The sequence below is a fragment of the Erigeron canadensis genome, chromosome 1 (genome assembly GCF_010389155.1).
Source record: "Erigeron canadensis isolate Cc75 chromosome 1, C_canadensis_v1, whole genome shotgun sequence".
NCBI classification, from domain to species: Eukaryota; Viridiplantae; Streptophyta; class Magnoliopsida; order Asterales; family Asteraceae; genus Erigeron; species Erigeron canadensis.
In genome coordinates, this window is record NC_057761.1 from 18932536 (window position 1) to 19004624 (window position 72089).

The window sequence follows — 72089 nt, forward strand, 5'->3', positions numbered from 1 at the left end:
CCAAGATTTTCAATCTCAATGCCTTTTAAAAAACAGTTATGATTTAAATCAGAAACTTTTCTTTCAAGTTCAATTGTTTTTGGTGTAGCTTCTTGAAGCTTCTTATTTAGAATATCAACATCCATTTGTCTCGCATTTGCACGAAGCTGTTCATTGGTCTTTTGAACTTCAAGATCTTGATTGGCTTTTTCAAGATCAAGAATGGTCTTTTCTAAATTATGATACTTTTTCAATAACTTAGAGTCAGGAGACGCATTCATTTCACATTCTTTAACCAACATTTGTTCTGTATAGTTTTGAAATTCTTGTTTCATAGCATTATACTCAAAAAGAAGTTTAGAATTTTCTTCAAGAAGTTTTGTGTATTCCCTTTTTGAAAATACAATGCTATTTTTCAATTTTTTGTTTTTGTTGGCTAAAGAAGTGTAATGATTCGTCAGGTTTGATAAGGCAATTCTACAAGACTATTTATCCTTAATTGATGAAAAAGTAGAGTCGAGATTTACCTCATCATCGGGATATTCCTCGTCAGTGTTGTCAGCCTCCAGCATTTTATCCTTGCTCAACCTTGCCATGAAACATACATTGGCAGACAGATCTTCATCTTCATCAAGTAAGCAAGAGCCACTTGTCATCTTCAGCAATCAAGGCTTGACCGGCTTCAACTTGCTTTGCCAGAAGCATCTTCTGCTTGTAGTATGCATAATCCTTTTTGCGAGGCAGTTTGCAATCCACAACAAAATGACCAGGAATCCCACAGTTGTAACACTTTTTGTCAGATGTCTTTTCTTTCTCCATGATTTGTTTCTCATTTTCTGCTTTCTTTTCTCTTTTCTTGGATCCAGTTGTTTCACCTTGTTCAAAACTCTTGTGATGATATTGTTCCTTCTTTGGAAATGCACTTGTTGATGAAGTTCGAAGATTATTGTTAGTTGGCCTTGCTTTGAAATATTTTTTCTTGAAATGCTTGGTAACAGCGGCAAGAGCTTGGTAGAATTCATCAGGAACACCATCTCTTGGAGCCAAGTAATCTTCTCCCTCCTCATCAGACGAAGAAACAATAGTCATTTGTCTTTTAAGAGCCTCAGAAACCTTTCGTTCAACAACCAATGCCAAAGGATCAGTAGATACAACTTCTGGCACTTTGTTGAATGAATTTTTGCTTAGAACTTTGCTCTCATTCTACTTGAAAGATTCATAAAGAGTATGAATGGTGAATTTGGTCAGATCTTGATGTTGCTTGATTTGGGTTCCATAATCTTCCCATTCGGGACCAAGTGCTTTGATAAACTTGATGTTCAATTCAATCTCATCTTTCTTGACCTTGTTCTTTCTCAGTTCATTGATCACATTGCAAAATCTGTAGTAGACGGACTCAAGAGATTCATTTGGAGATTTCTGAAAATTGTCAAATTCGGTTAAGACATTTGTCAGTCGAATCGTTGAAGTTACATCAGAACCTTCCATTTGTCTAGCAACTTCATCCCATATCTCCTTTGCTGTGTCGTAAGAATCAACTGAGCCATAGATCTCATCAGGAAGTGCTTGGTACAAGCATGACCTAGCTCTATTGTCAGCAGCAGTACGATCTCTTTGTTCGGCGTTCAAAAGATCAGGAGTCAAAATCGTACGGGTAGTAGGATGACGATGCATAGCAAGTCCATTGATGATTGAGTTCTTGAGCATGTGACCATTTGTCTGACATTCAATGTAATCCATGAACCTTTTCTTCCAAAGTCCATAATTACCACGATAAAGAACTGGTGGTCTTGTATCATTACCCAGAGACAATGCTTCACGAGTAGTCATTTGAAATTGATTTGTGTTGAGAATTGAATTGATTTTGAAGAAATTAGGAAACTATGAAACGATCTAATTTTGGAATGAAATGAAACGATCTGAATTGAAATGAAAATGAAACGATTTGATTTGAAGTAAGAATGAAACGCTCTGAATTGGAATTAAAATGAAACGATCTGTTTTGAGATAAGAATGAAACGATCTGAATTGAATGAAGAAAGAAACGATCTGAATTAGAATTACAATGAAACGATCTAATCCTAAAACGATTTCCAGAAGAAGGAAAAATTCTAAGTATTCTGAAATGATTTGGGCAGAGTTTTGGTATGAAATGGAATGAAATGAATTGAGCAAAACCAATCACGAAGATCAGTTACCCAAAAATAGTTTGATTTCCAAACACACCTCTTCAGAAATTACTCAAACCAGAGAAAATTCAAGTGAAACTTGAAATGATCTAAAAGAGATCGTTTTGGTTTCTAGGAAAACTAAAACGATCTAAAAAAAATCGTTTTGGTTTCTCTTCAGAATTTCTCAATAACTTGTGTATTTTTCAAGAATTGAATTGACCAAAACCAATCCAAAGGATCAGTTAGCCAGAATCAGTTCTTCACAACACAATCACACTTCTCAAAACGATCAAAATTTGAATCGTTTGACACTGATATGTAAGTATGAAAGAAAGAAAAACTGAAACGATCTATTTAAGATCGTTCTAGCTTTACACAGTCATCTTCAACCTCTGAACATGAATAACTCCATTGACGATTTTTAAAACTTCAATATCTTTTGATTTTCTGAGAATTGGAACATGAAACCACTTGCATACAGTTTGTTTTCACCTCAGCAATGATCCGATTAACAAAATTTAGCTTATAACACAACAGAATCAAATCCCAAATTTTAGCGTCAAAATCTTAAAATCTGAACTTTTGTTCCAGATCGAATTAGAACACGAAACTTGAGAGGATTATGTTATTAACTATGAGGAATCGAACGGTGAACAAACATTTGTGATTTTATGTGATTTGAGAGGTTAATTTTTGGATTTTCAGTGAAGAACAAAAAAAACGAACAGAACCAAAAATGACAGAATTAAAGGTGATTTTTGATGAGATGTGATTGAATTCAGTTATGGATCGAGATCAAAACTATGTTTTGCTTTGATACCAAATGTAATCAACACGATTTTATCAACCAAATTCACATCAACAATGGCGTTTGGTTAGTGTGTATGTTCTTGGTGTTTGTGTGTGTGTTGAGAGAGAATCTGGATCAAGAGTTTGTTTTTCAGGTGTAATGTTATATGTGTTATGCAAAAGTCATGATTTCTAAGGAATTGAGGGCTATTTATAGTCTATTCTATCCAACTATGCTAATTAACACTATTAGCCCCTCAACCTTAGAAATCATCAACTCATGACTTAACAACAAGTATGTCTATAACTTAAATTACAATGTATCACTATCTTTGGATTTCTAACAAAGAGACATGAGAGCAATTTGGGCCTTAAGTTTCTTATATTTGGCCTTATAATCATCAGATTTGACAAAGTTTGGGACAACGGGACCAGTTTGGTTGTTCAACTGACTAGATCTGCATTCCTTCATGAAATGACCTTTCTTACCACACTTATAGCAGATAAGATTGGCCTTATCCAGAGAATTTGAACTGGAAGCATTATTGGACCCATAAAATCGATTAGATTTATGCTTAAACCTGTTAAAGGTTTTAGTAATCATGGCTACCAGATCATCATCGTCAGTTTCCTCAAAACCATTACTTAGATTAGTGGTAAGGCCAAAGTTTAGTAAGTTGTTTAACATCTCCTTCATAGAATGTAACTGGACATTCTCAGCAGACATTAAAGCAGCACAAGGTTGCCCAGTTAGGCTGGCGACCTTGGAACTCTGAGTATGGTTTAAGGCATCTTGCTCAGCCAATAACCTTGCAGCATCGTTATCTTCAGTGAATCTGAAGGCTCCATATAGGGAAGCAAGAGTATGGGTGCAAGGTCTTACCTTGTCTTAAGACAAGAACCATGTGTGCCCATTTGGATGGCATTATATCACAAAATTTCTCAAGAAGAATATCCTTATCCTTCTCTACTCCTAAGCCTCTAAGTTAATTAATTAGGCCAGTAAATCTGGTGTAAGTACCAGTTAAACTTTCATTGGGAAGAGCAAAGAAGGATTCATACTTCTTGTTTAATTCAACCTTTCTGATGACAATGGTGTCATTTCCTCCTTCAAACTGGAGAACTTATTCATCCCACATGGATTTAGCACTGGGAAACAACACAAGTGTTGGAATTAGTTACTCAGGAACAGCAGCAAGGATCATCTTTTTCAGTCTGGTATCAAGATCAACCAGCCTGCGATCCTCGTCTGACCAATGTTCCTCAGACTTTTCCCTGGTACCTCTTCTCCCAGTTGGGTCTAGAAGAGGACTAACACCACTGGACATGGGTATATATGGTCCATCCTTGAGGATTTTCAACATATACCTCTCTATCCCACTAAAATGCAAGAGCATTCTAGCTTTCCATATACCAAAGGTCTCACCGTTCCTATCGAATTTGGGAACTGGAGTATTGGAATAATGTACATGAACGTGGCTAGCTCCAGGAGTAGGATGAGGAGGAGGATTGGTATTCAAGGGAGTTGTAACATTGATATTAGGATTAGGATTTGTTTCATTTTGGGGACCAGAACCATTCTCACCTTCAGCAGCCATCAAGCAGACCTAGGTTATAGAATTGAAACAATTCAACCTGCCTGCTCTGATACCACTTGTAAGTCCCAACTATTACTAGACGGGTGCTGAAGACACCTCTATGTCAATGGTGAGAGTACTTTGCAACACTATCACTTAATCTGGACGTGACCAGTTTAGAGTGAGTAGTGTACCAAGTTAACTGAAATGTTACTTATTAAGGTGACAAGCTGAATAAGTAAATACAATGCAATAATGTAAATGACACGTAAGTAAATATGGTGAGACAATATGTATTTTTCAAGTGTATTTTATTTATTGATTGTTAAATAAAATACAAGGTTGTTGCGGAACCAAGATAATACAAAGATGTAAATATCCTAACAACCTATGAAATACAATTGATCTATACTTGGAAATTCTCCTAACAATCGAAACACTTAAAGTTGTGAAATGTTCCTTTTTACGATTGAGAGAATATTGCACAAGTTCACCAATATTGCAGAATGTATGTGTTTGCAAAGTTGTTGAAATGCTTGGGCAAGGACCTCTATTTATAATCGAAGTATGAGCATTGGGATCTCAACTTCGACGTACAAATATGGTTGATAGCACACGAAAGTATTAGTAAATAATCCTTTGTGTGTGCTAAATAATGTAAGACAAAAAGTTACTTTATTCAACCACTCTACATCTTTGCACTTTTATCCACACAAAAGATTATTGTCCGGTTAAAAGGATGTAGTGTAAAGGGTCCTTCTCGTAATCATTGTAAAGCTTTGTAAAGGCATTTACACTGGAGGATTCTCCAGTTGATTGATCTGGTAGAATGTCAACTAGGCTTCGCTGCCATTGTCATTCTCTTTCTTCCACTTGTTGTCTTGGACTTCAATTGGAATGTCTTCAGGTATATGTCTTCAGATCTCAACTGGAGGAAGTCATCAGTTGCATAAACTGTACATTGCAACAGGACTTCAAATATTTCGGATAATTCTTCATGCTCTCCAGATGTAACTGGAGAGATCCAGTTTTCAGCAAAACTGGACCGAACAAAGTTTAATGTAAATATATTAAGATTTTAAGCGTAATTGTACTATTATTTTTTATTAATGTTGTTTTTAGTAATTGTCATGATGCATATATGAAAAACAATGCATCTTAATCTTAATCTTATCTTAATCTTAATCTTAATATATAATATAAGACAGTTAAACTAATATCTTATTAACCAATCAAATCGCTCAATTTCATAAAATAGACTCCCGTTTACCTCATCAATTATTTTAATTATCAATTAAAAATTCTAATAATCCTAAGATAGTAACGAGCATGTGATTATTGTACTAAAACTTGCAAAGCATAACACTTAGAACCGTATATCTTCAACATTATAAGCTTTTATGACTTACATGTATAAAAATCTAATATGATAATATCGTAAGTCTCGTGTCCGGTTGAAAGGACTAGACTCAATAAACCAAAATACTAAATTTTTGTTTTTTATATATATACCCCACTGCGCCGCAGTAGGTTGAACACTCCCCACTGCGCCGCAGTGGAAAGGCTCGGCATAGAAAGAGAAGAAGCCCCACTACGCCGCAGTGGGTTTGACACACCCCCACTGCGCCACAGTGGGAGAAAATCCAAACTTTTACGTGGGATTTCACTGCCCACCGCGCCGCAGGGGGCAAAACCACCCCCACTGCGCCGTAGTGAGCCACAGCTCAGCAAACCTAAAAAAAAACTTTTCGACACTTAATCAAACTTGCAACCTTCAAACTTCACCACAAACTTCTCAAAATACATTTCAGAGCTTACCAACAACAATATAGACACATGTTAAACATATTTACAACATCAACTAGTTTCAAATCCATAAACGCCACCAATGGATCATTTACCCATTTTGACACCATTTTCGCCCAAAGTGTAACTTCACAAACTTTCTAAAAACTTCACACCTGATCAATTTCATAATTTTAACAAAAACATGACCATCAACTAAAAATGTACCAAGAGCCATGAGGAGGGGGATTTCTAAGCCTCTAAACCAAAAGTCGTCATTCAACTAGAATGACCTAATACCTTCAAGTCTTGCAAAAACCACTTCAAGCTCTAATCAACTCTTCCAATCAACAACACTAGTTCTTTCTTCCGGAACTACCTATAAAAGGGTAAACAACTAAAATATAAGCAGGGGCTTAGTGAATATACTTGCATACATTTACTAATACGAAGGAGGGCAAAGTACAAGGACTTTCACATGTAACCTATGACACCGTCATGCCACATTTACGTGCTCACCTTGCACACTAGCAACACATATATGGATCCATATAAGCTAAACAATCATATCAATCACATCTATCGGGATTCTTAGGCCTCAGAGGTTTTTAGGCCTCATAACATAACAACTATCGGGATTCTTAGGCCCCGGAGGTTCTTAGGCCTCGTAATCACAATGCCTCACATGGGCTCATGCCACATCAATTACCACACATGGATTTACAAACTTCAACATGAAATGGTCAAAACCACCATGGGCAAAAAGGCTTCAACATGATGTGGTCAATGGATCCAATATATACATAAAGGTATGCAAATATACTCACCTCCTCCGCAAAAAGGACAACAACACTAAAACGAAAAGCACAAGCAAGCTTCAACCTATAATCATATCATAAAAGTGCATAAGCTTACATTCACAACTTGACTAGCTCAACCTAGTCATACTCAATCACTAGCCTGTCTAAACCCAAAACCCAACCCATTTGTCATTGAGTTACTTTTATCTATAACAACAACATTAATCCTACCATTTTCATCCACATTTCAATAACTAGCAAAATTCATCTTTTCTTACAAACTCAATTTATCACATTGAACTCATCTATTTCAAAATTAAACACAGTATATAACTCATTGACAACTAGGTTAACTAAGGAATTGGGGAAAAATTAACCATAATTCATTTCCTAGCAAAACCCCCAAATTGGTTCACTCCAAGAACCCTAAATTCAGAAGAAAGAAGAAAACTAAATTAGGAGAAATCAATACCTCACTAAGTAATGGCTAATTCAAGATTTAAATTGAAAATCCTCCTTTCCCCCTCTTCCTTGAAATTTTCGGCCACCACCACTCAAAACCCACAAACCCTAGCTTTTTAATTTCTTGAATGAAGATTATATGATGGTGATGTTTAGTATAATGATTTCCCTTTTTGAATTAGAGAGAGTTAAGCTTTTGATTTTGAAAGAAAGAGATGGAATTGCATGAGGAAGTGAAGAAGAAGATAGTAGAAATATGAGTAAGGAAAATGTATATGGCTGGCACTCTTTATGGGTGCCATGGCCCACTTCTAAATTTGTGGGTATTTTACCCGTTATCCGTTAAAGTTCCAACTAAATTAACCCCATATCCAAAAATAAAATACTAGGAAATTAATTTAATGTCAAAACTATGAAAATTGGTTAATTTCTTTTACCTTAAAATCCTTGGGGTGTTACAACTCTCCCCCCACTTGGAACGGATCACGGCCTTGTGATCCAAGCCATATGCAAAGACGGATAGTAAACTAGGACGTCATGCTCAGACTCCCATGTACAATTGGACATCTTACCATGCTTCTACAAAATCTTATAGGTTCTCACCATTTTATTTTGTACCCTTCTAAGCTCTTCTTCCACAATGATAATCGGCTCCTCAATGTAATTCAATTTGTTATCGACCTCAATTTCATTTTTAAAGGTACATAAGTAGATTCGTCGGTTAGGCACTTTCTAAGATGAGACACATGAAACGTAGGATGTATTCCCGAAAGCTCATCCAGTAACTCCAAACGGTATGCCACCTTGCCAACTTTAGCCAAGATTTTGAACGGGCCAATAAAACGAGGACTCAACTTTCCACGCTTTCGGAACCGTAAAACACCTTTCCATGGAGAGACCTTCAACAAAACACGATCACCAACATTGAATTCGGTGGGCCTTCTTTGTTTATCCGCATATGACTTTTTTCGGTCTTGAGCCGCCTTAAAGCTTTCCTTGATCACATCAATCTTTTCGATGGTTTTTAGTACCACTTCTGTGCCCCCTATCTCTCTTTGGCCTACTTCTCCCCAACATATTGGAAATCGACACTTCCTCCCATACAACATTTCATATAGTGGCATTTGAATACTCGAATGATAGTTATTGTTGTAAGAGAATTCTACCAAAGGCAAGTGAAGATCCCAAGTGCCTCCAAAATCGATTATACATGCCTGTAGCATGTCTTCAAGCGTTTGAATGGTCCTTTCACTTTGACCAACCGTTTGAGGATGGTAGGCGGTGCTAAACTTGAGCTTGGTACCCATTTCATCATGAAATTTTCGCCAAAAGTGATAAGTGAACCGAGTGTCTCTATCCGAGATGATGGAGATGGGAACTCCATGCCTTGTTACAACTTCCTTTACGTAGATCCTTGCCAACACCTCGGATGATGATGTCTCACGAATAGGAAGAAATAAGGCACTCTTGGTTAATATATCAACTGTTACCCAAATCGTATCGAATTGATTTCTAGGCGTTTTGGGCAATTTGGTGACAAAGTCCACAGTAATATTTTCCCACTTCCATTTGGGAATTTCCAATGGTTGCATCATACCATAAGGCTTTTGGTGCTCCGCCTTCACTTGTGCACAAGTCAAACACTTCTCGACATATTTCACATCACGCTTCATTCCGGGCCACCAATACTCTACTTTTAAATCATGATACATCTTTGTAGCACCGGGGTGAATGGAGTACTTGGATTTGTGAGCTTCGTCAAGCAAAACTTGTTTCAACTCACAAGAGAATGGGATCCAAATCCTCCCAACTTGTAAGGTAAGGCCACGGGTGTAACACCCCGCTAAAGCGGAATATACGGGATGCACAGATAAGCACAATTGCACAGAGTACAAGTTCCAATACAGCCATTACTATATTTAAAGAACAGAAGTACGATTCTTATTACAGAACATAAATGAACTTAGAATAGTCAATATCTGGAAGACGGAACAATTGTCTTTTAAGAACAGAACTTGAACTGATGTAGTAAGGAAGATCTTCATAGCTCCTGAAGTTGTACGCTCGACAATCGCCAAAAGTATGAGCTTAGAAGGGAAGACTCCTATGCTAAAGAACTATGAACCTAGCCTGAAAAGCATGTAAGTTCGAAAGGTCAACTACAAAAGTAGTTGGTGAGATTCACATAATGTACTTTTAGTTTACATATACGTATATATGTATAATAAGAACATGATCATAAGTTTTGTACGTCGAACCAATGTACTTTGTAATAATAAGGACTAGGTCAAGATCTGCACTTTGAACATAAGTACTTTATGATAGTAAGAACTAGGTCAAGAACTGCACTTTGAACACAAGCACTTTATAATAGTATGAATAGAACAAGCACATATAATAAACTTTGGTTATAAGTTTTCACTGATAAACCGATTGGCCAAAACTGAACCTTAATGTAATAGTATGCTCATATAGCTCAAGTACGTCAAGTAAGATCTATGTCAGAACAATGACATGAACAAGAACAAGTAATATGCATCCTCCTGAACTGTGGAGAATGAGGGTGGGACTACCCTAAATAGCGCTGCCCATAATTACTTACGGTTCATTCCCTAAACTGTGGGATATGAATTGATAGCAGTGAACAAGAACTGAACAAGTACATGTACGAACTAGAACATAATAAAGATCAAGTACAGTAGTACAAATGTATTTAAGATCCTGCCCATTCAAGACTTAAATACTCCTTCAAACAGTTTAAGAATCATTTCATAAGTAGTTCAAGATCAAGCTCATAATATAGTACGTAAAATAGTTCACGAACATATGTACAAGTACGAAAATAGTTTTCATGCTTTTCAGTCCCCGGTAAAGAACTTTGAACAAATGTACGAAAGGGGGATTAGTGAACTCACAGTGGTCCGGTACAAGCACATAGGACTAGCATAGAGAACAAGTACAGAGAACAAGCACAGAGATAGATAAGTATATCTATCGAAATCCAGGCACGTCTTGATGGATTCCTAAGCACATAATGATCATAAAGAAGTACGTATATTAGTTCATGTGATTATTCAATCACAAAATGCCCTTGATGAACTGATGATTTGGTCCTTTGAAGATCTTTGAACGTTTTGACTCGAAAGAGTTTTAAATGAACTTTAAGTACATGAACTGGACTCGAACTGAACGGCTTTGAACTCACACTTAAGTACTTATCGTGTTAATGAGTTGAACATGTCTTTAATGATGAACTTTTAGTCTTTAGAACTCAATTTAATTGATCATAGAACTCGTACTTTGATAATCAAGATAGAACATGTCTTATTGGTACTTTAATTAGGGTTTGCACTTTGTACGTCATCTTAGATCGAACCATGATCTAGCTTAGGTGTTAATGAATAACCTTTGATGTGTTTAATCAAGTAATGATGTTGTTATGAACTGATTAGATGTTTAAGGATCAAGTGTGGTGTGTTAAAGAACAAGTACAAGTCGTATTATGATGAACATAGGATCATTTTAGGGTTTCAATGCCAAGATCGTCTTAGAGGACAGCCAAGATCGTCCCATTTTGTCATGACAAGATCGTTTTAGGTGCAATAGAAGAAGATCATTTCTCGAAGATCGTTTTAGGTTCTCCCAAGGTCAAGATCGTCTTGGGTTCTCGAGCACAAGATCGTCTTAGTGAACATGAAGTCAAGATCGTCTTGGTGGCTAAGGCTCAAGATCGTCTTGGCCACCAAGGATGAAGATCGTTCCAAGAACAAGGTACAAGTTCGATTCAATGAACAAGTGTTTGAGCAAAACCAATCCGAAGGATCGGTTACCCAATGAACATACCAACAACACCACAACACCACACAAGATCGAACCATTATGAACATGAACCAAGAGAGCTGGCCAGAACGATCTTGGGCTCAAGATCGTTTCTCAGGACCGTTTCAAGTGCCAAACATGGTTGAAACAAGAGCAATTTCATAGCACAAGGATCTAGATCGAATCCGGGACAAGTTAGAACATGAAACTTGTACATATATGCACATAAACACTAACCATTAACACTTTTAACGATTTCAAGATCATCTATAACATAAAATAGGTGTGGCACATCCAGAACAAGTTTTCCTGCTTTTTCAAAAATGGGTTTTGGAGATTCAAGCATGTTATGGCCCAAATTTGAACACACATATATGTTATCAAACACATTTAGACACAAACCCATTAAACATTAACACGATTTCATATCAAAATTGGACCAAATCATCAAGAACATAAAGTTGGAAAAGTTCATTTTTAATTTGATCAAAAACTCATAATTTGTTGTTACCTGAGATTTGATTCCAGAAACACGTTTAGATTATCACAAGTATGCAAAAAGTACAAATGATTTTGGTTTAACAACACAAAATCAAAGATTGAATTTAGTGTGTGAAAATGTGGCTGCACTATGTGTTTTAGAGTGAGAAAGAAGAGAGAAGAAGAAGATGAATAGTGATAGTTTTTCTCTCTCTAGGGTTCTCATCTTTTCAGTATATACATTTCCCATATTTAATGGACTTCATAAATGCAAGGACCATTTGCGAACATTTTGAACTAGAACTTTTATGAACATGAACGTTTATGAACCGAACTTTAATATTTCATTGCACATAATTATGAACTCGTCATATAAATCAAGATTTTAGATCAAATCGACCTTCATGCAAGCACATAATGGGTGTCTAAAGTACGTCAAGAACTTAATCAAATTGAACTGTCCGACCGTTCTAATGGCAAATGTACGTTGTTAAGAACTTAATAAGAACATTTCTAAGACGGTTGTTACAACGGGAATCCTTGGTAAAGTATTGAATTTGACCTTGAATTTTTTCTCTTATTAGATCTCGTTGCAAGGCCTTCTCTTGAGCTTCTCTAATTTGGTCCAAGAAATCGTTGGTGATCAAAACCCAAAGGGGAGAAACGACTATGGCGTGATGAGAGCTCTTCTGACTCAAGGCGTCCGCTACCACATTAGCTTTCCCGGGATGGTACAAAATCTCGCAATCATAATCTTTCAAAAGATCTAGCCATCTACGTTGAGGATTGTTAAGATCTCTTTGCTCAAAGAAGTACTTGAGGCTTTTATGGTCGGAATATATGGTAAACTTGACTTCATAAAGGTATTGGCGCCAAATTTTCAAAGCAAAGACCACCGCCGCTGCATCCAAGTCATGGGTAGGATATCGTTTTTCATGTTCTTTCAATTGCCTAGAAGCATAGGCAATGACTTTACCTCGTTGCATAAGAACACAACCAAGGCCATTAGATGATGCATCACAATACTCCACCATCACAACCAGGATACTTGTTCTTTATGGTGACTTTATTGAGTTCGTGATAGTCGATGCACATACGTATACTTCCATCCTTCTTCTTGACAAAAAGTACCAGTGCACCCCATGGAGAGTTACTAGGTTGAATAAAACCCTTGTCAAGTAATTCTTGTAGTTGCTTCATCATCTCTTGCATTTCCGTTGGAGCCAAACGATAAGGAGCTTTAGCAATGGGGTTAGCTCCCGGAATAGGATCAATTGAGAATTCAACTTCTATCACCGTAAACAATAGGGATGTATTCGATAGATAGGGGTTGCTTCTCAACATCTACGATGTGAGCAAGATAAGCATGACATCCATGAGATATGTAACGTTTGGCACGAGCAAAAGTACACACAGATATAGAACGTTCTTTCCTATCACCGTAAACCACCAAGTCTTTGCCCTTAGAAGTCTTCAAATATACCGCTTTTTCATCACATGCGATCTTGGCGTTATAAGAGCTCAACCAATCCATACCTATGATTATGTCAAACTCTCCCATTGGAAAAGGAATTAGATTAGCTTGGAAGAGTTCCGAAGAGATTTTGATTTCACACCCTTTATACACATCCTTCACTAATTCCGTCCTACCATTACCAACCTCAACTTGCAAAGTATTTTCTAGACATGACTTAGACACGGGAATAACATGAATTACTCTAGTTGCAACAAATGATCTATTCACCCCCGAATCAAAGAGAATTCACATAGGCACATTATATACAAGAAATGTACCTGTGACAACATCATCCGTGTCTCTTGCTTGCTCCACCGTGAGTTGAAAAGATCTTCCACGTGGGTTTCCATGAACTTGGGCGTTCTTCCTCTCCGCCTCCCTCCTTCTTTCTTTGAGTCTGTCCTCCTCGGTCAACTTAGGGCATGAGCTTCTCATATGACCCTCCTCAAAGCATTTGAAGCATATAATGGGTTTTTGAGGTTTAGACCTACATTCCCGACTAGTGTGCCCCGGCTTCCCACAAGTATAACAGCCCTTATCCGCCGCCTTACATACCCCCGAATGATTCTTTTTGCATTGGCGGCAAAAAGGAACATTTCTTCTATTTGAGTGGTTACCGGAACTACCCTCTTGTCTAGGCCACTTGCTTGGAGAATTTACATTTTCATACCTTCTTTTCAAAACACCTTCATCAACCCTCGACATCTCAATTTCATGATCTCGGGCCACATCCGCCAACATGAAGAAAGATTCCATTTGACGCAAGCTAATCTTCTCCCGAATATTCTTCCTCAACTTCAAATAAAATTGCTCCTTGAGCAATTGGTCATTTTCAAGAACATCCGGACAAAATTGAGCCTTGTCCAATAATTGGGCTTGAAATTCGTTCAAGCTCATGTTGCCTTGACAATCATTTAGAAATTCACTTCTCAACTTCATTACTTCAGCCTCCGACCGAAACTCCTTGAAGAACATGGCCTTAAACTCGGGCCATTCCACATTATCTAGAGCCCCCTTCTTGATGGCCAACAATCCGTCCCACCATCTCTTCCCACCGTTCCTTAGCATACCTATCGCAAATATGACCTTCAAATGTTCGAGGCATTGACTAGTGCGAAATGCCCCTTCAATTTCCGATATCCACCGAGTAAAAATGATGGGATCACGGTCACCGAAAAACTCGGGTGGGTGGCACACTTCAAAATCTCAAAAGGTGAATTTTTTCTTATAAAATCTCTCTCCCGTTACTTCCACATCTTTCTCCTCCTCAGTCTTTTTGCCTTTATCCTTGGCATCCCTTTTTTCAAACTCTCGTTGCACATTAATCGTAACTTCTTCTTTGATCATTTGAGCAATGTGATCATTCACTGCTCCTTCCAATGTTGCATTCAACCGTTTGAGTAAAGCAGGAGTGTACTTTTCTAACGCTCTACCAATTTGATCCGATATATCCATGCTATCCTCATCAAACACGGGCCCTTCTTCTTCATTTTGTCTATGGTGCTCATCTTCGTCATTATGATGATCGGCCATGCTATAATAAGAGTAAACAAGCTGATTTAAACGCGCAATCTATTTCTCCTTACGAACTAAAAGGCCAAAACCTAGAACTTCATACAAAACCGTCCCAAGTTTTGATGCCGTTAGTTTATAAATTTGTTAGTACTTCAACCACAATAAGGCTGGCTTATTATTGTGCTTTAAATACTAGCAAGTGGATAAACTAGCATCATCAAACGCATTTTTCGGTCCCATATAAAATTTCGGTCACCTAAGGTCGAGTCTCAACTAAGGTTTAAGTCTAGGCACTCTCTACACGAGGGAATACCTAAATACCTTAAACCTCGGCTCTCATATCAACTTGAAAGGACTAGACTCGATAAACCAAAATACTAATTTTTTTATATATATATATACCCCACTGCGCTGCAGTGGGTTGAGCACTCCCCACTGCGCCGCAGTGGAAAGGCTCGGCACATAAAGAGAACAAGCCCCACTGCGCCGTAGTGGGAGAAAATCCAAACTTTTGCGTGGGATTTCACTGCGCCGCAGTGGGCAAAACCACCCCCACTGCGCCGTAGTGAGCCACAACTCAGCAAACCTAAAAAAAAACTTTTCGACACTTAATCAAACTTGCAACCTTCAAACTTCATAACAAACTTCTCAAAATACATTTCAGAGCTTACCAACAACAATATAGACACATGTTAAACATATTTACAACATCAACTAGTTTCAAATCCATAAACGCCACCAATGAGTCATTTACCCATTTTGACACCATTTTCGCTCAAAGAGTAACTTCACAAACTTTCTAAAAACTTTACACCTGGTCAATTTCATAATTTTAACAAAAACATGGCCATCAACTCAAAATGTACCAAGAGCCATGAGGAGGGGGATTTCTAAGCCTCTAAACCAAAATTCGTCAATCAACTAGAATGACCTAATACCTTCAAGTCTTGCAAAAACCACTTCAAGCTCTAATCAACTCTTCCAATCAACAACACTAGTTTCTTCTTCCAGAATTACCTATAAAAGGGTAAACAACTAAAATATAAGCAGGGGCTTAGTGAATATACTTGCATACATTTATGAATACGAAGGAGGGCAAAGTACAAGAACTTTCACATGTAACCTATGACACCGTCATGCCACATTTACATGCTCACCTTGCACACTATCAACACATATATAGATCCATATAAGCTAAACAATCATATCAATCACATCTATCGGGATTCTTAGGCCCCGGAGGTTCTGAGGCCTCATAATCACAATGCCCCACATGGGCTCATGCCACATCAATTACCACACATGGATTTACGAACTTCAACATGAAATGGTCAAAACCACCATGGACAAAAAGGCTTCAACATGATGTGGTCAATGGATCCAACATATACATAAAGGTATGCAAATATACTCACCTCCTCCGCAAAAAGGACAACACTAAAACGAAAAGCACAAGCAAGCTTCAACCTATAATCATATCATAAAAGTGCATAAGCTTACATTCACAACTTGACTAGCTCAACCTAGTCATACTCAATCACTAGCCTTTCTAAACCCAAAACCCAACCCATTTGTCATTGAGTTACTTTTATCTATAACAACAACATTAATCCTACCATTTTCATCCACATTTCAATAACTAGCAAAATTCATCTTTTCTTACAAACTCAATTTATCACATTGAACTCATCTATTTCAAAATTAAACACAGTATATAACTCATTGACAACTTGGTTAACTAAGGAATTGGGGAAAAATTAACCATAATTCATTTCCTAGCAAAACCCCCAAATTGGTTCACTCCAAGAACCCTAAATTCAGAAGAAAGAAGAAAACTAAATTAGGAGAAATCAATACCTCACTAAGTAATGGCTAATTCAAGATTTAAATTGAAAATCCTCCTTTCCCCCTCTTCCTTGAAATTTTCGGCCACCACCACTCAAAACCCACAAACCCTAGCTTTTTAATTTCTTGAATGAAGATTATATGATGGTGATGTTTAGTATAATGATTTCCCTTTTTGAATTAGAGAGAGTTAAGCTTTTGATTTTGAAAGAAAGAGATGGAATTGCATGAGGAAGTGAAGAAGAAGATAGTGGAAATATGAGTAAGGAAAATGTATATGGTTGGCACTCTTTATGGGTGCCATGGCCCACTTCTAAATTTGTGGGTATTTTACCCGTTATCCGTTAAAGTTCCAACTAAATTAACCCCATATCCAAAAATAAAATACTAGGAAATTAATTTAATGTCAAAACTATGAAAAGGGTTAATTTCTTTTACCTTAAAATCTTTGGGGTGTTACACCAGTGTTGGACACGGGTATAAAATCTAGTAAGAAAATCTATATCTGGGTAATGAGTTTCTGTCAATTAATAAATACATTAGTTAATACAGTAGTTAATATTAAGGGTATATTAGTTATAATATAAAATAATCAATCTATACTACTTATTACTATATAAAAATTATACTCTTATGTTGAAAAGTTTACAATTTTGGGACATACAAAATTACCATTTTACTCTTAATTAATTAATTTACACAATCATTCCATAATCTTTTAAAAGATATATTCACTATGCCTAATTTCAAATATCTTTGTATCAATTTCCTACACCACTTAACGCTGACGCCATCACCATCCGTCGACGCCACTACATCGCAACTAATGTCATCGCCGCCGCATTGCGCGGGTACCATACTCGTGGACTTTAAATATTTTGTATAGGTGGCATTTTTTTTTTTGAGTTAATTACTGAAATGGTACCTCACGTTTGCGCCATATTACTGGTTTCATAGCTTTCCTTTCGAAATTACGCTGATCATACCCAACGTATGCAAATCTCCACTCGCACCATACTGGAGGCTAACCCCGTCAGCTGGCCGGTATAACCTCCCCCACGTGACTTGCACGTGAGGGGTAAATATGTAATATCGCGTTTCCTAATTACTGAAATGGTACCTAACGTTTGCACGATATTGCTGGTTTCACACCTATATGTTTCTTAATTACTTAAATGGTACCTAATGTTTAGTTATTAATTTTTTTTTTTTTTAATTTTTTTAATTTGTTTTATTTTTCTTTTATAAAAGTTCTCCAAAACTTGTTACAATTTAATGAAAATAGTTACAATACACTTATAATCCACTCAAAAATAATACCAAATAGCTATTTCATAACAAAATATAAGTTTTAAAGTTCACGAATAACCAAAAATAGCAATAAAGTATCATAAAACAATTTTTAAAAAATTTGCGAGGAAATTTTTTTTTTTTTTGAAAAAATTCCGGAAATACCGCAATAGTAATACAAGTCAGTATTTACTGCGACATGAAGCTTAAAGCAATATTTTAAATACCCGTAAATACCGGTTGATATGTCTGTTATTCCTACATATTTCTGGTATTACCATTGCGGTATTTCCGAAATTTTTAAAAAAGAAAAATTTATTTTTTTTTTAAAATTATTTTTATGATACTTTATTACTATTTTTGGTTATTCGTATTATATTTTGTTATGAAATAACTATTTGGTATTATTTTTTAGTGGATTATAGGTGCATTTTGACTATTTGCATTAAATTATAACAAGTTTTGAAGAATTTTTATATAAAAGAAATAAAACAAATTAAAAAAAATATAAAAAAATTAATAACTACACATTATGTACCATTTAAGTAATTAAGAAATATATAGGTATGAAACCAGCAATATCATGCAAACGTTAGGTACCATTTCAGTAATTAGGAAACGCGATATTACATATTTACCCCTCACGTGCAAATCACGTGGGGGAGGTTTTAACGGTCAGCTGACGGGGTTAGCCTCCAGTATGGTGCGAGTGGAGATTTGCATACGTTGGGTATGATCAGCGTAATTTCGAAAGGAAATGTATGAAACAAGTAATATGGCGCAAACGTGAGGTACCATTTCAGTAATTAACTCATTTTTTTTTGTAAGTTAAAGTTTATGTCATTTAATTAGGTCTCTTAATCATTAGTGTTTTTTTTAGAGAGCCACTCTCTTTCTTGAGTTAAATTTTAAATGAAAAGAATTGAAATGATAAGATGAGAAAGAGTAAATATAATCCTTTCAAATCATCCTAAAGATGGGTGGAAGATTTTTAAAACAAAAACAACTAAATAATCCTTTCAAATTATATCACTTCATTTCCTTTCCATCATTAAAAAAAATGCAAGAACTCAACTTATACAAAAATCATTTGAAATCTTTTATTTTCTCCACTAAGAAAAACTTAAGAACATAGTAATAGTGTAGACTCATTTAATACAATGTATATATGTAATATTGTAATATGTTAAATGAAAAGAGTATGATGAGTTGGAAAAGTTTTTCATTCTATTCTTTGATACAAACTAAAAATCAATCATTAGAATGTATTGTAGATACTCAAGCTCGGATGTATATTGCACGGAATGGAAATGAGTTTAATTATTTAACTTATCTTTCTCAATGATAAAATTTAAGACTACACACTTAATAATTAAATTGTGTTTGTGTACTCAATTTGTTTTTGTTGTATAAGTTGGAACTTTTCATCAATGTTTCTAACTTTATATGTTAGAAAGTTTTTCATTACGGTGTGAAATAAAATTAGCAGGCTTTAGCTCTAAATGTAACACCCATGAGTTGACCACAAAAACTTTTAAGTCAAAATAAAAATTTAAACTCAAAAATGCGACCTCGTATTTGAAATTGACCTCGTATTACAAAAACCGACTTCGTAATTTTCATTTAGCATCGCTTTTGGGTCTGGCCTCGTATTTTGGTTGTAGCCTCATATTCTCTATCTGGCATCGTATTCGGGTGTTAGCATGAATCTTATTATTTTACCCTACATATAAATACTCTTTTTCTTTCACAAACCCTCATTCCATCAACTTAGCCTCCAAGAAAAACACACACAAACCTTTACTACCTCCCTTTTTGCTACCCCAATTTGCTACCTCACTTTACTAACCCATTATTACTACCTCACAATTACTACCCCATTTTATATCAAGTTTTATGAAAATCAAACCTTGTTTTGTTTAGATTTAGATTCAATAACAGTGTTTTTATGTCCTAAACATCATCACAAACATCTATCTTACATATTTAAGGTATATAATCAAAACCCCTTTTTATGCTCTTTTTTGGTATGTTTCGGTTTTTCTTTTAATACACACACTACACCTACCAAGTATCAAACTTTTTACGTCCAAAACGTTTTGAATCATATACTACAACTTTTCCCAAAGTTTCGCGTGATTTCGTTAACAAAATCTTGAGGTACAGGATATTTTATATACTTTTTATAAACTTTGTTCAAATGGGTTTTCGGGTTTAAGTCCGTTTTTCAAGTTTCAGACTTTAGGGTTGTTTTCCCATCATATTAGGGAGTCTAAAAGTACAATCTGATGATAAAAACACCTCCAGATCGAAAGATACGATTAGGGGTTTCTAGAATGAATTTTGGGGAAGAACAACCCAGTTTGTGACCTCGTCGATTTACGACCTCGCATTTCTGATTTAGCCTCGCATTTCTGATTTAGTCTCGCATTTCTGATTTAGCCTCGCATTCCTGATTTAGCCTCGCATTTCCCATTTATGACCTCGCAAATCTCACTTTTGTCTTTTAGTGAAATACTACCCCAGATTACTAGCCTCTTATTTTAGCCATTCAATTTAGCCTCTTATTTTAGTCTCTCAATTTCATTTTGTCTTTTAGTGAAATACTACCCCAAATCTCAAATAAGACCTCAAATTCAATTTAAGACCCCAACTTTCAATTGAAACCTCGGATTTTGATCACTACCTAGGTTTAATCAACTTTGGTCGATTTGGTCAACTTTTGTCGATTCGGTCAACTTAGTCAAACTCGTAATTTGGTCAACTCTCATCAAACTTGTAAAACGTGGTCAAAGTCAAACTAGCACGCTTTTGGACAATTTGGTCGATACTTGGTGACACGTTAAGAGCACGCTTACCTATATGGAATGAATACTTAAATTATGATAACTTGTAACAGATTGATTGCATAACGGTTACTTGCTTTCTGATATCCTGTGTAGCTTGATCGTATTTCTGGCATTCAGGTGAGTTTCGTACCCTTTTACATGTTTTCATGGGGTCGAAAGGATACAAAATGCTTTTCTGATAAAACGTATATGGTGTTTTATGACTATCTATTTTGGATATACTTGTGGTTACATTTTTCAGATACACTTATGATTTCATACATTGGATTACATTTACGATTATATTACGGATATTCTTTTACTACGACGATTATAGACTACTGCATGATACCCTGTGTGTGCTTTATCGATAGTGTCGTGTGCCTATCTCTGTGTATGCTTTATCGATAGTGCCGTGTGCCTATCCCTGTGTGTGCTTTATCAATAGTGTCGTGTGCCTGTGTGTGCTTTATCGATAGTGCCATGTGCCTATCCTTGTGTGTGCTTTATGTGGTCGATAGTGCTTTGTGCCTATCCTTATGTGTTCTACCACTGCCTGGTTAACCAAATGGCCTTGAGACATTTTGGAATCTTAAGCTGTGTGTACTTATTGTATCTAAAGTAAGTCTATAATCAAACGCTGCTGTGTGTACTTATAAAAACATGTTTTACCACTAAATGCTTTCTATGAAACTTACAAACTCACCAACCATTGTGTTGACGCTTTTAAGTATCCTTTCAGGTAATCGAGCAAATTGTGGCTAGGAATGGTAGCATGGGACTCGTAGCAGACTTCAGGCTTAGGATTTGGAGTTTTGCATGCTTTTCTATGTGCTAGTTGGCAATATGCCTAATCGTTTCCCCTGCGTAGGAACTTATCTTATGTTTTATTTGACTGCTTTGTTGAACCTATGGGTTATGACTTCTCTTTTGCTTATTCGAACCATGTAATTTGACTACTTATGCTTAATTTATGCACTCATTTAGTTATTTCTATGTAATATCCATGTGCGCGTGTGTTTTATCTCGCACTCCGAGTTTTCCGCCTTAGTCGGGGTGTTACACTAGATAAAAGCTATTAAATTATCAAGACACAAGTCCATAGATAAGAGCAATATCATATTTGCATAGATAATAACTTACAATAATAACTAATAAGTACTTTGTGGTTGGTAACTTGGTGCTATCTAAAATGCAATATAGGATTCTCCTGTGTATATTACCATTCCAGCAATGACAAGGCCCAAATTCATGTTGCATTTTGAAACAAAACAAAACAAAACGAACATAGTTTTAGTTGGACTTAATATCATTTTAGTTGTGTAAGATATACCTCTACAGCTCTACTTAAGCAAAGAGTTTTTAGAGCATCTATAATGAGGAAAAGTCTTTGAAAGCTTTTTATTTTGCCATCTGTTTAAGGGTAAAGTTACACTTAATTTAATGAGGGTATAATCTAGTATAAGAAAATGGTATTTAGTGATCGGAGGGTAATAATAGATGATTTCAGACTTGCTGGCGGTTCCTTCTTAGTGTGCGGCAATCGATGCCTCACGCCACCAAGTGTATGTATGTGTATGAAAATGCATTCTGCCTTCTAGGGTTCTTGTGGGGAGGTATTTATAAGCCCTCCACTTAGAGTCCACGAGATGGGCCGAGGAATCTAGAAGTTGGGCCTGACGGCCAACTTAACGGTAGTCTCCGACACATGACCGTTACCGTTAGACAGGTGTATCAAGATTTTTCGTTAGGAGACATAAGCACGAACTGTACGTGCTGATGCACGTGCCACATTGTACTATTTGTCTGCCAGATGATCGCAGGGTTCAGGGCCTATTCATGGCTTCACTGAGTTAATTAAGGTACATATCTTACTATTAATACTAATAAGCTGGAACGTCCGGATCATTAATGGTGATACATCATCAAGCCCCCCAGCCTAGCATCGTGCTTTGGTATGATGGTAGGGTAGAACTTGACATATTTTGAAAATTTTTTATCGTTTTTGAATGATTAAATGTCGAAGCGTCTTGTATTACTATATACTCCCCCCCCCTCCCCCCAAAAAGAAAAAAGAGATGTAAAACTTATAAAAAAAAAAATGCAAATTTAAAAAGGTGTTTGATCATTATTGTTTTTGTTGCTTAGTCATAATGGCAATGAATGCGTGGGTATTTCCGGGAAAGATTGTCATAAATGTCCCTTATATCGGCTAGTGGAAAACACGTGTTCTGACGAGACGTTACATTTGCTTCTGACATTCCAACACGAGTTACTGTAGTGTCCACTTTCTGTCTATAAATACCACCACTTCTTTTCATTTTTCACACCTTCATTTTTTTCCGGAATCTCTCGTCCTTTTACTCTCGATCCGCAGCCTTCGCAGCGTTCATAGATTTCTTCTTCTTCTTATTGTGAGCCTCCGCAGGTGGGTTTTTCGTTTCCAAATTGTACTTTTATTATGGGTAATAGAAAGGATCTGTGTTAATTTCTGTAGCGTTACAAGAGATGAGTTGGTGCAATTTCTAGATCAACATAGGTTTCCTTTAGGTCTTCATTATACACTTCCCTGTCCCTCTGATAATGCTAGAATGGCTCCGGTGGGGAAAATACCCTTATATATGGCAATGTTCGAAATATCGAACGTTCGTTTACCGTTTACTACTTTCTTCCTTGAGATTCTTCAACATTTCAAATGCCATGTTTCTCAAATGATACCCTTCGGAGCCCTTAGGATAACAATGTTTGAGGCTGTGTGTTGGGCACATGGAGCGGAGCCTATGGTAGATGATTTTCGTAAGTTCTATTGCTTAGGTGCTGATGGGGATTGGTTTACAATCCAAAAGAGACCGGGTTCGAAGCTTCCGGAATGTATTTATGGGGTGACTACGTCTATTAAAGGATGGAAGAAAAGATTTTTTTATGTTGATGAGTCCGTTGTCCCCGCTACATACGCTGCCGTACTAAATATGAAAGGTCACGCTCGTGGCACTCTTGCTGATAACAAAACTGAGATAAAATTTAATCCGAAGCTAGTGGAAAAACTCTATAGGCCTACCATGAGCCGTACATTGCCGGAGGGTGTATTGTATCTGGCGAAGCTTAGCGGAGTCTGGTTATATCATCCGACTACTCCTAGGCTCGTTTCCAAAGAAGTGAAGGGTACGGATTCTCCAACCCTTCCTATTGAGTCTATACTTGTTTGCATTTATTCTCTCGTATTATCCTTTTTTATTTGTATTCGGGTTTATGACTGATTTTGCATCTTTCTTTCATTTTAGTTATGGACTTCTTAGCATATATGGGGAGCAATTTGGAGGATGTTGATTGCATCTCGGATCTTCCGGAGGGGCAAACTGCTACCAAAGTTGTACAAGTATCCCACGAGCAAGATGTTACAGTTTTGCAGGATACTCCAGAGACTATTTCTCGTCGGAAAGCCATTGAGGAAGACTTTTCCAAGCGTAACAAGAAAACTACTGAAGGGGAAGAAGTTACTGGCGGAGCTTCTGGGAAGAAGGCGGAGAAGAAAAGAAAGTCTGATAAAAAGGGAGGAAAATCTCGGAAAAAGAAGAAAGAGACCATTGAGATGGCCTTGGATGATAGTGAGGAAAAACAAGATGCTGAGGGGGGAGAATTTGTTGCGGATCCTCCGACACATGGGGCGGGTAAGAGTCCGGCTGCTGTTAGGAAGTTACGAGAAGATACCAATACTAATGTTCTTGAGGTGGAAGATTCTGAGGAGGAAGGCTCCGGAACTGGCGACCAAGAATCAGATCATTCTAAGAGTGCTTCTGTTCGATCCCCGTGAGCTCGGGAGTATGTTGGTCCTCAGGCGGCTTTTAAGGTTGTGTTTCCTACTATTGCCAAGAATAGCTGTCTGGAAAGAGAGTCGGAGAGGGAAGACTATCTTGCCCGAATCATGGTTCCGGCCCGTCTTCAGGAAGTGGCTTCTTTTTCTATGCGTGATCTTCGGGATGCAACAAATGAGACTTCCATCAGGCATACTTCAGAACAGGTTTGTACTTGGTTAAATGATTATTTATCATCGTTATTATTGCATCAAAATATTATATATATTTTTGTTTTTATTCTTCAGCGCGATCTCTGGAGGTGTATTGATTTGATGGAAGCTGAGTATGATGAGATGAGAAAGGATCGTAAGGCATTGCGTCGGAGGGTTCGTGAGTTAGAGCTTAAAGACCCAGATTTTCAACCCCAAAAATGGGCTGATATGGAGGCTGACAATGTGGTCTTGAAGAATCAGGTACAAATGGTGGAGCAGGAGGTTACGGCGCACCGAAATAGATACGATGTTCTTTTGGAAGAAAAAATAAAAGTTGATGAAAGTTTATGCGAGGAGAAAGCGAAGGTGGAGAGTTTGAATTTCGAAATTGAGGCTCACTGGAGGGTTGAAAGAGATCTTAGCCATAAAGTTCAGGACAGAGATGAGGAAATTGAAAAGCTTAAAGCGGACAGGGCGGAGCTTATTAGGGGAATTCCTTCCATATTCGATACGCTCCGATCCAGCGGAGAGTTTGCTAGGGAAATGGGAGCTGTACAAGGTTGCGCCATGGCGGTTGGTTTTAACAAGGCTCTTATGACGGTTAAAACTAAAGTTCCGGATCTGGATATCACACGGATCGAGGGGTATCAGAGAGGGAGTTTTGCGGCCTTAAAAGATGCAGCTAGGAAATTTGCCGATAAGCGTTTCGAGTATTTAAACGTGCTTGCTTCGGATGCAGAACTTTCTGTTGTAGAAATTCTCTCCACTCCTGCTCTCGTAGCCTCCGCGACCACCCAGGCTACCTCATCTTCCGCTCCTTCCGGTCATGCTACTCAAAATCCATGAACTTTGTTGGTTAATTTGTATCTTAAACAATTTATTTTTATATCGTCTGTAACCAGCCTCTGTCGTCTTTGCACATTATTTCATTTTCTTTTCGTAGGCTACAATATGCAGGTCGCAGCTTCAAAACAATCTCTACTTGCATTTTTATAAAATGGTTTTGCTAATATCTCATTTGTGTTCTGTTAGTATACCTATGTGCTTGTATGATATTTTACGATAGCACTTGGAAAGTTTTTCAAAGGTTATTTTAGTTTTTTTTTTTTTTGCATACATTGCGTAGGCTCCGAATAGTCGTAGGATTACGTATTTTATGATAACGTTTGGGTGAATTTTCCAAGGTTTGCTTTACATAATTTCAATGTTCATATACACTGCGTAGGCTCCGAATAGTCGTAGCGCTGTGTATTTTATGATAATACTTGGATAAATTTTCCAAGGTTTGCTTTATATAATCTCAAAATTCATATACACTGCGTAGGCTCCGAGAGGCCGTAGCGTTGTGTATTTTATGATAATACTTGGATAAATTTTCCAAGGTTTGCTTTATATAATTTCAAAATTCATATACACTGCGTAGGCTCCGAGAGGCCGTAGCGTTGTGTATTTTATGATAATACTTGGATAAATTTTCCAAGGTTTGCTTTATATAATTTCAAAATTCATATACACTGCGTAGGCTCCGAGAGGCCGTAGCGTTGTTTATTTTATGATAATACTTGGATAAATTTTCCAAGGTTTGCTTTATATAATTTCAAAATTCATATTAGATGTATTAATGTATTTTGAGAGAATATCAAAATGCCTAGGCTGTCAGTAGCCGTAGGATGTAACTAGATTAATAGACCTGACAGAAGCTTTTACAATAGGGGTCGCAGCCTTCTTAAAGGGTAGACATGAAATTATACATAACACTTTTTTAGTTGCGACCCATTCCATGTTCTTGGGAGATTCTCTCCTTGAAGTGTGGCCAACTTGTAGGATCCATTGCCGCAAGCTTCTATGATCTGATACGGACCTTCCCATTGGGGTCCAAGCTTTCCAACTTTTTCCGCTTTGCTTGCATCATTGTTTCGAAAAACATAACTTCCAGGCAAGAAAGTTTCTTTGTTAACCCTTTGGTCATAGTATTTCTTGACTTGTGCCTTGTAGGCTGCTTCTTTGATGAAGGCGACCTCCCTTCTTTCTTCCAATAGATTCAGATTTTGGCGGAGTTGATCTTCATTTTCATCTTCGTCATTAAACCTGCGGAGGGTTGGTATGCATGCCTCTGCTGGTATCATAGCTTCGGAGCCGTACACCAGGTTGAAGGGAGTCTCTCCATTGCTTGTTTTTGGAGTTGTTCTTGATGCCCATAAAACTTGATGAAGTTCATCTAACCATCCACTTTGACACCTTCCCAGTCTTGTTTTGATTCCGTGTACAAGTTGTTTGTTCATTGCTTCGACTTGTCCATTAGCTTGAGGATGGGCTACGGACGTGAAGCTCTGTTGAATCTCTAAATTTTTGCAAAACTGGGGGAAGATTCCTTGACTGAATTGTTTTCCATTGTCACTTACAATCACTTGTGGGATTTCGAATCTTGTTACGACTTGTTCCCATACAAATTTTTCTATTTGTTTTCCTGAGATTGTGGCTAGGGGTTTAGCCTCAACCCATTTCGTAAAGTAGTCAACAACTATGACCAAAACTTTAATTTTCCCGGAGCCTGCGGAAAAGGTCCGACAATGTCGATACCCCACTTTAAGAATGGCCAAGCAGATGTCACCGGGATCAATTCACTCTTCGGAGCTTTCGGAACCGTAGCATGGATTTGACATGATTCACAAGGTTGAATTTCATTCACAGTATCTTTGTACATAGATGGCCAATAATACCCCATTTTGGTGATTTTAGCCACCACCATCCTTGGGCCGGCGTGAGATCCGCAGCATCCTTGATGAATTTCTTGAATGATTGCTTTTGCCTGATTTGGGCCTACACACCTCAACAATGGTCCCAGGTATGATTTCCTGTAGAGGCCTTCCTCTAGGAGAGTGTACTGTGGAGCTTTGATTCTGATCTTTCTGGCTTCCTCCTTGTCTGCTGGTAAAAGCCCACTTGTCACATATTCAATGATTGGAGTCATCCAATTTTGCCTTTCTTTTTCAATGGGTGCGACAACCAGTTCTTCATCAATAGAGCTTCTTTTTAGCGTCTCCACAAGGACTTCTTTAGTTAAATGAGCAAAAGAAGTGGAAGCCAGCTTGCTCAGGGGGTCTGCTATCTTGTTCCGGCTCCTGCTTACATTCTGTATTCGGAAGGTTTTGAATTTTTGCCTTATCTGCCTTACCTTCTCCAAGTATTTTTTCATCGCAGGCTCTTTTGCTTCGTACGTTCCGTCTACTTGGAATGCCACTATCTGAGAATCTACGCAGGCGTGAATGTGTTCTACCTTCATTTGCACTGCGATTCGTAATCCTGCTAATAATGCTTCGTACTCTGCGACATTGTTGGAGGCTTTAAATTCAAAGCGTAGAGCGTAAGTAAATTCTTGTCCTTCTGGGCTTGTTAAAATAAGTCCTGCTCCGGAGCCATCTGCGCTGGAGGCTCCGTCGGTAAAAAGTTTCCACATTGTGCCATTCTCCGGCAACTCCGGTTGTTCATCCTTTACCACAGTTTCAGCTTTTCTTTTGTTCTTAGTTTCAGCAGTCGGAACCTCCGCAAGGAAATCTGCTAATATTTGTCCTTTGATTGAATTTCTTGGTTTGAATTTTATTTCATGCTCCCCTAATTCCACTGCCCATTTTGCTAATCTCCCTGAAACCTCCGGCCTGGTTAATACTTGCTTTATTGGTTTATCTGTTAACACTTGAATTGGGTGTGCCTGGAAATACCGGCGTAGGCTTCGGGCAACATGAATCAGAGCTAAAGTTAATTTCTCGATTTCTGGATATCTTGTTTCTGGTGGTTGCAAAACTCTACTGACATAGTAAATTGGCTATTGAACTCCTTTTCTGCTAGTTATCAACACCGCACTTATAGTCTCACTTGATGCTGCAAGGTACATTTGCAAGGTTTCGCCCGGTGTAGGGGCTGTCATTGTTGGTAGTTGACAAAGGTACTCTTTTAACTCTATAAATGCTTTTTGAGCCTCCTCTGTCCACTTGAAGTGTTGTTTTTCTAGGCAACCTTTTAATGTTTGAAAGAAAGGAAGAGACCGGTCTGCTGATTTTGATAAAAAACGATGAAGAGCTGCCAATTTACCATTAAGTCTTTGGACATCTTTAAGAGCTTGCGGAGCCTTCATGTTTTGAATATCCTTGATTTTCTCTGGGTCTGCCTTGAATCCTTCCTTTGTAATGACATGCCCCAAAAACTAGCCTTCTTCCACCCCGAAGGAGCACTTCTTGGGGTTTAGTTTCATATTAATACATCGGAGGGTCCGGAAGGTTTCCTCAATATCCAATAACATGTCTTCTTCATTTCTACTTTTGATTACCATGTCATCCACATAAACCTCCAGGTTTCTTCCGATTTGTCCACCAAAAGCTCTATCCACCAATCTTTGATATGTTGCACCGGCATTCTTTAAACCAAAAGACATCTTCTTGTAACAAAAAATTCCTTCAGAAGTGTAAAAAGCAGTTTTGTCTTCATCGTCTGGGTGCATTTGTATCTGGTGGTAGCCTTTGTAGGCGTCCAAAAAACACTTTAATCGGAAACCGACAAGTGATTCAATTTTCCAATCTATTTCGGGGAGGGGGTAACAGTCCTTTGGGCATGCCTTGTTGATGTCCATGAAGTCAACATACATCCTCCATCCCCCATCATGCTTCTTTACCATTACCGGGTTCGCTACCCAACTTTGGTACTTAACTTCTGAGGATGCCAGCCTTCACCAAATCTTCCACTTGCTCTTTCGCAGCCTTACTTCGGTCCGGAGCTAGGCTCCGACGTTTTTGTTTGATAGGCTCCAGATGTGGCCTTGTATTCCAACGATGCTGGGTATCAAAGTTCTCACCATTTATTTTCAACTGTCTTGGGACTCCTGACATGTCCGCGGGAGTCCATGCAAAAATGTCCATATTTTTTTCTAAAGCTTCCTTCAATTTTCTTTTGTATTCAGTTGGTAGTTGTTTACCAATCATGATGAATTGATCTGGATACTTGTTGTTGACAAACAATTTTTCTGTTTCAATTTCTAGAGTTTCGTTTTTCTTTGAACATTCCGCAGCTTCCGGGGACCTTATCTGAGAACACTGAACCTCAGGACGAGGTTCGGTTTTGACAAAACCTATCCCTTTTGGAGTTGGGAACTTTACTATTCCATGGACAGGGGATGGAACCATGCCCAGCTTCCTCATTGCTGGTCTGCCAAGTATAATGTTGTAAGGCGACTCCGCTCGAACTATCACAAAGGTTAGTGTTTCAGTTCTCGCCTGCGGAGCCTTCCCCACTGTTACATTTAAAGTGACTTCTCCCAATGACCATGTTCTTTCATTTGAGAAACCGACCAAAGGACTTATGTTGTCTCTTCTCTTCTTTCTCAGTGCAGCTTTTAATTTCAGGAAACAGTGTTCATACATTATCTCACACCCACTTCCGGTGTCCAGATGTACCCTTTTTATTGGGTGGTTCCCGACAACGGCTTCGATTATGATTGGAGCGTCCGATGCTTCTTCATCTTCTACCGGAGGGAAACTTATGACTACCTTCTTCCAGGCTTCATTTCTGATTTTCACTGTTTCTGACTTCGGATGTTCCGGAAGGACTGTCGCGATTACTTCTTCCAACGGTTCTGCTTTGGCTTCCTGGTCGGGGCCTTTTCTGCTGCTAATATATCACGAGTATTTTTTGGAGCGTGATGTTGATTAGAGTTACTTCCGGAGGCTCCTCCTTGTGATCTATTGAATGGAGCTGTTCTAAATCTCTCATTTCTGAAGTTACGGTTCCTTCTGTTTCTATCCAGGTCTTTTCCATAACCTGGTCCAGTAACTTCCGCCTGCTGTTTCTTTGCCCACAAGGAAAGTATAAGTTTTGTCCATTAAGACCGTGTACTTCTGCGGAAGGTCCGTAGAGAGGAATTCCACAAGAGGTTGAAAACGTAGTCCGTGGACAAAACCTGATATTTTCTGGTTCTCACTGAGACCCTTCATCAGTGCTGTTTCATCTGTGTACCGAGTTATAAACTGGCGGATAGTTTCGTTTTCTCTTCTTTTAATGTTATGAGCTTCCAAGTGCATTTTCTTGTATTTCCTCTACTGGCTGAAATGAGAGCGAAACTTAGTTTTAAGGTCTTCAAAACTAGTGATACTTCCTTCTGGTTGAGCATCCAGCCAGATACGTGCTAAGTCTTTCAGAGTGAGTGCGAACATATGGCATGCAATGGGAACATTCCACCTTTGCATCCGAATCATTCCATTGAAATGTTTTAAGTGATTGTCCGGATCCTCCTTACCATCATACATCTCTATCCCTTTTGGTAAACCACCTTCCAGCAGCGGGTAATCTTCAATCCATTGCACAAAAGGACCTGGCTCCGTCTGAATTATCATATCTTCCTTGCTTGGAAACCACCCCGGAGGGTTCGGAAGGTGCCTTGTGGTATTAGGAGGAAAAGGTTGATAGCTTGAATTTTGTGCTGGTCTTCTGCCAGGCTGTGAAGTATAGTAATGCGCATTAGCATTTTGAGGTCCTCTGGTAGGTTGCGGAGTAAAGTACTGATGGGAATTTGCGTTTTGGTAATAGTTATAGCGTGGGGGTGAATTATTATAAGCATGATAATCATAGTTATATGTTTGGCCTGCTGTACGAACGTATTCTTCTGCCAAAGGAGGAAGGTTCGGAGCTCTCTGGTAGTCTTCATACTGGTAATCAGAATTTCTTCGGGGAGTCTCGTCAAAGCGAACTCTTGCTCTTGATCTGCTTCCTGAGGTTCTATGAATTGGTGTTTCTGCCATAAAGTCTTCTTCGTTGCCTCCTCTTCATTGGAGTATGTTAATCTTGTTCGTACGCTCTGCCTATCGACATGTCTGAGATATTCTCTTAAGAGTGGTGTAAGCTCCTCTAATTGTCTAGCTGCCGGAGGAGCTGCAGGGTTTGTCCTTGAGGTTTCGAACCCCGGAGGTGACCGTGGGTCCCCGTCTTCTGCCATTTTCGTACGAGATTATGATTGTTTTCGTGCGGATGGCGCCACTTGTTTAAGGGTAAAGTTACACTTAATTTAATGAGGGTATACTCTAGTATAAGAAAATGGTATTTAGTGATCGGAGGGTAATAATAGATGATTTCGGACTTGCTGGCGGTTCCTTCTTAGTGTGAGGCAATCGATGCCTCACGCCACCAAGTGTATGTATGTGTATGAAAATGCATTCTGCCTTCTAGGGTTCTTGTGGGGAGGTATTTATAAGCCCTCCACTTAGAGTCCACGAGATGGGCCGAGGAATCTAGAAGTTGGGCCTGACGGCCAACTTAACGGTAGTCTCCGACACATGACCGTTACCGTTAGACAGGTGTATCAAGATTGTTCGTTAGGAGACATAAGCACGATCTGTACGTGCTGATGCACGTGCCACATTGTACTGTTTGTCTGCCAGATGATCGCAGGGTTCGGGGCCTATTCATGGCTTCACTGAGTTAATTAAGGTACGTATCTTACTATTAATACTAATAAGCCGGAACGTCCGGATCATTAATGGTGATACATCATCACCATCTATTTAATCCATTAACTTTAAGCTATTAAAAAGCTTTTACTCTAATGGAAAAGGTTTTTCTAAAATTTTTTATAACACTAAACAATGAAAAAAGCTTTTGTTCAAAAGGTTAAGAATTATCAACCTATTCTCAAATAAGTCATTCACTTCAATGACATGAACGTTTTTCAAAAGCTTAATTTTTCAAAAAAAGCTTTTCATCACGTTGTCATTGGAGTCGCTTTAGTTCGATAATTCAATAGTGATACAATTATTGCACGCAGTTGGTAAACAAACTCAAGTCAAACATACAACAATAGTGGAACACATCGTGTCCTCACTATATAATCCATCCCCACCCATTGTTGTTTATGCGCATTTCAATCACTTGATTTTCTTATTATCTATTTTATATAAAAAGAACTTCATTTTTTTTTTTTACTTATAAATATCAGTAAGTAAAGCCAACTTAAAATGCAACTTCCTCCAAGTCTTTGTTTCTCTCCACTTGTAGATTATTAACCAACGAACTAAATTAGCTCAAGTGTAGCATGGCTAAAACATCATACATTGTGGTATGTGCAATGGCACTTGTGTTGCTGGTCTTATTAGCCCAGACACAAGTTACCATGGGGGTCACATGTGCCCCCATACAACTGGCGCCATGCGCCAGTGCATTCTCATCATCATCGCCCCCGTCTAAGCTCTGCTGCACCAAGCTAATGCAACAAAGACCATGTCTTTGCAAGTATATTAAGAACCCAAGTCTTAAAAAGTATGTTACTTCCCCTAATGCCAAGAAAGTTGGCAAAATCTGCAGGGTGCCTACCCCTAAGTGTTAAGAGGAGTATTACTCTTTTTTACACATATATTAGTTATGTGTTCAAAGGGATAGACAGAGTTGTTGTTTATAAGTATAAGCGTCAATGTCCATATCGATCGTTTTGGACATTGACTATATATAACTACTATAACTACTATGAATAAAGTGATTTCTATTGCTGTATGAAGAATGTTTATCTTCCATATGAGGTTGCTAGTTACTAGCAAACTATTAGTTAAACAATTTAATCATTCTGTTGACCTCTGTCTATATGACAAGTGATTTATATCGATATAGAAATACTTGTGTTGTCTGGTTGATCTTTAAGTAAGGTTGCAACTTTTATTCTTTATCTTCGCTATCTCAATTAAAGAAGTTTTATGAAACTTTTAATGACTTCCAACCAGTTTGAACAATTTTAAGATAATATGTAACAGTATATCGACGCATTATAACTCTACTTTGTAGCAAATATAATATAATAATGCACATTTTGCTATCATTATGACTAATAACAATTGCACTTTTAATCTACCAATTAAATTAGAATTGAAAGAAATGCCTTCTTTATATATTGGAAGAACGAAAACACTTGACCTGGTCCAAGATTCATCATATACATTCATAATGAAAACGCTAAAAGAATGAATGCCATTCTTGCAAAAAATAAAAATAAAAAATGCTGCTGTATCTCTCACATATTGAGAAGGTTTGAGATTGGGTTCCATCCCATGATCCATGGTCTATTATCGGATGGAAGCACAAAATTAAGCTCAAACATCTCTTTCGACAAGTTTCCACCTTCACGGAAACCAACAAGCTTCGCAACGATCTCTGCACTTTCTTGCACATGTGACATATCGTGGGGATTCGTCCATAGTTTGCTTATGAATTGAATCCTACGTTGCTTTCCCTCAAGGGGGACGTCCCATTTCATGTACAAAAGCTCTCTTTCTTCCGTTGTCAAACGTGTTGTTAGCCTCTTCGCCAGGAACTCTCTCTCACGCTTCAGTGATCTAAGGCTGCATTTGGGCAGATAATATCAATTTTATCAAAATAAACTATATAAGCATTGAATAGTAGAACTTTTCTGAGAAATTTTTACCCGTTTAACTAGTGATGAATAGTAAAATAAAAATAACTGCTTCACAGAAATGGGTTAAGAAACACCAAAGTGTCTTGTATGTGCAAAACAGCAGGTTAGTACATTTCGTTGGCGGAGACGAATAGCAGAGGTCGTTTGCTATTTTGACACTTTAAACTTTTTGGTAAGCGTGACTGATTCGTAAGTCTTAAAGAATATTACTGATTATAAGCCAACCCTGTCTCAACCATTCTTGGTTCGCCACCTCTAATTACAATGTTCAGAGTACTACTAATTATCAAATGATATTTGGCTAATATAAAGTTTGGCAATAATGTAAGTAATAATTGATTAGGGATGAAGGTAACCTTGATGATATGGAGATTGTGGGTTCTTCTGCACCACGGGCTGGGGTTGCATTTCCATGTTCAGCCAAATGCTCTTGTAGCCAATTAAGCCGCCTAAGCTCGACTTCCATGTATATTTCATCTGCAGGGTCTCCTTTAAACAGCATATAGAATTGGGTTCTATGGATAATTGAGACGAAGCAAACGTCCCATAACTCTATTATCTTCTGTCTTTGCTCCCTAAATATTATAGGCCATGGAACTGGGGACACCTCGGGTATATCTGCTGTATTCTCATCATTTTCAAGGTCATATCCTGCTGCTTCATTAGCTTCGAGCTCAAGTACCTGCATAGAAGAACATGCATAATCCAAATATTAAATGACTTAATGAAAAACGATGAGTCAAATTAATTGTATTTACATCCAATAAGGACAACCAGCTTGAAGGTCAGCCAAAATAATGTATCCACCAGAAATGGTTACAATTGTTATTCATATAGAGATACAAGATTGGGGTTTAATCGTTGGCTTGTAAACCCACCAAATGCCATACATGCTAATAAAATAAAGTATATATAAAGTTTAAACGTATCAAATGGTCAAACGACTCGAAAGTTGGCCAAAGTATACTTGTAATGCATAAAAGATGCTCCTTGATGTAATTACTCAAAAAAATTGACGCACCAACTATTTGTATGTAAGATTTATAAAAATTTGGACTAAAGAGTGTTTTGTGTCAAACTTGACCTGGCCTCCTTTCAACCAGTACCTAATTTCAAACTTGGACTACCCAATATCTTCCATCTTGTTTGTTAACGGGTTCATTCAGGGTATGATTTATCCCCAACAACTTAAATATCTACCAAAATGCAATTTTAATACATAATATAAGATAAACAGCAGATCCAGAAAAGAATTCAAATTTAGGATAAAAAGTGTTTTTGATCAACCCGATCTGCCCCATATTGCCTGCTATTGAAAATGAAGAAGATACGAGTATATGATAGTTGATTACCTGGCAAACAAGTAGCTGCTTTTGGTATTGCAGCTTGGCAACACGCTCTTTAAGCTCTGTAACATACGTTCTGATGCTTCGCACGTTTTCTTCCGCTGCAGTTTGAAACATCTTCTGCATTTTCCTCATATTAACCGAACTTGAACGTCTATATGGCGTATTTTCCTTTGACGAGACATCTCCACCTTCCTCACCACCCTTTGGAGTCTCTTTCTCAGACACTACTTCAGGAGCTCTATTTTCAGTCTCACCCTCTATGACTTCCCTAGTAGATGACAGTGGCGAGCATGGAGACCTTATGAAGCTAGGTTTATTGATAGTATTGCTAGAAGTCAAAGGACTCGTTGACTTGTTTTTCTTCTTTGACTGGCTTTTGACTTGTTGATCGTTATTGTTACTTGGAAGAGACATGATTAGTTTGTCAATCGACTTCTGAACATTTTCGAGCTGTTCTTCAAGGTTCGCAATGTTGCTTCCTTGTGAATGGAGTCGGGTAATCTCATCTTTTAGATTCGCACCGACACTTTTGTTGACTGGGACCATGTGGTCAACGTTGACTTCTTTTTGTGTCGGACGGAGGGCACACATATCGCGTATTTCTGCCTGTAACTTAGCAATGGTTTCTGCTGCATCTTGATTACCTTGTCTATGACAAGCAACTTCTTTTTGCAGTACTTCTAAGGCCCTGTTTGCTTCTTCACCTAGCTGTTCTTGTAGGTGTTCAAGTTTCCTGATTTCATGCATTAATGTGAAAGGAGCTGTTGATGATTGCCTCATACTTAGTCTAACTGATGTATTTCTTGTTTTCTCTAAACGGGTTGGTTCCTTGCCTTCAAGAACTGATGGTAACGTTCCATTAAATGATAAGCATTTCTTAGCCAATGGACCTGCTGGAGATTCTTGTGGCATTAGTACCTGCAACGGTTGTTTAAATCAGTCAATTCACTTATACAAAGCATCATATGATAATCAAATGATGGTGGCAAAAAGATGGGCTATGTGTATTTTTATTCAACATTTGGGTTGGGATGACATGTATGAGCATATTGTTTATTCAGATATCCTGTTAAGCATACATTTTAGACGAATCATTTGACCCATTTCTTTTACAGAACTGATTCATAAAACTTAGCCTGCTGGAAAAGACTGTTTAAACGTAACCGGGTTGAAATCGGCAGTTCTATCCTAAACTAATGACCTGACTTAGAGAAATATACCTTTGGTTCTTCTTGGAGTTTACGACGTAGCTCTTCGGCCTCTGACTGTGCAAGATCTCTTTGTCTCCTCAATTCCTCGATTTCCATTTCCATCTAAAAATGGTATTAGAACAAATTGATTTAGAAGCTCAAATCATGAGATAATTGAACTTTGATTTAATATATAATACCTGACGAATTTTGTAGTCTTTTTCATTTGATGGATCAGGAGTACGCAACTCAGCTTCTAGTCTGGAAACCTCCTTTTGCAAATGCTTAACCAATTGTTTATCCGAAACAACCTGATCACAAAATTTTCAACGAGACAAGACCCTTTAGCATATGTTATCAAAAGAATACTCAAGCGTCCAGACCAAGTATTGGGATTTTCTAACAGGTCCAGACTAACTGGTGAAGCAGCTAACTTAAAATATAAAAACAACTAGATGAAAAGTAAACGGCCAAACGGGTCATAGGTTAAGTGTAACATACTAACACATTAAATAAAAATCGCCAAAATAATTATATTTGAAGAAATATTATATATAATTTTGGACAAAAAATGAGAATACGTGGAAGTACTTGTTACCGAACCCACCCATATTTACATATTTAAGAGCATAAGACGGTAATAAGAACTGGAGGAAACAAGATATGTACCATGTTAACTTGAGCATTATTTGTTACTTCCTTTGCTCGGGTAGCAAAGAAAAGAGTATTCCTTGACTGTTCCACATGGCTAGAAGCTGGGCTCAAAGTGCATATAATGGCAGTACGGGCATTTCCACCTAACGAGTGCTGTAGTATACGAGTTAGTTTGGAGTCCCTGTATGGTATATGACCACTTCTCTTTCCAACACTGCATAAGCACATCGTGTCAAAAACATGTAATGAGTCAAATATTGAACCGTCAGATCCTTAAGTACCAAATCAACAATATAACTAGTCAGACAGTTAAGAAAACTTAAAATTTGATGCTTAATCAGTGGCTTAACTTCGTCTTTAGGAAAAATGTCTATGTGATCAAAGTAATGCATTTTATGAATATACTCTAGAGTGTCTATAACCCATTTGTTCCAAAACAGGTCGATTTGAGAAGACTTTATGTTTGTCAACTGGGTCATGCTAAACACATATTTACAACTGTCAATGGGGTAAAAGTCACTCAAAATTGTCCGTTTCAATGTCTTAGATAAAATTTTCAAATAAAGTTGGCGCTTTTATAGGATAGAAATCATATATCACACATACCTTGTTTATAAAAAGTTTTAAGAAAGTGATGAAAAATGTTGATGGGTCCTATTTGTGATTAATCAGCTTCAGGAATAAAATGTTGATGGGCCACTTTAGAAAGTGATGCAATACTAGAGAAATCTGGACAAATGAATACTGAAAACAAACAAATTGATACATGTCTACGCACCTCAGCTTCCTAATCACAGTTGTCAGAGTCATCAAGCTAAGGTTTATATGGCAACCTTCTCTTAGCCTTGCACCATCCGCATTTGTTTGTGAAGCTCTTTCACTTCCAGCTAAATCCACAAAATTCTGCACAACATTTCACAGTTTATGGTTACCAATATGGTCTTCCACTTTTCGGTCATAAGTAATTAATACTTAATTCAGAATGAAGGTGAATTTGTACCAGGCTTGAAACAAAGGACCTCACGCAGTCTGAAGTCTCCCGGAGTGTGCTTTCTATTGTCTGCATTGTCAAAACAAACCATTTATAATGAATCTTCAAGCTCACATCATATGTACACATACGAAACCATACACCATCTCTCAAAATATGCTTACCAATCTTATTATCTGGTGTGATCGAGAGCTAGTATCATTCAGTGCAGTCTCACCAACTTGTCTCTGAGCTGTAAAGTGTACAAAAGTTAATAAAAAACAAAATCCAACTATAGAAAAGTACAGATGCTTTATAGATACAATAAATTCAGAAGCAAACCTTCACAGATACTGATCAAGTTTCGTAAATGTTGGTCATCGGTGGCTGTTTCCTCTACTAACTTCTCAACTACGGTTCCTTTCTGCAATTATAACAGGTTTTACAACTCTTGGTAAGACTCGTAACACCTAATTAGCTTCTGTTTTGAAAATACACAATCTTCTGTATTACCTCTGGATCGTCTCGGAGCTTGAGATTACGTCCTGACTCAGAATTCAGCAAGTCCCTTACGTTTTCGTTGTAGATTTCCAGGCCTGATATTTTTATTCTAAATTCTCTTTCTGGAGTCTGTATTAAGAAAATACCAAATTATATGTCAGTAAATTTCAACTTGTATACAATATATCAATGTATATATATAGACAGAAACTTGAAACATATATAGGTCTTATTACCTGCAATATGTGCTGGTAAATATCATTAACAGCTTTTTCTGTAATTCCTCTCATAGTGAAAGTTTTTCCACTACTTGTTTGACCATAGGCAAAGATAGTTGCTGAAAAACAAGATACATAAAATCACAAAAAACGATATGACGTATAAATAGGACAAGCATATAAAAACCAATATAGATATTACGAACCGTTAATGCCCATTAGAGCAGACAAAGCTACAGTCTTTACTCCTTCCTCATATACGGATTCTGTGATTGTTGCAGGGCCAAAAACTTTATCTGAAAGAACACAAAACCTTTTTCATTAGCTCACACACGCCGATCCTAAAGTAAAATGAACTGGATCTGTATATTTTATCAGCATATATATACCAAATGTGAAGGAAGATGGTTGGATAACACGTTCATTTGGAAGTGGTTTATATACAATAGAATGATCATCAATGCATTCCCAAGATACATTGTCTTTAGCCGATTGTTCCCTTTTATTTAGCGGCCTCAACCTCACTGTCACAACAATTTTCTCTTCGCGTACTCGAGACCCTCCAGGTGTTGATATTGGGGTTCTTTCTATTTTTGAAGCCGGTGTACTCGGAATACTCTTTAATGCCATCTTATCCAATTGCTTCTATCTGTTTAGCCATTAGTGTTAACACGTAACAATCTCAAATTCTTAATATTTCCGAAGAATAATTTTTAATTAAAAAATTAATAAAAATTAACACTTAGATTTAATTATACTTTAATGACAATTTCATTTGTAAAATGCATTCGAACAGGACTAAAAAGAAAACCATATTTTTATATCCGAAATTTTCTGATTTAAATCAATTGGGGCATCATTCATAGTTATTGGGGATTCCATAGGAACAAAACAAAAATGTCACGTTTTCATTTACAAAATGCATTCAAACATAGCTAAAAAGAAAAAACATATCGTTATATCGAAAATGTCCAAATTTAAATCAATTGGGGCATCATTCATAGTTATTAGGGATTCAATAGGAACTAAACAAAAATACTTATCCAGTGAGATTTTCAATTTTAAACATAGCTAAAAAGAAAACATATTTTTAAATCGGAACTTTTCAAATTTAAAGTGAGATTCGTCACAAGTTACCGCATTGAAGATGGTTCGGAAAATTAAATTCAATATACAAATACAGTATTAGCTAAGTTTTCTATTCAAACTTTAAAAATAAAACAAACAATTAGGTCATAAATAATAAATCCACAAGTACAGATTAACATTTCCTAAATTAAATCTAAAATCACTTCATCTATGGATACCAAAATTAACAAGCATAATAAGCCCTAAGCTGAAATACTTTCTAATAATAAAAATATGAACTTTTATGAATTATTTTAACTGATTTTCAGGATCATATATATGTATATATAGATATAGATGATAGAAATCGAACAATCAGTGAAACAAGTTAAAAAGGAAAGTTAACAAAATTAAAAAGACTCACCAAAATCACTTGTTGAGATTTCACAGAGAGAGAGAGAATATAGAGACAGAATTTTGAATTTGTTTTGTATGTGAAAGAAAGAAAGAAAGAGGGTTTTTTAAAATAATTAAAACTATTGTGTCTCTAACGGCTAGTCTCCAATTTATTTTATGGTCCGTGTTTCGGATAAATACAACGGTGTAGTTTTGAGTTTTTACAAACTCCCATCCAAATCCGCTTTTAATTAAAAACTTCTTTTCCTCTTCATAGATTGTATTGGTTTAAGTAACAACACTAAAGTTAATAATACGAGTAATAAAATAATAATCTTTTTTTAAACTAAACTTGTTACACATCATATTTTAGAATCAGTAAATCATGAAAGTAATCATTTTAATTGGTTTTATATATATAATAACTAGATAATTGTCCTTCGTAATATACAGTTTAAGTGATTAACTATATCGAGTTGTCATGATGAAATAATTAGTAGTTATACATACGACATGTTAAATTATAATAAGGAAAATGATAAATTATCTTAGTACAATAGCCTAAAAATATTCCTAACTATTAGATTGAGACATGTGGCAAAATCAGAGGGTGAGATAAAAAAAGAGAATTGTTAGATAACACTTGACATGTTTTAAAGATTTTATAAAGATTAATCATTTTCCTTATTATATTGTTCAAAATGTGTTTTTTTAATAAAAAATAGTAAGATAACGGATATGTATGAATATGTTTATCTAAGAGATTATTACCTAAAAAAAAAGCTTATTTTTTGAATTAGAATCTTGTCATGGCAAATATCACACAATGTCACATAAAACAATGACTAAATTTCAAAAAATTGATGATTGCGTGAACTAGAATCCCTGATCTTGTTTTATCAGATCAACATCGTAAAACATAACTATCTATACATTGTAACGAAAAACAATGATTTACACTGGAGATGGCATACATGTGGATAAATTTGACTTTTAAATTTTAAGCATGGGTTGTAAGTCGACTTGACACTCAGTCAAGCGCCAATTTAATTGTTGTGATAACACGATTTCTTTACCGAATTCACATCATCAATGGCAGATTGGAAGTGTGTGTGTTCTTGGTGTGAATGTGTGTTTTGAGAGAGAAAGTGTGTGTAAAAGGAAAGTGGCTTTATTGGAACTAATGAGAATTGTGAAGGTTACAATGGTTTTAAAAAAGGTTCAAGGCTTATGATTTCTAAGGTATGAGGGGTATTTATAGGCTAACTACACAAATATGCTAATTATCACAATTAGCCTCTCAACCTTAGTGATCATTTACCTATGACTTAACTACAAGTAAGTCCACTAATCTAAATTACAATTTATCACTATTTTTGGATTTCTAACATTCTCCCCTTAGTGATATATTGTAATGAATGAAGTATGTGTTATGTTGTCTTGTAGGAATGAATTTGATGAGCCCGGTGGTGAAGACAATTGATGTGTTGAAACAAGTCTTCAAAGCTTTCTCTTTTGTCTTTGGAGAACTTGATTCAGTCTTGGACTTGGACTTCTTGAAGTTAAATCATGTGGTGATTCTCAATGTTCTTTTTGAATAGAGAATAATGAGTGTGTGTGTGTCTTCAATCTTTGAGGATTGTTAAATCATGAATTAGAGTTGTCTTTTGAAATGCGGAAGGTATGAATTTGGCTTTGATACTTCAATCTTTGATTCTTGAGTGAAATTCAACTTCTTGATTCTTCATTCCAAGAAGTTTCATGAATATGTACTCTCCCCTTGATGTATGCATTGGAGCTTCTTTGATAAAATGTTGTTGTATGACATGAAGATCTTGAATGAAGTGTGTTGATGAAGACTCTTTTGAAGCTTTAGTTCTTTGACTTGAATCTTCTAACCAATCTTTCAACTTTTTGAAGCTTTGATCTTTGTCACATCATTTTTGAACACTTTGGAGATTAAGCATTTGAATGAAGTTTGGATAAGTCTCTTATGAAGTAATCATGCTCTCCCTCAATTCATGAGTATACACATTTTTGGAGCATCTTTGAACTTTTTGTAACATCTTGAGTGAATATCTTTTCAAATTCGGTCTCATTCTTATCTTGAAATCAATTCGGATTTTCTTTTTCAAGCCAAGATCTCAATCAACTAAGAGCTTAGTGAAAATCTGAGCTCAATTGACTGAAATATAGTGAAAATATTTGACATCATGAAGACTTTATTGTTTCATCAACTTCAAGTTATCATCCATCAAAGTTCCATGAATCCTCCATTTAGATCTTTAGGATGAATATCTTGATCTTCTCATCTTTGAAAGATAAACCTAAACCTTTTGAAACACCCAAACACAAACTTTTCTCCTTGTTGTCCTTATCAATCATACTTATTTCTTTCCAAATCAATCATAATATTTTATCCCCCTCATAATGACAAAGTTGGGAACCAATTTCATTATGCAAACATTGATTGATAAAATGTCAGAAGAAATAACACGATCCGAAGCTAGATTTTGTGCACACGGAGAAATGTCGACCATCGAAACATCAACCCAAACCATTAGCACAACCCAAAGAATCCTAGAGATGACTAAAATGTAAGGTTGTTGGTGTTTTTGTGTTTGTGAGATGAGAAATGAAACCGGATAAGAATGATTCGTTAGCATGTTCAAAAATTGAAAGGATTAATGAAATGACCGATAGAAATGTATAACATTTTTCGGATTTCCTATGTATCATTGAGATATGCACAAAGCAATACTCTAACATAGTTCGGTTTGCGGCTTTTCAACCACGAGATTGCTTCAAAGAATATAAATCATGGTTAGTACAACCGAAGCGTTCGATAACCACAATCTATTATCCTTAAAGACTTTTAGGAAAAAACGAGGTCACGTTTAGACTTCTCGTTAACTCAATAACCACATAAATGTAATTATGAGACCTACTTTCAATGTTGGAAAAGATGTTAGCATTGGTAGGATTTTCATTTGATCATTGTGGAATATTAATTAAGATATCACTACAAATATTCCGGCTATATCACAAAGATAAGCAGTAATATCACAAAGATATGACTCGAATGTGTCCTAAATAAATGAATAATGATCAAATTAATGACCAATCAAGATAGCTCTAGACACAAAGTGATCAAATGAAGTCGGGGACTGGAGCAGAGTGTCGCCCTTTTTCAATATCAACATCTTCCAAATGAAGAGTCAATAGAAATGTGAAAATCTCCGTTAGAAATGAAACAAGTATTTGTTAAGAAATACTTGAGGGGTTAAGTAAAGATGTGCATGCTTTACTGGGTCCATGAAGACTTCGTCAATATCGAGATATCAACAAATGACATCCGACAGAAACCTGTTTTACCCGGCGATTTGAGAATTTTAGGGAAGGGTATCATTTCTTTTAACCCTTTTTTCTCAACATATCACCTTAACCTCTCACTTTTCGACTTTACTCCCTCCAACCTATTTGCACGAAAAACATCATCACTCAAAATACCCTCACTATCTAATGAAAGAAGTGAATACTCCGGGGTTAGAACTCATCGGCGATGATGAAGTTCATGGAGTGAATTAATTGCTCATGTGCAAACTAATCACCGAACTTCAATTGATTGAAAATCATTGGAAAATCCTCAAACGTGTGTATGAAAATGTTTAAAACACATTTGAAGTTTTGGAAGTTTTTGAAATCACAAACTCCTCCTTAATCTATGCAAGAATAGATCAAAATGTTTTCAATAGAAAGGTGGAGCAAAAATCAGTTTTTGTGAAATCAAAAAAAGAGTAAAATCTTTGTTGTGATATTTTCGGAAAACTTGAGAGTCTATTGTGAACAAGATTTTTCAATTGAGAAGCACAAAGTTTTGCTTCAACAACAATGTTCATAGTAAGACTGCTAGGGAGTACAACAAGGCGTTCAATCCGTCACATCTTACATCAACAAGTTGGAGGCAATAAAACATTTAAGCAAACTTTAACTCAATCAGTTGTTCAAAATGAGACAACTAGGGAGTACACAAAGGCGTTTGATCCTTCGCTTCTCATATCAACAATTGAGAGTTCGAAAAACTTTATTTTAAAGGAATTAACTGCTATTACACATACATATTCATATAAGACTACTTGGAAGTACACAAAGGCGTTCGATTCCTTGTTGTCTTATATCAATCTATATGTATAACAACAGGATCTTAGAATGTATAAACATTCTAAAATAAATAAAGCATTGAAGAACGGGTTATACACAGAGTATGTATAAGCCACATTGAAATAAATAAAAACAATGAAGAACGGGTTACATACATAGTATATGCAAGCCACATTGAAATATAAATCTTTTTGTTTATTTTTGAAAATTTATATTTTTGAATTTGATTTTATCTTTTCAAATTTTGTATTTTGTTTTTCCAGAATGTGTCAAGAATTCCTTCAAATGTAAAATGATTTAAGTTTCAAGATTTAATATACCAAGCTTGGAGATAAGAAAGTTAAACCTTTTTTCATCCAATGGTTTTGTGAACAAATCTGCAAGTTGATAGTCAGTTCCCACAAACAAAAGCTCGATGTCACCTTTCTCAATATGATCTTTGAGAAAATGATATCTAACATCTATGCTTTGATTGAGAGTGGTTTACTGAGTTGACTGCAATAGCAATGGCACTCTGAGAGTCACAATAGATAGGGATATGATCATATTTCAGACCATAATCAGTTAGTTGTGTCTTCATCCATAAAATTTGAGCACAAGAACTAGCCGCAGCCACATATTCAGCTTCAGTCGTTGATAGTGACACACAATTCTGTTTCTTGGAAGACCAACTCACAATTTTATCACCTAAAAATTGTAAAGTACCGGAAGTGCTCTTGCGATCAAGCTTACAACCTGCATGATCTGCATCTAAATAAGCAGTTAGATTGAATCTAGTATCCCTTGGATACCAGAGACCTAAATTGGGTGTACCCTCCAGATAACGAAAGATTCGTTTCACAGCTTGATAATGTAAATCAGTTGGAGCAGCTTGATACCTAGCACACATACATGTTGCAAACATTATATCTGGGCGAGATGTTGTTAGATACAACAACGAACCAATCATACTTCGATATCTCTTTTGGTCAAATGGTTTCCCATTTTTATCAGCATTTATGTTTGTTCGAGCAGCCATTGGGGTAGAAATTGAAGAACATGAAGTCATATCAAACTTTTTCAACATGTCATGTATGTATTTACCTTGTGATCTAAAAATACCATTTGGTGATTGTTTGATTTGAAAACCCAAAAAGTAGTTCATTTCCCCAATCATGCTCATTTCAAAATGATTAACCATAAGAGATGAAAAGTTTCGGCAAAGTGTTTGACTGGTTGACCCAAAGATAATGTCATCAACATATATTTGGACAAGTAGAACATGCTTACCTTGTTTGCGAATGAACAAGGTAGGGTCAATTGTGCATTTGGTAAAGCCACCTCTTAGTAAGAAAGTAGTTAAGGAATCATACCATGCGTGAGGTGCTTGCTTAAGACCATAGAGAGCCTTGTCTAACCTGTAGACATGGTTTGGCCTTTGAGGATCAACAAAACCTTCAGGTTGATCAACGTAAACTTCTTCTTTGAGGTCACCATTCAAGAAAGCAGTCTTCACATCCATTTGAAACACAGTAAAGTTTTGGAATGCAGCATATGCTAAGAATATTCGAATGGCCTCCATTCTTGCAACTGGAGCAAAAGTTTCGTCAAAGTCAACACCAGGTTGTTGACAATAACCCTTTGCAACAAGTTGAGCTTTATTCCTTACTGCCACTCCATTCCCATCCTTTTTGATTTCGAATATCCACTTTTTTCCGATTGGATCAACTTTTCTCGAATTTGGAACTAATCTCCATACCTTCAGTCTTTCAAATTGTGCGAGTTCATCTTGCATTGCCTTAACCCACTCTGGATCACGAAGAGCTTCAGAGACTCTTTTGGGTTCGATATTGCTAAGAGATAGTGCAACAAGACACTCGTTTACTGAAGTACGAGTAGTTACTCTGGCTTGTGGATCTCCAATTATTTGATCAGTAGGATGGTCTTTCCGCATACGTGTCCATTTGTGATTATGAGGAAGAGGATCTTGTTGTTGAATATCAACATCATCATCATTAAAACTTGGGTTTTGTTGAGAGATGGAATCATAACTTGGTAGAATTCTTTCCTCATAAGCTGGATGATCAAAGTCAAGTGGCACATACACATTTGGAGTGTGTTAAATGGATTTGTTATCTGAGTAATGTGAGAAGGTTGTTCTTGAACATTCTCTTGAGAAGAATTATCAGGAGAGGATGGTGAAGAAGAATCATTAGAAGAGGATCCTTGCTCTGAAGAACTTGATGACGATTCATGATTGTTGTCAGGAACTGGATCGTTGTTTTGAATTGGTTCATTGTTTGAAATTGGTTCAACGATGACTTGAGGTTGTTTATCATGAATCGGTTTTGAATAATAGAATTCTTCAAAAAGAATATCTAATTCATCACTTGTTGGAGTTGGAAACTTCTAGAATTTAGATGCTAAGGTAGAAGTCCTTGTAGAAGTACTTGAAGCACTTGGATCATTACTTGTTGGTAGCAAACTTTCTTGCTCAAAGATCATGCCTGACATCTCATCTCATCAAACCAAACATTCATTGTTTCTTGAATTGTGTTTGTTCGGCGATTGTAGATTCGGTGGGCAATTGATGTTTTGGAATAACCAACAAAATAACCTTCATCACCTTTCTTCTCGAACTTTTCAAGATTCTCCCGATCATTCAAAGTGTAACAAACACACCCAAATATATGAAAGTAGTTGATGTTGGGTTTGCGTTTGTTAACAACCTCATAAGGAGTTTTTTCGAAATGCTGATTGATGATGGACCGATTCTGAGTGTGACAAGCAGTGTCAACAGCTTCAGCCCACATATTGGATGGCAATTTGGAATAAGCAAGCATTGTCCTTGCTGCTTCTATTAGCGTTCGATTTCTCCTTTCAACAAAACCGTTTTGTTGTGGGGTGCGAACTGCTGAGAATTGGTGAGTAATGCCTTTGGATTTGCAAAATTCATCAAAAACGGCATTCTTGAACTCAGTACCGTTATCCGAACGGATGTAACGAACTGGAAGTTGAAGATTTACTTGAGTAGTAGTGATGAAATTGATCAAAACCTGAGTTGTTTCTTCTTTGGATGCAAGGAACTTGACCCAAGTATATCTTGAATAATCATCAACAATAACCAAGATGTATTTCTTCCCATTTCGGTTTTGTACTTTCATCGGCCCACAAAGATCCATGTGAAGTAAATGAAGAGGTGCTAAAGAGTTTGGGGATTTCTTCGGTTTATAAGAAGCTCACTTTCATACTTGTAGTCAGGCAAGCCTTCAACAAGATGCTTGTTGACCAAAGTATTGATGGTATGGAAATTCAGATGAGAAAGTCTTCTATGCCATAACCAAGAATTCTTTGATGTAGCCTTTGAAATGAGACAAATATTATCGGTTGGTTGGTTATCATCGAGATTGACGGTAAAAAGATTATCATCACGATCCCCGCAAAGAATGTCAACTCTATCTAGAGTTTGGACTTTACAATTAGATTGTTGAAAAAGAACTTGAAGATTGTTGTCACAGAATTGTCCAACACTGAACAAGTTATGACTTAACCCTTCAACATAGTGAACTTTCTTGATGACAATTCCATTTCGTTCAATGTCTCCATAACCTAAGATAGGAGCGAAATTGTTGTTTCCAAAGCGATCAGTTCCCATGAATCGTTCAACAAAATTCTTGAGCAAAGCTTTATTTCCAGTCATGTGCTTCGAACACCCGGAATTGAGTATCCAAACATAGATGGTTATTTCCTGCAAACAAAGAAATTTAACCGACTTTAGGTACCCACTTGAAGACGGGTCCTTGATTGTTAGTTAACACAGGCAGGGTATATAACTTAGGAAATGCATTCAGACATGCTTTTGAATCAACATAAGCATTAACAAGCACATTATCAATAAGCACATTTGGATAAAAAAGTACGAACATTCACACGAGAATTAAAAGTAACACGTCTACAAGCATTCACATCAACCACACGAGTACAGGAATTAAAATTGTTTACAAGCTCACAAGGCCTTGCCTTGGCACATTCAAAATTATTCAACAAAGATGAATTGTTTGAATTAATAGAAACACCCTTCTTCCTATTACCAGCCTTTCTCCTTCGTCTTTTCTTCTTTTTCTCAACATGCTTTTGATTACTAGTGAACTAGGTACTAATGTTTTAGCAACCCATTTAGCACCACTAGTTATACTCTTTCCACCTGTTGAATTGAAACTAAGAAGATTAGAACTAGGGGTTTTAAACACTTTCATCCTTTTAGAATCTTTTGGAGGTGAGGAAACTTCTTGCTTTTTTGGTTTATCATGAGAGAACCATCCATATTTATCCTTATATCTAGTTGTACCATTAGATGCATTCTTAGTTAGCAAAACTGAGCTAGACTTAGACACCTTAGGTAAAAAACTAGATTGAGAGCTAGATGGAGAAGCATTACAATAGTCTTTTGGAAGTTTCACTTTGGTGTAATTTGATCTGGGTGTGGTCTCAGCTTGTTCCTTTTTAACATGTTTAACCGGGGTAGGAATCTTTGGTTCTAACTTAATGGTCTTTGGTTCAGTCTTGACGAGCTTGAACTGAACTCGTTCCTTCGAGTAAAATGAAGTTGGAGCTTTGGATAATGAATTTTGAGATTCCTCTTTTGTTTCAACTTTGATTTTGATAGATTCAATCTTTTTCTCTGTTTCTGAATCAAAAACATATTCTCCCTCCATGAATTTATCATAATCATCTTTTGTGAAAAATTTCAATGAAGGTTGATTAGTTTCTGTTATAACCAGTTTCGTCCAAACTGGCAAGTCTTTAGTTGGATCTGGAGACCAGAAGATTTATCCAGAAATATATTGAAGTCCAGTTGCAACGTACAGTTTATGCAACTGAAGACTTCCTCTAGTTGAGATTTGATCAGAATAGAAGACATTCCAATTGACGTCAAAGACAACAAATGGAAGATAGAGAATGACAATGGCAGCGAAGCCCAGTTGGCATTCTACTCGGATCGAAACTGGAGAATATCAGTTTAAAGCCTTTACAATGCTTTACATTGTTTACGAGGAAGACCTTTTTGCTTTATGCAGCTTTATATAGACAATATCATTTGTCTATGATTAAAGTACAAAAGTGCATAAAGCAGGTTAGATAAAGTAATGTCTTGACTTACCTTATCAAGCATTTCAAAGGAACTTACTTAGTTTCCTTAAATGTTGTCAACCATATTTATACGACAAAGTTGGATTCCCAATGTCAACTTTGTCTATAAATAGAGGTCTTTGCACAACAAGAATATAACTTTGCATTTTCAGACTTTTGCAATATTCTTAGTGTACTTGTGCAATATTCTCTCAATCGTAAAAGAGAACACTTCACAACTGTAAGTGTTTCGATTGTTAAAAGAGAATTTCCTAGTATAGATCATTTGTATTTCATAGGTTGTTAGGATATTTACATTTATGTATTATCTTGGTTCCGCAACAACCTTGTATTTTATTTAGTGCCAATAAATAAAATACATTTGAAAATTACAACTTGGTCTCACCATTTTATTTTAGTATACTTACTTATTGCATTGTCTTTCTCTTTGTCACCTACAAAGTAATCTATTCAAGGACTTGGTATACAATCACTGTAACTGGTCGTCTCCAGTTCAGTGTTTATATTGCAAAGAACTCTCACCATTGACATAGAGGTGTCTTCAGTTAGTACCATCTCTTGAGTTGGGACTTATAAGTGGTATCAGAGTAGAAGGCTAACATAATTGCCTAGATCTGCTAAGATGTCTACTACTGAAGGTGAGAATGGTCCTGGAAACAATGAAAACACTAATGTTAACAATACCATACCAAATGAAAATGCTAATAACAATCATCCTCCACCTCCTCCCAATGCCCAAACCATGTCCATGTACATTACTCAAATACTCCTATTCCCAAATTTGATGGGAATGGTGAAACATTTGGGACATGGAAGGCCAGAATGCTGCTGCATTTTGGTGGGATTGAAAGGTATATGTTAAAAATCCTTAAGGATGGACCCTATATACCCATGTCTCTTGGGGTAAGTCCTCTTCTTGATCCAATTGGAAGAAGAGGGTCTAGAGAAAAACCAGAAGACCACTGGTCAGATGAGGATCGCAGATTGGTAGATTTGGATACCAGACTGAAAAACATGATTCTTGCTGCTGTCCCTGAAGACTTAATTCCAACACTTGTGTTGTTTCCCAGTGCCAAGACAATGTGGGATGAATTAGTCATTCAGTTTGAAGGGGGTGAGGACACCATTGTCACTAGAAAGGTTGCTCTGAACAAGAAGTATGAATCCTTCTTTGCTTTACCCAATGAAAGTCTAACTAGTACTTACACCAGATTCACTAGTCTTATCAATCAGTTAAGAGGGTTGGGTATTGAAAAAGACAAAGACATTCTTCTTGAGAAATTCTGTGATGTTCTTCCATCCAAATGGGAAAACATGATTCTTGTCCTAAGACAAGGTAAAACCCTGCACAGTCACACTCTTGCATCTCTCTATGGAGCCTTTGGATTCACAGAGGATAACAATGCTGCAAGACTTGTGGCTGAACAGGATGCCATAAACCATGCTCAAAGTTCCAAGGGAACCAGTTTCACTGGACAACCCTGTGCTGCTTTAATTTCTTCGGAGAATGTCCAGTTACATTCTATGAAGGAGATGTTAAGCAACTTACTGAACTCTGGGTTAACCACTGAGACCAGTGTTGGTTGTGATGAAACTGACGATGATGACCTGGTAGCCATGATTGCCAAAACCTTTAATAGGTTTAAGCACAAATCTAATCGATTCAATGGTTCCAACAATGCTTCCAGCTCCAACTCTCTGAACAAGGTCAATCTTACCTGCTATAAGTGTGGTAAGAAAGGTCATTTTATGAAGGATTGCAGGTCTAGTCAAATGAACAATCAATCTGGTCCCCTTATCCCAACTTATAATGTGCCTGATGATAAATATAAAGCTAAATATAAGAAACTTAAGGCACAAATTGCCCTCTTGTCCCTTGAAAAAGAAAAAGAAAAAAATAAATGTATGATGGCAAACACTGAAAGGAAGTGGGAACTCTCTAATTATTCATCTGATGATGAAGAAGTGATTAGGGATATGTGTTTTACGGCACTAGAAGATCAACAACAACATCTGGTGAAAGATGATGTCATTGCAGGAAGATGGGTGGACATCATTCTGAAAAAGGTATGTGATTATGATAAGCAGAATGACCCTGAATTGAAACTGGACATTGCTGAATCACTCAATGGTGATTTATTGTTTGTTGAAACTGTAAGAACTGATAGTGAAAGATATCTGGAAACAATTTTAATTGAATTGAACAATGTAAAACCCCAGTTGAATGACTTGTAGAGTATCCAGTTGGCTTTAAAAGAATCAGTTTTGAAAATTGAAGCATTAAAACTTGAAAATCATAGTTTAAAATCTGATCTTGAGAAAGAAAAAAAGATTATCAAGTCCTGGGTTAATGCATCTGAGAAGAATTATGATGCTTTTTCAAGAACTATTGATGCCCAAAAGAATGCATGGAAATCTGGAGATCTTCAAATGGCAGCAGCCATACCAGATCTCCATGCATTACCTTCATCTCTTCAGGTTGAAACACCTTATGATCAACCTAAGAATTTCAAAACTGCATCTATTAAAATCACCCCAGTTGAGGTTAAAACTGGAGCCAATCAGGCTAAAGCTCCACTTAAAAAGGTTGTTTGTGAAAAGCCTTTGCCTTAAAAGTCAAAGGAGCCCAAGAATCCTAAGATCAAGAATCAAACTGAACCAAAGTCCAAGGGTCAGGTGTTTGGAGAAAATGACATTTTACTGAAACTGGACAATCAACTCCAACTTTTGTCTAGGCAGGTTCAGAGTTGTACTGCCAGAATCAAAAATCTGGAAGGAGCCTCTTCTCCTTCAGTTGAGAAACTAAATGTCAAAACCCTTTCTAAGTCTAAACAAAAGCAAAAGGCTCCATCTGGAACCAAAACCGAAAATGGAAAGGAAAGAAAATACCAAGTACCAATTGTTTTTACTCATGGATCTGAAGTAATTGAACAAACTCCAGATTCAGCCTCCAGTTCCACCCTCCAACAATCAGTTGTGACTTCTCAAGTGAAGTCCAGTGAACCAATCAAGAAAAGATGGGTTCACAAAAACAACTAATAATTTTATGGGTGTGCAGGGCGATCGAAAGAAGCATATCTGGTATCTGGACAGCGCAGCTGGACGGACTATGACAGGATATAAGCCCCTGCTGGAAGATTTCACTGTCCAAGATGGACCGACAGTGAGTTTTGGTAATGATGGTAGTGGAAAAAACTGAAGGATATGGTGTGCTTAACAATGGACAAGTCAAATTCACTAAAGTTGCATTTGTAAATGGTTTAAAATATAACCTGATCAGTGTAAGCCAACTGTGTGATGATGGCTTCAGAGTCTTGTTCGATGTTGCACAAGGCACCATTTTTAACAAGGATTGGCAAGTGGTAATGATTGCTCCAAGAAAAAGAAATGTGTACATAATGGACATGGAACCAGCTCTAAAAGAGCATTGTTTCTATGCAAAAGCTGATGAGGACACCAACTGGTTGTGGCATAAGAGGTTATCCCACCTAAATTTCAAAAACATCAATAAATTATCTAGAAAGCAACTGGTGGATGGGATACCTTTAATCTCCTTTAAAAAGGAGAGGCCATGTCCAGGGTGTGAGATGGGCAAGAAGAAAAAAGCTAGTTTCAAAACCAGGCAAAACTTTAGCATCACTGAACCTCTTCACTTGCTACATATGGATCTCTTTGGTCCAATGAATGTTCAAACTAAAGCTGGGAAGAGATACACTTTAGTTGTGGTTGATGAATACACCAGATATTGTTGGGTGGTATTCATCAGATCAAAAAGTGATGCGCTTGGTGAGATCATCTCTCTCATCAAAAGAATTGAGCTCAAGCATACCAAGAAAGTGTGTCAGCTGCGAAGTGATAATGGTACAGAATTTATAAATAAAGAATTGGAGTCATTTTGCAATGACACTGGCATTTCTCAAAACTTCTCTTCAGCTTGTTTTCCAGAGCAAAATGGTGTAGTTGAAAGAAAGAATCGTACGTTGATTGAAGCTGGAAGAAGTATGTTATCTGAATCAGGTATTCCAACCAGTTTTTGGGCTGAAGCTGTGGCAACTGCATGTCACACCCAGAATCGGTCAATTTATGTCAAAAGACATAGGAAGACTGCTTATGAAGTTCTAAGGAATCGTAAACCAAACATTGGTTATTTCCATGTGTTTGGTTGTCCAGTTTATATTCTTAACGATTCCATTCAGTTGGGTAAGTTTGATGCAAAGGCTGACGAAGGTGTCTTTGTGGGTTATTCAGATATCAGAAAGGCCTATAGAGTTTATAATTATAGACTCCAAAAGGTTCATGAGACAATTCATGTCATATTTGATGAATCTAATGAAGCAATCAATAAACGACCAAACCTTGATTTATCTTCAGTTGTTCTAGTTGATTTTGGTGTATCTGATCAAGTTCATCAGTCAGTTTCTACACCAAAATATGTTTCCAGTCATCAAGACTTGGAACCAGTTGCACAGAGGAGAAACTCCAGTGACACTTCATTTTATCCCTCCAATATCAGAACCAGCTCAGACTCAAAGTTCTCCAGTTGATGTGCCTTCAACTGAAGAATTTCACGATGCAAATCGTGACCTCATTGATTCTGATGATGATATTGAAAAAGTCTGGACTGATCCTCCTCCAGTCTCAACAATTGTGGAGGATCCTCAAGTTACTTGCACTGATATTCTTATACACCAACCTAGTCAATACACTAAATGGATACAAGCTCATCCAATAGAGTAGATAATTGGAGATCCAGGTAGTGGGGTTCAGACTAGAAGAGCCACAAGTGAACAATGCTTGAACGTCACCTTCTTATCTCTAATTGAACCAAAGAAGATTGACGAGGCTTTGGAAGACCCAAGCTGGGTAGAAGCAATGCAAGAAGAGCTTATCCAGTTTGAAAGGAACAACGTATGGGAACTTGTTCCTTGTCCACCAGGGTTGAAGAAGGAACCTATTGGAACTAGATGGGTTTACAGAAACAAGATGGATGAAGATGGCAATGTTGTAAGGAACAAAGCCAGATTGGTTGCCAAGGGTTACTGTCAAGCAGAAGGTGTTGATTTTGATGAAACTTTTGCTCCAGTTGCTAGACTTGAAGCCATACGAATTTTCTTGGCTTATGCAGCTCATCTGCAATTCAATGTCTACCAGATGGATGTCAAAAGTGCATTCCTTAATGGAACATTGGAAGAAGAAGTGTATGTTAAACAGACTCCAGGCTTCATTGATAAGAAACATCCTCACTGGGTATATAGACTGAACAAAGCATTATATGGTCTTAGACAAGCTCCCAGAGCCTGGTATGACACTCTAACCAAACATCTTCTTAAACATGGTTTTCTAAGAGGTGCAATAGATAATACCTTGTTCATCTTGAAAGAAAAAGGTAATATCTTACTGGTACAAATTTATGTTGATGACATTATATTTGGGTCAACTGATGATGCAATGTGTGAAAAGTTTTCGAAAATCATGTCTACTGAATATGAAATGAGTATAATGGGAGAATTAACGTTTTTCTTAGGTCTACAAATTAAACAAACCTTGGATGGTATCTTTATCAACCAAGAAAAATACGTCAGAGATTTGTTAAGAAAATACAAATTTGATTCAATCCCATCTAAAACCACACCTATTGCAGCTCCTTTAAATTTGGATTCTGACCCAAATGGAAAACCAGTGGATCAAAAAGAATATCGAGGAATGGTTGGTTCACTGATGTACTTAACTGCAAGTCGACCAGATATAATGTTTGCAACATGTTTATTTGCCAGATTTCAGGCTAACCTAAAGGAATCACATATGCATGTTGTTAAGCGCATTTTCAGGTACCTGAAAGGGTGCCCTAGCCTTAGTCTTTGGTATCCCAAAGGCTTAGGGTTAGATCTAATGGGTTATTCAGATTCAGATCATGCAGGTTGTAAGATTGATAGAAAGTCAACAACTGGAGGATGTCACTTCCTAGGGGGAAAACTGGTGAGTTGGACCAGTAAGAAGCAGACTCCGGTCTCAATGTCAACTGCTGAGGCAGAGTACCTTTCTGCGGCCAATTGTTGTGCCCAGATTCTATGGATCAAAAACCAGTTACTTGATTATGGTATGAAGTACTCAAGAACCCTAATTTTTTGTGACAACACCAGTGCGATTGCGATATCTCACAACCCAGTGTAAGGTGCCCTATCGTTGCGTGGATCGTAATAAGACGTGATTCGTTATGTCAAGAGTGCGAAATCCTCTTGAGATAACTAGATTACTATTGGCTTTTGTTGATTAATGAGCAATTAACCAACTCAAGGAGATGCACAAGGCTTGTGGTTCGTGTAGGAGATCACACGAAGGAACAAATAACCTTAAATCATTAGTTTGTGAATAACTCTCAACAATTCGTAAATCATTCACTAAGATTCCCCTAATTCCGTAGATTAGGTCTTGTATTTATACTAATTGATATTGGGTTGTGTGGGCTTCGGCCTTAATCGCGTAATTAGGCCCGAATTAACAATAAGTCAATCTACCTCGTGCTGACATCAGCACGAGGGTAATCCTTCATGTTGATGACGTCAGCACGAGGGACATGCCTTTGACTTTTGTTTGACTTCGTTTGGCTCGTACATAACATCCAATCATAGTTTAAGTGTTCTATGACACTTATAAACCTTGATTCTATGTTCTTGTACCTGCAAAACAATATATAACACACAAACACAATATAAAACATAAACAGATACATATTGAAGTTCAAACGTAATCATTAAATATCAACACAAGTTCTTATTTAAATGATTACAAACGATAATCAAATCTATGTTGCGATTGTCACAACGAATCTGCATCTACAGACTCCCCCTTGACGATTGCAACTAGATCTCTTTAAAGTCTTCAAAACTTGAACTTCAAAGCTATCCGTTAAATAAAAGTCTGGTGCTATTCGCATGAATTCTCTCTTGCAAACAATGTGCGAGAATGTTGCGATAGCGTCTTCCCTCTACTCTCCAAAAATCCACAGCTGAGCAAGGTGTATCTAAAACCTTTGACAAGTTAACAACCTGCATTGGATCATACATGCGTAGCAACATCTGTTTCTTTGAATCATCAACAAACATCTGCGCTTCGCCTGACTTGATATCTATTTGCCAAAATGTCATCTCCGTCAGCATATCTTGATCCCATCTGATAGCGGGAACCTTCTTAACACATTTAATCCTCTTCTGGACAAACCGAAATGTGCCATCTGGATTCTTAATCTTCTTCAAAGGTGTTGGCTTTATCAACCTTTCTTTTGGCTTCAGACCTCTATCACTGAAATACTTAATCCTTTCATCTCTGAATCTATTCCAGTAGAAATCTACAAGTCCATTGCTCTGAAGATTAACGAACCAGTGTCTTCCCAGATCTATCATGTCTGAATCACTGAGAGAGTGGAAATGTCTTCGACTTATTGACATGTACTGGCAACCCTTCTTTCTCTTGATAATAAACAATTTGATTCTGTGATCATAGAACCAACTTTGTATCACTGAGAAGTATTTGGGTGCATCCTTGTCTGAGACATATTCCCAAAACATCGATGGTTTATACGTATCACGTATCATCAAACCAGTATGTCCTCTATAACCTGGAATTAGTCTATTAACAATAAACTCATGATCTTGCTGCACCGGAGGTATATTAAATCTTCCAAGGTCAACCTCTCGTGTAGCATCTATATTCCAGTATAGATCAAAAATATTGTTATGTCCTTCATCGACTATGTTTGCATATACAGCAAATCATAACCTTGCAGCATTTTTTGGTTCATCTGGACTATCTCTGATTGGATTGAGATTGAGATGTTCTACTTCAGCTATTGGTTCAACTTGAATGACTTCATCTTCATTAAAGACACGATCAAAGTCATAAGGTGTCTCAAGCAACCTTTGTCTATCAGCTTCCGAAGTAATGAACTCTCCTTCTTCTAAATCTTCATCATCGATACTTTCTAGATCTTCTTCAGCATCAAGATCATCCAATGCACCTATTCTTTGAAGCTTATCTGCAATTCAAACGATTTACATATACAAAGATAAAGAACATAAATCACAAGTCAAGACATAATAAAATAGTATAAATACATTAAAAGAAATTAAAATAAATAATACTATATCATAAATATAATGTAACAATTACATTAATATTTATCTTATAATCTTTATCTATTTTAATTTACAACAATAATATTATATCATAAATATAATGTAACACATACATTCATATTTATCTTATAATCATTATTTTTCATTACTCGAGTATTTTAAAATTACACTGTCAATATGTTAAGCTGAACAGAATAATTCTTTGATAACTATTCTAAGCTGAATAACACTTTGATTAACACTCTAAACTGTTATTATAACTCAAGTAATCTAATGTATAGACATCAATTAAAAAATACAAAAATAAATAGCACTAAGGTTCATAATCCGAATCTGAATCCGAATCTGATTCTGACTCTGAAGATGTATGAGTTAACCCTGACTGCTCTTTCATTTGATCCCTAAGCGATCCTGGATCATAATAATCATCATAATCCATAATCTTAGCTCTAGCTCTCATATGAGCTTGTGGATCATATCCTAATCTCTTTTCTAGTCTATGCACAATTAATGGGTGCAAATCTGACTCTGTAGAGGCATTGGTAGTAGAAACAGTCTTAGTTGACTCACTATTATGAGTAGATTTTCCTTTGCTATTTTCTTTTTCTTTATGATTATGAGGATCATTCACTATCTCCCTTTCTATTCTATCAGAAATAGAATCGGAGTTACCTGAATTGGAATCTTCCCCATCATCATTGTTATCTGGATCATCAGGATCTACATCTGGTGTTAGAAATCCAAAAATAGTGATACATTGTAATTTAAGTTATGGACTTACTTGTTGTTAAGTCATGTGTTGATGATTTCTAAGGTTGAGAGGCTAATTGTGATAATTAGCATAGTTGATTTGTTTAGACTATAAATAGCCCTCAATTCCTTAGAAATCATAACATTAGCATAACTCATGACATACATTCCATACCATTACACCTGAATAACATACACTTGATCCCAATTCTCTCTCAACACACACACAAACACCAAGAACACACACACTAACCAAACACCATTGTTGATGTGAATTCGAGTGATAAAATCGTGTTGTTACATTTGGTATCAGAGCAAAACATCGTTTTGATCTCGATCCATAACTGAATTCAATCACATTTCATCAAAAATCACCTTTAATTCTATTTTTTTCTGTTTTTGTTCGTTTTTGTTCTTCACTGAAAATCCAAAAATTAACCTCTCAAATCACATAAAATCACAAATGTTTGTTCACCTTTTGATTACTCATAGTTAATAACATAATCCTCTCAAGTTTCGTATTCTAATTCTATCTGGATCAAAAGTTCAGATTTTGAGTTTTTGGCGCTAAAATTTGGGATTTAATTCTGTTGTGTTATAAGCTAAATTGTGTTAATCGGATCATTGCTGAGGTGAAAACAAAACTGTTTGCAAGTGGTTTTATGTTCCAATTCTCAGAAAATCAAAAGATATTGAAGTTTTAAAAATCGTCAATGGAGGTGTTCATACTCAGAGGTTGAAGACGACTGTGAGAGGCTAAACGATCTCATTTAGATCGTTTTAGTTTTTCTTTCCTTGGAACATACATTTCAGTCATTGTTGATGTGAATTCGAGTGATAAAATCGTGTTGTTACATTTGGTATCAGAGCAAAACATCGTTTTGATCTCGATCCATAACTGAATTCAATCACATTTTCATCAAAAATCACCTTTAATTCTGTTAATTTTTCTGTTTCTGTTCGTTTTTTTTTCTCACTGAAAATCCAAAAAGTAACCTCTCAAATCACATAAAATCACAGATGTTTGATCACCGTTCGATTCCTCATAGTTAATAACACAATCCTCTCAAGTTTCATGTTCTAATTCGATCTGAATCAAAAGTTCAGATTTTGAGTTTTTGGCGCTAAAATTTGGGATTTGATTCTGTTGTGTTATAAGCTAAGTTGTGTTAATCGGATCGTTGCTGAGGTGAAAACAAACTGTTTGCAAGTGGTTTCATGTTCCAATTCTCAGAAAATCAAAAGATATTGAAGTTTTAAAAATCGTCAATGGAGTTGTTCATGTTCAGAGGTTGAAGACGACTATGTGAAGCTAAAACGATCTTATTTAGATCGTTTCAGTTTTTCTACCCTTGATACTTTCATATCAGTATTGTGGCTTGTAAAACGATTCAAATTTTGATCGTTTTGACAAGTGTGGTTGTAGTCTGAAGAGTTGATTGTGGCTAACTGATCCTTTGGATTGGTTTTGGTCAATTCAATTTCTTGAAATTACACAAGTAACCAAAACGATCTCTTTTAGATCGTTTCAATTTTCTTTGAAACTAGAACGATCTCTTTTAGATCGTTTCAAGTTTTACTTGAACATTCGCTGGTTTGAGTAATTTGTGAAGAGTTGTGTTTGAGAATCATACTTCTCTTGGGTAACTGATCATTGTGGTTGGTTTTGCTCAATTCATTTCATTCCATTTCATACCAAAACTCTGCCCAAATCATTTCAGAATACTTAGAATTTTTCTACTTCAGAAGATCGTTTCAAGTTTAAATCGTTTCATTCTTAATTCAATTTAGATCGTTTCAAATTAAATCGTTTCATTTTAATTCCAATTCAGATCGTTTCTTTCATACTTCTAAACAGATCATTTCATTTTAATTCCAATTCAGATCGTTTCATTCATACTTCAAAACAGATCGTTTCATTTTCATTTTAATTCAGATCGTTTCATTTCATTTCAACTTAGATCGTTTCATAATTTCATACTTTATTAAAAAACAATTCAATTCTCAATTCAAATCAATTTCAAATGACTACTCGTGAAGCATTGTCTCTGGGTACTGATACAAGACCACCAGTTCTTTATCGTGGTAACTATGGACTTTGGAAGAAAAGGTTCATGGATTATGTGGAACGTCAGACTAATGGTCACATGCTTAAGGATTCAATCATCAATGGACTTGCTATGCATCGTCACCCTACTACCCGTACTATTTTAACTCCTGATCTTTTGAACGCCGAACAAAGAGATCGCACTACTGCTGCTGACAACAGAGCTAGGTCATGCTTGTACCAAGAACTTCCTGATGAGATCTATGGCTCAGTTGATTCTTACGACACAGCAAAGGAGATTTGGGATGAAGTTGCTAGACAAATGGAAGGTTCTGATGTAACCTCAGCAATTCGACTGACAAACGTCTTAACTGAGTTTGACAATTTTCAGAAATCTCCAAGTGAATCTCTTGAGTCCGTCTACTACAGATTTTGCAATGTGATCAATGAACTGAGAAAGAACAAGGTCAAGAAAGATGAGATTGAGTTGAACATCAAGTTTATCAAAGCACTTGGTCCCGAATGGGAAGAATATGGAACTCAAATCAAGCAACATCAAGATCTGACCAAATTCACCATTCATACTCTTTATGAATCTTTCAAGTTGAATGAGAGCAAAGTTCTAAGCAAAAATTCATTCAACAAAATGCCAGAAGTTGTATCTACTGATCCTTTGGCATTGGTTGTTGAACGAAAGGTTTCCGAGGCTCTTAAAAGACAAATGACTATCGTTTCTTCGTTCGATGAGGAGGGAGAAGATTACTTGGTTCCAAGAGATGGTGTTCCTGATGAATTCTACCAAGCTCTTGCCGCTGTGACTAAGCATTTCAAGAAAAAGTATTTCAAAGCGAGGCCAACTAACAACAATCTTCGAACTTCATCAACAAGTGCATTTCCAAAGAAGGAACAATATCATCACAAGAGTTTTGAACAAGGTGAAACAACTGTTTCCAAGAAAAGAGACAAGAAAGCAGAAACCGAGAAACAAATCATGGAGAAAGAAAAGACATCTAACAAAAAGTGTTACAACTGTGGAATTCCTGGTCATTTTGCTGTGGATTGCAAGCTGCCTCGCAAGAAGACTTATGAATATTACAAGCAGAAGATGCTTCTGGCAAAACAAGTTGAAGCCGGTCAAGCCTTGATTGCTGAAGATGACAAGTGGCTCTTGCTCACTGATGATGAAGATGAAGATCTGTCTGCCAATGTATGTTTCATGGCAAGGTTGAGCAAAGACAAAGTGTTTGAGGCTGACAACACTGACGAGGAATATCCCGATGATGAGGTAAATCTCGACTCTACTTTTTTATCAATTAAGGATAAAGAGTCTTGTAGAATTGCCTTATCAAACCTGACGAATCATTACACTTCTTTAGCCAACAAAAACAAGAAATTAAAAAATAGCATTGTATTTTCAAAAAGGGAATACACAAAACTACTTGAAGAAAATTCTAAACTACTTTTTGAGTATGATGCTATGAAAAAAGAATTTCAAAACTATAAAGAACAAATGTTGGTTAAAGAATGTGAAATGAATGCGTCTCCTGACTCTAAGTTATTGGAAAAGTGTCATAATTTAGAAAAGACCATTCTTGATCTTGAAAAAGCCAATCAAGATCTTGAAGTTCAAAAGACCAATGAATGGCTTCGTGCAAATGCAAGACAAATAAATGTTGATATTCTGAATAAGAAGCTTCAAGAAGTTACACCAAAAACAATTGAACTTGAAAGAAAAGTTTCTGATTTAAATCATAACTGTTTTTTAAAAGGCATTGAGATTAAAAATCTTGGAAGACAAATTGAGGAACATAAAAGGAATATACTTTTCTATCAAGAAAAGTTGTACAAAGTTGAACAAAACCCTCTTTTGGATTTCACTGCCTATTTCAATAAGTCAAAGATTGATAGATCAAAACTTCTCCTTGGGTTGGGGTTTGAGAATATCACTCCATTGCAAAAAGCCAAAGACAAGATCGAACCCTTGTATGATGAAAAGTTTTTGAGACTTGGTATGGTTCAACAATTCATTCGTCCATTGGATGATGAATTTGAGACTAATGAAGTTGAGAAAATTCAAAATAATAAATTTTTGGTTAATTATGATGCAATTAATACTTCTTACGAAACGAAAAAGTCATCAATTTTTGAACTAGAAGAGATCGCATCTAATTTTCAAAACCAAGAATCTGTTGTTTCACCACCTAAACCAACTAAATTGTATGTTCCATCCACATTTTTGGAAGAACAAATAGAAGGTTTACAACAAAAGGTGGAATCTCAACAAAAACTTATTAATAATCTACAGTCTCAAAATCCGAATTCAAAGAACGAATCAGTTGTTGTTGATATCAAGACAGTCTGTGTGAATGTTTCTACCCAAACTGATTTTAGTCTTTTAGTAGACCATTCCACTCAGACTACTTGTGTTTCATCTACTGTCTCCTCCACCCAAACCTTGACTGATTCTCTTGAGTGTTCATGTCAAAATGTTGCTACTATAATAGCTGATGATTATATGCAATCTGATTTATCCTATGACGAACTTGCGCATAGTTTAGTTTTGATATGGTACTACTTTAGGTTTTTCACTTGTAAGTTTCCTAAAGAGTTAGTTGTTCACCCTAAGCTTTGTGCTAGTATAGGTGTTGATACTTCTACTCAATTTTCTTGTGAAAACAAAGATGTGTCAGTTCAAGTTGATTTCATTCCTGAAATTACCAATAGTGTGACGTTGGAAAACAAAACTCCTAATTTTTCAAAATTCTCTCCGGTTTCACCATTCACCAAATCTGATTTTGATAAATTCATGGAGGGAGAATATGTTTTTGATTCTGAAACTGAGAAAAAGATTGAATCTATCAAAATCAAAGTTGAATCAAAAGAGGAATCTCCAAAATCGTTTTTCAAAGCTCCAACTTCATATTATTTAAAGAAACAGGTTATTTCCAAACCCATCAAGACTGAACCAATGACTGTCACCAAACCAAGAATCAATAAGTTAAAAACAAAGTGTCCTACCCCAGAAAAGCATGTTAAAACCAAACAAGATGAGACCATACCCAAAATCAAATACAACAAAGTGAAACTTCTGGAAATCAATTCAAATGTTTCTTCGTCTAGCTCTCATTCTAGTTCAAATTCTAAAGTGTCTAAGTCTAGTTCAGTTTTGCTAACTAGGGATGCTTCAAATGGTGCAACTAGGTATAGGGATAGATATGGCTGGTTTTCTCATGATAAACCTAAGAAACAAGAAGTTTCTGCACCTTCAAAAGAGTCTAAAAAGATATAAGTGCTTCAAAACTCTCGTTCTAATCTTCTTAGTGTCAATTCGACAGGTGGAAATAGCTTAATTAGTGAGACTAAATGGGTAGCTAAGTCATTAGTACCTAAGTTCACTAATGTTGATAAAAAGAAGAAAAGCTGATAGTAAGAAGAAGCATGTTTCTGTTGAGTCAAACAATTTATCTTTTAAGTCCTCTGTGTTAAACAATGTTAATGGTGCCAAGGCTAGTCCTTGTGAAGTTGTAAACAATGTTAATTCTTGTTCTCATATGCATGGTTTGAATGCTGGTAGACATGTTACTTTTGATTCGTGTGTTAATATTCGTTTGTTTAAACCGAATGTGCTTGTTGATAAGTATGTTGATTCAAAAGCATGTTTGTATGCATTTCCTAAGTTATATCCCCTGCCTGTATTAACTAACCACAAAGGACCCGTCTTTAAGTGGGTACCTAAAGTCGGTTAACTTTTTGATTGCAGGAAATAACCATCTGTGTATGGATACTCGATTCTGGGTGTTCAAAACACATGACTGGCAATAAATCATTGCTGAAGAATTTTGTTGAAAGATTCATGGGAACTGTTCGTTTCGGAAACAACAATTTCGCTCCAATTCTAGGTTATGGAGATATTGAAAGAAACTGAATTGTCATCAAGAAAGTTCATTATGTTGAAGGCCTGAGTCATAACTTGTTCAGTGTTGGACAGTTCTGTGACAACAATCTTCAAGTTCTTTTTCGACAATCTCTGTGCAAAGTCCAAACTATAGATGGAGTTGATATCCTATGCGGAGATCGTGAAGACAATCTTTTCACAGTTAATCTTGATGATAACCAACCAACTGATAATATCTGTCTTGTTTCAAAAGCTACTTCGAAAAATTCTTGGTTGTGGCATAGAAGGCTGTCTCACTTGAATTATCAAACCATCAATGCTTTAGTCAACAAGCAACTTGTTGAAGGCTTACCTGACTACAAATATGAGAGTGAGCATATCTGTCCTTCTTGCGCAGTTGGGAAGATCAAGAGAACTTCTCATAAACCAAAGAAAATCCCACACACTTTGGCACCTCTTCATTTGCTTCACATGGATCTTTATGGGCCTATGAAAGTACAAAGCAGAAACGGGAAGAGATATATTCTGGTTATTATTGATGATTATTCAAGATATACTTGGGTCAAGTTTCTTGCTTCAAAAGATGAAACAACTCAAATTTTGATCGATTTCATCACTTCCACTCAAGTGAATCTTCAACAACCAGTCCGTTATATTCGTTCGGATAACGGTACTGAGTTCAAAAATGCCATCTTCAATGAATTTTGCAAATCAAAAGGCATTACTCACCAATTCTCTGCTGTCCGAACCCTGCAACAAAATCGTGTTGTTGAAAGGAGAAACCGTACGCTGGTGGAAGTAGCAAGAACAATGCTCGCTTATTCCAAGTTACCATCAAACATGTGGGCTGAAGCTGTTGACATTGCCTGTCATACTCAAAATCGGTCCATCATCAATCAGCGTCATGAGATGACTCCTTATGAGGTTATTAACAAACGCAAACCCAACATCAATTACTTCCATATTTTTGGGTGTGTCTGTTATACCTTGAATGATCGGGAAAATGTTGGAAAGTTTGAAAGGAAAGGTGACGAAGGTTACTTTGTTGGTTACTCAAAGACATCGATTGCATATCACATCTTTAATCGTCGAACAAGCACGATTCAAGAAACCATGAATGTTTGGTTTGATGAGATGTCTGGCAGGATATTTGAACAAGAAAGTTTGCTACCAACAATTAGTGATCCAAGTAATTCAAGTGCTTCCTCAAGAACGTCAACCTTAGCCTCAAAATTCAAGAAATATCCAACTCCAACAAGTGAAGAGCTAGATATTCTTTTCGAAGAATTCTACAAAATCGATTCAAAACCGAGATATTCTTTTCGAAGAATTCTACAAAACCTTAGCCTCAAAACCGATTCAAGAAAAGGAACCTCAAGTCATCAATGAACCAATTCCGAACAATGACCCCATTCAAACAAATGAATCAGTTCCTGACAACAATCATGAATCATCTTCAAATACTGCAGAGCAAGACGAATCAACTTCGAGAGATATTTATTCTCAAAAGAATGTTCAAGAACAACCTTCTCAAATCACCCAAACAACAAATCCATCAAATACTCCAAATGTGTATGTGCCACTGGATTTTGATCATCCAAATTTTGAGGAAAGAGTTCTTCCAAGCTATGATTCCATTGCTCAACAGAACTCTGGATTTAATGATGATAATGTTGACATTCATCAACAAGATCCTCTTCCTCATGACAACAAGTGGTCACGTATGCGCAAAAATCATCCTACAAAACAGATCATCGGAGATCCACAAGCTGGTGTTTCTACCCGTACTACAGTCAATGAGTGTCTTGTTGCACTTTCACTGAGTAACATTGAACCCAAAACCATCTCTGAAGTTCTTTGTGATCCAGAGTGGGTTAAAGCAATGCAAGATGAATTAGCTCAGTTTGAGAGACTGAAGGTATGGAGATTGGTTCCAAATCCAATGAAAGAAGAACCAATTCGCACCAAGTGGATTTTCAAGAACAAGAAGGATGAAAATGGAATTGTAGTAAGGAACAAAGCTAGATTGGTTGCAAAAGGTTACTGCCAACAACCTGGTGTGGATTTCGACGAAACTTTCGCTCCTGTTGCAAGAATGGAGGCCATTCATATTTTCTTAGCTTATGCCGCATTCAGAAACTTCACTGTATTTCAAATGGATGTGAAGACGACATTCTTGAATGGAGAACTCAAAGAAGAAGTTTACGTTGAGAAACCTGAAGGTTTTGTTGATCCTAAGAAGCCAAACCATGTCTACAGGTTAGACAAGGCCCTCTATGGTTTGAAGCAGGCACCCTGAGCATGGTATGATTCCTTATCTACTTTCTTACTCAAAGGAGGCTTTACCAAAGGCACTATTGACCCTACCCTGTTTATTCTTAAGCAAGGTAAGCATGTTTTACTTGTCCAAATATATGTTGATGACATTATTTTTGGGTCAACCAGTCAATCTTTTTGTCGAAAATTTTCATCTCTAATGGTCAATCATTTTGAAATGAGCATGATTGGGGAAATGAATTACTTTTTGGGTCTACAAATCAAACAATTACCAACTGGTATTTTTATATTACAAGGTAAGTACATAAAAGATATGTTGAAAAAGTTTGAAATGACTACTTGTACTTCAATTTCAACCCCAATGGCTGCTCGCACAAACATTAATGCTGATAAAAATGGGAAACCATTTGACCAAAAGAGGTATAGAAGCATGATTGGTTCGTTGTTATATCTTACAGAATCTCGCCCAGATATAATGTTTGCAACATGTATGTGTGCTAGGTATCAAGCCACTCCGACTGATTTACATTACCAAGCTGTGAAACAAATTTTTCGTTATCTGAAGGGTACACCCAATCTTGGTCTCTGGTATCCAAGGGGAACTGGATTCAATTTAACTGCCTATTCAGATGTAGATCATGCAGGTTGTAAGCTTGATTGCAAGAGCACATTTGGTACTTTACAATTCTTAGGGGATAAGATTGTTAGTTGGTCATCCAAGAAGCAAAATTGTGTATTACTGTCAACAACAGAGGCTGAATATGTAGCTGCTGCTAGTTGTTGTGCTCAAGTGTTATGGATGAAAACACAACTTACCGACTATGGTCTGAAATATGATCGTGTCCCTATCTATTGTGATTCACAAAGTGCCATTGCAATTGTTGTCAACTCAGTCAATCACTCACGCTCAAAGCACATTGATGTAAGATATCATTTTCTCAAAGATCATGTTGAGAAAGGTGACATCGAACTCTACTTCGTGGGAACTGACTACCAACTTGCTGATTTGTTCACAAAACCACTGGACGAAAAGAGGTTTAATTTCTTAATCTCTAAACTTGGTATGCTAAATCTTGATCCTTAATTACCTTTACCATGGAAGGAATTCTTGATTCATTTTTAAAAAAATTAAAAAAAAAACTGAAAAACCAAAAATCAAATACAAAAATATAAATTTTTTGAAAAATCACAAAAAGATTTCCTTTATTTTTTTTACTTCAAAGTGGTTTACATATACTCTGTATGTAACCCGTGTTTAAATGATGTATTTATTACTTCATGGCTTATGCACACTCAGTGTATAACCCGTACTTATTTGTGTTATTTATTTTATAAATAGCTTGCATATACTCTGTATGCAACCCAGTTTTAAAAAGAAAAATTATTTATGTTTCAAAATTGAAATTTATTCATGTTGTTTCATGTTGTTATACATATAAATTGATATAGGATAACGTGGAATTGAACGCCTTTGTGTACTCCCAAATGGTCTTATGTGAATGTATATGTGTAATACAAGATGTTGATTGCAATTTTGTTACACCTGTATCAAAAACTCTCAATTTTTGATATGAGAAGCAAAGGATTGAACGCCCTTGTGTACTCCTGAGTTATCTCATCTTGAACAATTGAATGAGTTCACTTTTCATAAAACCTGTTTTGATTTCACACAAATCATTTTTGCTCCACCTTTTCTATCGAAATCTTTTTGATCTATCTTTGCATAGATAAAGGGGGAGTTTGTGATTTCAAATCTCTTTCAAACTTCAAATGTGTTGTTTAAAAATTTTTTTCACATTTGATGTTTTTTTCAAAACATTTGCTTCAAAGGAAGTTCGGTGTTTAGTTTGCACATGAGCGACTAGGTTTTTCTCAAAATTCTACTCCATGAATTTCATCATCGCCGATGAGTTCTAACCCCGGAGTATTCACTTCTTTCATTAGATAGTGAGGGTATTTTTGAGTGATGATGAATTTGTGCAACTAAGTTGGAGGGAGTAAACTCGAAAAGTGAGAGGTTATGGTGATAATGTTGTGAGAAAAGGGTTAAAAGAATTGATACCCTTCCCTAAAATTCTCAAATCGCCGGGTAAAACACATTTCTATCGGATGTCATTTGTTGATATCTCGATATTGAAGAAGCCTTCATGGACCCAATGAAGCGATGCACATCCTTACCTAACCACTCAAGTGTTTCTTAACAAATGCTTGTTTTACTTCTCACGGAGATTTTCTCATTTCTATTGACTCTTCATTTGGAAGATGTTGATATTGAAAAAGGGTGACACTCTGCTCAGTCCCCGACTTCATTTGATCACTTTGTGTCTAGCTCTCGTGATTGATCATTAATTTGATCGTTATTCATTCTTTAGGACACATTTGCGTCATATCTTTGTGATATATATGCATATCTTTGTGATATAGCCGGAACATTTGTAGTGATATCTTAATTGATATTTCACGATGATCAAATGGAAATCCTACCATTGCTAACATCATTTCCAGCTTTGAACGTAGGTCTCAAAATTACATTTTTTTGAAATTATTGAGTTAACAAGAAGTCTATTGTGACCTTGGATTTTTCCTAAAAGTCTTTAAGGATAGTAGAACATGGTTATCGAACGCTTAGGTGACACTGACCATGGTTTACATTCTTTGAAGCATTCTAGAGGTTGAAAAGCCAAAAGATCAAATTATGTTAGAGGTTTGCTTTGTGCATTTCTCAATGATACATAGGAAATCCGATAAATGGTATACATTTCTTTCGGTCATTTCATTAATCCTTTCGATTTTTGAATGCAAACGGATCATTCTTATCCGGTTTCTTTTCTCATCACCCGAACACAGAAAACACCAACACCATGATACAATGTTTATCCCAACAACTTCAATCTTACATTTTAGTCATCCATAGGAACAATTGGGTTGGTTTATATGGTTAGATTGATGTTTTGATGGTTGATAATTCTCCATGAGCATAATGTCTAGATTTTAGTCATGATTATTTCTTTTAAACAATCGAATCAATCAATGTTTGCATAATGACATTGGTTCCCAACTTTGTCATATGAGGGGGAGAAAATAGTATGATTGATTAGTGATTAGGAGAGGAAATTAGAATGATTGATAAGGACAAGGAGAAAAGTTTGTGTTTGGTTGTTTCAAATTGCTTTCAGAGATACTATCATTCAGCTTCTTGTTGAAAGTTTTCAAGTTTATTTGGAGTTCTTTTATCCTTTAATTTCATTTGTGACATCAACTCATCATTCTTCTTCAAAGGTTGTGTGACAATTTCATTCCAAACTGCAAAGAGTTCCAAAATTCAAATTGAAGATTATTCATTTCAAAAGAAAAGAATATACATTCAAGATTTAACAAAAGATTCTTCAAAAATCGAAGAGACTGTGATTACTCATGAATTGAGGGGGAGCATGATTAATTCATAAGAGACTTGTCAAATCCTCATTCAAATGTTAACTCTCTAAAGTGCTTTAAATGATGTGACAAAGATCAAAGCGTCAAAGGACAAAAGATTGAAGATACAAGACAAAGAAGAAAAGCTTCAAAAAGAGTCTTCATCAAATTAAAAGATCTTTAAGTCATACAACAACACTTTACCTAAAGCTACATTGCACATATCAAGGGGGAGAGTACATATCTCTGAAAATTCATTCCAAGATTTCAAAGAAGAGACTTCAAGATTCGAAGATTGAAGAATTCAAGACAAGTTCATACCTTCCGCACCTCAAGAGACAACTCTGATTCATGATTCAACAATCTTCATAGATTCAAAACCTATACACACTCATCATTCTCTGTTCTAAAAGAACATTGAGAATCAACAAGTGATTTAACTTCAAGAAGTCCAAGACCTAGACAGAATCAAGTTCTCCAAAGACAATGAGAAAGCTTTGAAGACTTGTTTCAACACACCAATTGTCTTCATCACCGGGCTCATCAAATTCATTCCTACAAGACAAAACAACACGTACTTCAGACCTTACAATATATCACTAAGGGGTGAATGTTAGAAATCCAAAAATAGTGATACATTGTAATTTAAGTTATGGACTTTCTTGTTGTTAAGTCATGTGTTGATGATTTCTAAGGTTGAGGGGCTAATTGTGATAATTAGCATAGTTGATTTGTTTAGACTATAAATAGTCCTCAATTCCTTAGAAATCATAACATTAGCATAACTCATGACATACATTCCATACCATTACACCTGAATAACACACACTTGATCCCAATTCTCTCTCAACACACACACAAACACCAAGAACACACACACTAACCAAACACCATTGTTGATGTGAATTCGAGTGATAAAATCGTGTTGTTACATCTGGAGTGGTCATCACAGCTTTGCCTTTATCTTGAATCCCAGAAGTACTAGCAACAGCTGTACCAGCAATCTCTGACTCTCTTTGTCTTGATGACTCCCCCTGAACATCAGCAGTCTCTGTATCCATAGCAGCATCATCAGCAACATCTTGATCTTGACCTCTATTCTCTGGCTCACCTGGTTGTGTTTGATCTTGACCTTGAGCTAGATCTTGATCTTGATCTTCATGATCATCATCTCTAGTCTTCTTTGCAAGCTCATCATCTCTACAACCATCTTTATCTCCCCCTTGAGTCAAGAATTGATCAAGTCTAGATCCAAAAGAATGAATAAGTGCTGTCATCATGTCCATCTCTTCCTGATGCTTAGCAGCTTGGAGCTTTAGCTGACTCTCCAAAGCTGTAACCCTCATCTCCAACATCTTCTTCTCTGAAAATAAACGACTCAGCTGCACTTAAACCGGTACAGGTGGACGTGAAGTAGAAGCAACGTTAGATGTAGAGGTCTGAGGGGGCATCGTAGCTTCAAACGAAGGCATACGAGCACTAGAAGTTCCTGTGGGAGGCATCCGTGGTCTTTGCAGAGGAGCCAACAGATGTCCCATAACAGTAGAAATAGGAACTGTCGCCTGAATAGGAGCAGACGAAGGCCTTGGAGCAACAAGTGTTGGAACTATAGACTCCAAAGCAACAGGAATCGTAA

The 72089-nt window shown here is 36.6% G+C and overlaps 3 protein-coding genes across 3 annotated transcripts; all 3 read right to left on the reverse strand.

Moving 5' to 3' along the window:
* Positions 1-13144: 13144 nt before the first annotated feature.
* LOC122585963 lies at positions 13145-14911 on the reverse strand. Its single transcript, XM_043758082.1, has 3 exons — positions 14627-14911; positions 13657-14464; positions 13145-13542 (listed from the first exon to the last, which is right to left on the reverse strand). The coding sequence occupies exons 1-3, from the start codon at positions 14909-14911 to the stop codon at positions 13145-13147; spliced, it is 1491 nt and encodes a 496-aa protein (XP_043614017.1).
* Positions 14912-26607: 11696 nt separating this feature from the next.
* LOC122585974 lies at positions 26608-28994 on the reverse strand. Its single transcript, XM_043758091.1, has 3 exons — positions 28736-28994; positions 27533-28648; positions 26608-27413 (listed from the first exon to the last, which is right to left on the reverse strand). The coding sequence occupies exons 1-3, from the start codon at positions 28992-28994 to the stop codon at positions 26608-26610; spliced, it is 2181 nt and encodes a 726-aa protein (XP_043614026.1).
* A 4760-nt stretch (positions 28995-33754) lies between these two features.
* Positions 33755-40744, reverse strand: LOC122608188 (kinesin-like protein NACK1). Its single transcript, XM_043781278.1, has 15 exons — positions 40676-40744; positions 39573-39832; positions 39390-39479; positions 39202-39302; positions 38978-39094; positions 38807-38888; positions 38650-38717; positions 38495-38554; positions 38273-38397; positions 37510-37708; positions 37041-37151; positions 36871-36963; positions 35654-36568; positions 34658-34983; positions 33755-34227 (listed from the first exon to the last, which is right to left on the reverse strand). The coding sequence occupies exons 2-15, from the start codon at positions 39811-39813 to the stop codon at positions 33900-33902; spliced, it is 2856 nt and encodes a 951-aa protein (XP_043637213.1). The 5' UTR covers positions 39814-39832; positions 40676-40744; the 3' UTR covers positions 33755-33899.
* Positions 40745-72089: the final 31345 nt, after the last annotated feature.

What these genes read in the sequence shown, in the direction of transcription:
- LOC122608188 (XM_043781278.1), bottom strand. Translation starts at nt 39,813, where the DNA reads ATGGCATTAAAGAGTATTCCGAGTACACCGGCTTCAAAAATAGAAAGA. An exon ending in ACCATCTTCCTTCACATTTG is followed by an intron (nt 39,480 to 39,572) that starts GTATATATATGC and finishes GTGTTCTTTCAG; the next exon opens with ATAAAGTTTTTGGCCCTGCA. An exon ending in TTTACCAGCACATATTGCAG is followed by an intron (nt 39,095 to 39,201) that starts GTAATAAGACCT and finishes TTCTTAATACAG; the next exon opens with ACTCCAGAAAGAGAATTTAG.
- LOC122585974 (XM_043758091.1), bottom strand. Translation starts at nt 28,994, where the DNA reads ATGAAGGCTCCGCAAGCTCTTAAAGATGTCCAAAGACTTAATGGTAAA. An exon ending in AATGTACCTTGCAGCATCAA is followed by an intron (nt 28,649 to 28,735) that starts GTGAGACTATAA and finishes TGCAACCACCAG; the next exon opens with AAACAAGATATCCAGAAATC. An exon ending in TGTGAATGAAATTCAACCTT is followed by an intron (nt 27,414 to 27,532) that starts GTGAATCATGTC and finishes CCTTTTCCGCAG; the next exon opens with GCTCCGGGAAAATTAAAGTT.
- LOC122585963 (XM_043758082.1), bottom strand. Translation starts at nt 14,911, where the DNA reads ATGGCCGATCATCATAATGACGAAGATGAGCACCATAGACAAAATGAA. An exon ending in AGGAGGAGAAAGATGTGGAA is followed by an intron (nt 14,465 to 14,626) that starts GTAACGGGAGAG and finishes GAACATTTGAAG; the next exon opens with GTCATATTTGCGATAGGTAT. An exon ending in CACGGATGATGTTGTCACAG is followed by an intron (nt 13,543 to 13,656) that starts GTACATTTCTTG and finishes AGTCATGTCTAG; the next exon opens with AAAATACTTTGCAAGTTGAG.